Source organism: Convolutriloba macropyga, chromosome 7 (genome assembly GCF_964194025.1).
Source record: "Convolutriloba macropyga chromosome 7, txConMacr16.3, whole genome shotgun sequence".
NCBI lineage: Eukaryota > Metazoa > Xenacoelomorpha > Acoela > Convolutidae > Convolutriloba > Convolutriloba macropyga.
Genome location: NC_134474.1, coordinates 11633529 through 11705617, shown reverse-complemented (window position 1 = coordinate 11705617; position 72089 = coordinate 11633529). Strand labels below are relative to the sequence as shown.

Below are 72089 nucleotides of genomic sequence, written 5' to 3'. Positions count from 1 at the left end.
ATGAAGGTTATGATGTTTTGTGTGTTTGGACACAAAACAACATCCACAGAAATTTGATGAAATCGTGAAAAAAGAAAAATTGTTGAAATAACCTCATCCTTTCATACAAGTAGCTCCAGGGACATGAATGGAGACTAGAAAACACATACTGCACGCTGAAAAACCTGTTCTTTGCGCAAAACACCACTAAGCGATATTAAAATTTGAGAAATGTTATGTTTTTCAGTATCCACTGTAAAATTAAACATTCACAAAATTTTTTAGGGAGAAACTAATAACCCCATTAAAGATACGCTTAAAGGGAAGAGAATGCAACCTAAATTACGTAATTTGATTAGTAATTGACAGAGAAATAAGAAGAAAGTACAAAAACTAATTGCCTATTTTATGCGACGAAATAAACTTCGTTCCTCAGCATTTGCAGACTCTACTTGATTATCCACCGTAAGTACTTCAAATAACCCGGGTATTATCTTTTTATAGGCTTGGAACAACGTAAATGATCAAAAAGATACAATTGAGAGAAATTTCTAACTGCCAAACCATTGCTTTCAAAAGAGTGCTTTACTTTTATCAGACAAAAAGTTTGATTAATTTTCATTTCAGAAAAATGTTGTTGTTCTTAATTACCAATAGCTAAGAGAAAAATTTCAAGAAGCTAGTGAATGACATTTGATGAAACAAACATTAGCACTTGAAAGAGGCGCCAAAAAACTAAAGAGAGTCAAACAATTGAAAAGCATGTAAGAAAATTTATTAGAGACTTTAATAAACTTTTCTAGTTGTTAAAGTGCAGCACAGTCATAGCGCTGCGTTCTTTCCACAAGGGAAGTTGTAGAACGTTTATAAACGTTATGAGGACTATGCTGAAGTGGAAATTGAGAGTTTGAGTTCACTTGCAACACAAAGACTTTCCTTTGACTTATTAAGGATGAAAAAATGTTAGTTGAAAACTTTTCACTTTTATAATCTTAAAAATCAATGAAATGAAGTTTTATACTTTAAAATATGTGCACTGTTGAATTTTTGTCGATTGTGTAACCAATGAAGAGCAAAGGTCTAATGAAAAAGTAGCAAAAACTATCCTTGATCCACTTTACCCTAACTTTTTTACAACTTCTAAAAATCAAAAAGTTTTCAATTTTATTCAATTTTCCCAACTTTTTGAGCCTTAGTTCTCACTTCAAACTTGTGTAGGGTTCAACGGAGGCCCAATTCTGCTGCAGAATGAGTTTAAAAGGGATTAGAACGTTGGGGGGCATTTGACCAATTAGGAGTTTTGCCAGGTATCTATTTCATCAGAGAAAAATAATGTTATCGCAACAAAAAACGTATGATTGACAAATTTGCCGCAACTTTTTGATTTTTCTCGCTCAACTAACTACTGACAATTTGTTTGTAGTACTTGCTATCTAATAACAATTTAAGATAAAGGGACTCTCAGAAAATGCTTTCTACAGAACAAAAAGTCGAATAAAATATTTAAAATCACAATCTGGAACACACTGGATGCTTTTGTTCGATCTTTGTACTACCTGCCACTTCACTCAGTTTTGTTATGAACAGAAAAAATTATTGAAGCAATCATGAAAAAGTATCAAAAACTATCCGTGATCCATTTTACCCAAACTTTTTTACAACTTCTAAAAATCAAAAAGTTTTCGAATTTTTTCAATTTTCGTAAAATTTTGAGACTTAATTCTCACCTCAAACTTGTCTAAAACTCAAAAGAAGTCCTATTTGGTTACAGAAAGAGTTTCAAAGGGATTAGAACGTTGAGACTTTCCACCATTTATGATTTTCGGCAGGTATCTATTTCATCAGAGAAAAATGATGTTATCGCAACACAAAACGTATGATTGAGTATTTCGCAGCAACTATTTGATTTGTCATCTCAATTAATTACTGACAATTGTTTTTTGTAGTACTTGCTACCTAATGATAATTTAAAATTAAGGGACTCTCAGAAAATGCTTTCTGCAGAACAAAAATTCGAATAAAATATTTAATATCACAATCTGGAAGATTTTTTTATCAAGTTTGGCCGTAAATAACTTTTCTATTACAACGAATGAAGGAATCAGCCAGCCGGGTTAAAAAGAACAGCTCAGTATCATAAAAATGCGACTATGCTGAACACTTTTGAAACAGTACTTTAGAGATATTAACAAATTCCTCAAATATACCCAATTTTTCATAATCTTCATGTTTGAACGGTATTTAGGAAAAGTCAATTAGAATGAGTTCTGCATTTCGATATGCTCTTGAAAAACAATTCAGCTGATTTTCAATTAGGTGCCCAAAATAACCAAAAAAAGTTTGCCAGAAATTAAAAATTCTCAAGATTGTTGCCAGATTCTCGCAAGATTTTGAATCTGGATTAAAAAAATTTCTCTTGATTATCAATTTGGTAACTTGTTTTTATTAGCGATATTGTGTCTCAAAAAAGTTTTCTAGAGTGTTTTTAAATTTATTTTACTTGTTTTCTTGCGTTGATATCTTGCAAGATTGCAGCAAGTATCTTGCAAGTTTTGAATCATCTCAAAATATTCTAGCAAGATCTGAGTGCGTTCATCTTTAGGAAACGACTTCACTGATTTGAAAATAAACGCAAAACACGCCAAATAACCCATGAAAACATCATTAGCACAGTCTGAAAGACCAAAACACGATGAGAAGCTTGCTCGAGAGAATGCCCAACATAATCTTAGAATTCGCCCTACGTGGACAGATACATCACGAGGAAGTCATTTCCTAGCTTCACAACTGCTGCCGACTGCTTCGATTTAAATAGAGGAAAGACATGTTTGTTATAGCTGTTTGTCAAAGTTATGCCTGTTATGTTTAACAATTGACCTGCACTGCCACATAAATTTGGGCGAATTTTTTTTCGTGTTTGGTGTTTGTTGAATTTCTGGTCGAATTTTTGCATTTTAATCATTAAACTTTTGAAAGTCTTGAAAATGAGAAGTATCTTTCTTTTGTCGTAGTTTCACAACCGTTTTTAGCCCAATTTCTGATTCGGCCATCATCCCCATAACACTTACCCAAATTCCAAGGAGTAGTAGGAGTGGAGTAGGAAAATGGGCACCGGGCCAATTCCGAAATTGGTCAAATAATCCATTTCTGAATTTGGGCAACCCTCTTCTGAATTTGGGAGGCGGAAGTTTTTCGTAAAATGGTCTTCTTAATTTGGGTAAAATGTTTTTCACGGCTATTCTGAAAATGGTCGAAGAAATTGCCCAAATTCAGAAAAGGCTACTACTACTACTACTACTACTACTACTACTACTACTACTACTACTACTACTACTACTACTACTACTACTACTACTACTACTACTACTACTACTACTACTACTACTACTACTACTACTACTACTACTACTAGTACTACTACTACCACTCCTACTACTACTACTACTACCACCACCACTACTAAAACTACTACTACCACTACTACTACTAATACTACTACTACTACTGCTACTACTACTACTACTACTACTACTACTACTACTACTACTACTACTACTACTACTACTACTACTACTACTACTACTACTACTACTACTATTACTACTACTACTACTCCCACTACTACTACTATTATTATTAGTATTTTTATTATTATTATAACTACTACTACTACTACTACTACTACTACTACTACTATTACTACTACTACTACTACTACTACTACTACTACTAGTACTACTACTACTACTACTACTACTACTACTACTACTACTACTACTACTACTACTATTACTACTACTACTAACCCTCAGGGGGTAGTCGGTCAACTTGGCCGCGTCGTGACATTTCCTATAAACAATAATGGATTACGAAAGTGGTCAACGTCGAGTTAGCGTCAAAAGCAAATTATCACGTATAAAATGAAACAGAAATAAGCTACGTAAACCAGTTGCGTCTATTGAATAGTCCGTAACTATGCAACTTCAACTAAACATTTTGATGCTCTCAAATTAACCGAAAGCAAAGAGTGCAAGCTAGTACTGCCTGAAGTCCATGAAGACAAAAAACGACTACCCGCGAAGCCAAGAGAACGATATCTCCCAGAGAAAACAAACATCTCCCTCGGACACGTAGAACTATCAGGTATCGGAAGATATGCAGACACAAGCAAGAAGCTTGGTTTAAGGAATTGAATTTTGCACGTAATTTGGAATTTTTTCAATAACATTTTTCTGATAATAATAGCTGCACGTGGCAATTCTACTGTGATTAAAACAGCTGCAGGAAGAACTGCTCAGTGTTTTGAATAATACGTTAGAGACGGTGTCCCCACAACAGTAGCTCTGAATTCTCTACAACCACAACAACAACAATATAGAACATTAAGTAATATATTGATAAAAAAAAATTCGAGATTTAAGAATGAGTTGATTGTGTAAAAAAGCCCACCGTAGCTATATTCAAATTTAGATATGATCATCAGTAGGAGTTAGACTCCAGTCAAGGAGTCGGGTCGGTCCTCATATGGCTCGTGTTTACAAGTAATGAATTGGACGATTAAGACAACTATTTAAGTAAAAAGTTTCAGTAGCATTTCAGAAGGGATACAATAAGGGATGCTAATCTTTATTGTGGCTCAGTAAATATTTTGAAAGGAATCTTTGGACCTGAAAAGTGTGGAAGAACGTAAGATAAGATGCAATCAACTTATTGAACACTGGACTACTAACTGCCTCTGCAATGGTCAACTCATTAAAAAAAGTAAAAAAAAATTATCTAGAAAATTTGGTAAACAGTTGTTTTATCTTTTACATTTCACAAGACACGCAAGGACGTTGAAATCTGAATCCACAAGGAGGCTCTGTTTTAAAAAGGCGCCGGCTTAGGTTTTGTTGTTTACATCGCAGAGAATTTTACGGGGATCTCTGAGAAAAAGTTCGTTGGAGGACCCGGCAGCTCCTTGCACTTCAAAAACTAAAGGCTGGAATAAATAGACTTTTTTATCAACTTCTCTTTATTTTTTCCCTGTTTTGTTCTTCGGCTTTCACAGCTTCTGCTTTTGGATTGGAGAACGATCCAGTTTTAAGGCGAGCAGTGTGTCCACTACAGAAACATCACACAAACGCTACTTACCCGTCTTACATGGTAATGAAGCTCCAGTCTTAATCAAATGGTTGATGTCAGAGACGCAGGTTGACATGAAATACAGCTTAAGCCGTCCGATCCTTCCTTTTGTATTAGGTACGCATTTTTTAGGTTGAAAAACTCTGCCTTCCAGGTGCAAACTCATTGAAATTCTCAGATGTTGTTTCAAGTTTTAAAATTAAGTTTTTGCTGTGTATTACATTTAACCATTGTGAACGAAACTTTTTGCGGTACCAGTTAAACTAATTTTCTTCACAAACTTTAAAAATTAGGACCGGTTTTTGGCAGTTCTGTATCAAAACTTTTCAGTTCTTTTTTGTTTTACTTTCCTTCTTCACAGTAATTTGCAGGTCAATGCACTATCGTGGATTTGTTTTTGTCTCATTGTTATTTGGTTATTTTTGGCCTCTGAAGAATTAATACAAAATTTTTTTGAAATTTAAAATACATATTCAAGTAGTTTTGTTTAGTATCAAAACTTCCTACAATCGATGAGGTCTGGTTTTACAGAAATATAATTAATTTAGTGTAATGGGACGTGTAACTGTATATAAGAGTAGTGAAATTGTTTTGCTCGCTTTAAATTTCTTGAGTTGATTTCTTTCTCAAAATTATAGAGATGCCTTTCCTGCTGCGTTTTTCTCTGATTTGTTGATTGCCATAGCATTTTAAATTAAAAAAACTTGTTTATCGCTTTCTATTCGCCGTATTTCCTAGTTTATGCTGCATTTTGAGTTGCTATTTTTTTTCAAGATGTAAGTTTTGTGTGTTGGGTTTCGACTCTGTTCAAAAATATTGCTCTTTTGAGAAGTTGTTGAAATTTGTGGTAAGACTTATTAATTGAAAATTTTGGTCTATTTACCTTTTATTATCTTCATAATTAATTTCTCAAGTTTTTTGTTTGGTTTTGGACGGACATAGCAATTGTTTTTAATTTTTGCTAGATTGAAATAGGTCAATACTGATTTTTTTTCCTTTTCTAACAACAGCTGTAAATGTCCATTAAGGGGAGTAAATGTTCATTAAAGTAAATTTTCATTAAATTAAAATACAATTATTGTCTTTTAACGCTGGAATCTATCCTGCAAGCTCGGAAATCACACGACAAGCAGAGGGAGAATAGTCTGAATACAGAAGTCCTACAGGCCTCTTCAGGTGAATCAAAACCTGTTTCAATCCTGTTTCCAACGTCTCCAAAACATTGCAATGAACAAAGCAACACTGTCAAAACTATTTACTTCTTTGAATTCGAATACAACCAAGAGAACAAATGAACATCGAGACTTTTATGCAAATGTGGAAACTATAATCCGATAAAATTAGTCACACTTAAACTGGACTGACAAATTGGGCGGAAACCCTAAAAGGTTTTTTTTCTAAATCTTTATTTAATTCTGCCAATAGTAATGACCCTCTCAAATAGTCGATCAACTCGGGTATATATATTAATGTATTTCGAAAGTCGTCAAGGTCGAATTAGCATCAAAAGCAAACTATATACCCCATAATAGGAAACAAGAATAGGCTACTTAAACCAGTTGCGTCTATTGAGTCCTCTATCACTCCCTCTGCTTCTTCAACTATTCAATTTGATGCTCTCAAATTAGCCGAAAGCAAGGAGTGCATGCTAGTACTGTCTGATGTCCATGAAGACCAAGGACATCTACCAGTGAACTTCATTAAGCTAAAAAACGAACAGTGAAACGACTGTGTCCTTCAGGCACTTAGATAAATCAGTCGGCTGCGAAGATACACAGACACAAAAAAGAAAATTGATTAAAAGAACCGCAATTTGCCCGTAAAGAGAGAACCTGCCAGTGAAAGTTTTCTGATTGTAATAACTTCACGTGGCCAATCTGTTGTGATTAAAAAAGGAGCAGAAAGAACTGGACAGTGCCTTAAAAGAGACGACAAAGACAATGTCAAACAGTTCTCGCTTTAAAAACTTTACGACAATATCAATACAGAACAACAAGTAATATATTGATGAATACATTCGATATTTAAGAATGAATTGATTGTATAAAAATAGCCCACCGTAGCTATGTTCAGGTTTAGATATGGTCGTCAGTAGGAGTTAGATTCCAGTCAAAAAATTTCGCCGCTCCTCATATGGCTTGTCCTTACGAGTAATGAGTCGGACGAGTAAGGCAGCTATTCAAGAAAAAATTTCAGTAGCAATTATGAAGGAATATAATACGAGATGCTAATCTACATTGTGGCTTATAAAGGATTTTCAAAGAATTCATCCGTTCTGAAAAGTTTTAATAAAAATAAGTTAAAATGTAGCCATCATAATGATCACTGGCCTACAAAATGTGCCTCGGTAACGGACAACTCATTTCAGAAAGTTATAAAACATTTAATAGAAACTCGCGTCAAAAGCTGTTTTGTCTTTTACAGTTCCAAGACACACGCGGAGTATGAAACAAGGATTGTGGAGATTTAATGTTAATTGAGTATTCAATTTTTCTGGTGTATTGTTTCCATATAAAAATCTGCAAATCAAAGTTTTGTTGTTTGTGAAGTTACAAGTCTTTTTGGCTGCAAATACCTTCAGGTGGCTTTAAAAAATGAGATTAAAACTGATTCTGATTTGTGAAAACTAATATTGCGCAACCTTGTCTTTAGCGTCAGGTGGAATTAAAATTGGCGCACAATTGAATAAAATGATTCACAATTTTTTTTAATTTTTTATATTTCAAAAAAAATGATTTAAAAAACAACAATTTTTCGAAATTTTTTACAGTGTAAATTACATTCACAGCATTTTGTATATTTTTAACTCACCCAATATTTTCTAATCTTTACTTCGGGGTTTTCAAAATATTTGCCTTTCTTCTTGAAACAATAAATGAAGCCTAATTGTTGCGATAAGCTTATTAAAAAGAAATATTTGATAAGATTATCACGTGTAATTTCAGAGTGTTTTGAATTTCTACTTCTGAATGGTCTCCATTTTGGGCGCCAGCTTTTTACGAAACGCCATCAACGCTGTTCCCTACGGGCTGAAGACGTTCCTACGACAATTTTGTTTCGCTCTCCCTGGACTGAGCCTCAACCCCTGGTCACGTAAGCCCCTTAAAAGAGTGCAATATCTTCTGCAAAAGGTACGTTATCCAAAAAGTTCAACATTTTTATCATGATATAATTAACAATACCCTCGTGGAACATCCTTCAAACAATAATTGGGCTTGTCGCATTGACAAGTTGTTGAGTCTCATCGAACAATTCAAACCTCAACTAGCCGCTACTGTTTGCACCGCGAGATCCTCGTTCCTAACATACTGGAGCAATTGAGGAATTCTTAGGTATTGACCATTGACATCAGGAACCGTTAGCTTTTCACTTAAAAAAGAGAGATATTTCTATTGTTGAAGATATTCGTTGTGTCGATCCACCGTTTTAATTGGAATTGAAATTTCTGTCATCCGTCCTAAATAACTCGAAAGACCTTCGTTGCTTCGGCCAGAGGAAGCGTGGTTATCGGAACCTCCCATCTTCCAAAAAAAGAAAGAAAGCACAAGTAAAAAATCAGCTAATACTGGACGTCAGTTCATTGTTCTGTTCTTTGCTGGGTTTTCTGTGTCCTTGAGACTTAAGTTTTTCGAGGGCAACGAGATCTGGACTTCGGGACTTGACTTTGAAATGCCTCCGATATCCAACTCCATAAGGGACCCATGCGGTCGTTGCGCACTGCAGCTCAAACATGATGGAACTGGAGCTCTACAATGCCATAAGTGCGAATTCTGATTCCACCTAAATTGTACTTCTTTTCCAGCAGCTCTGTTAACTCACTTGAAAAAAGTTCAAGGATTGGTTTGGCTTTGTGAGTCTTGTGAATCTCCAGCTAAAGAAGCACTCTCCATGTCGTATCCCAAAGTTGACGAAGTCCGGAAACTTCGTGAAAGCGTTGAGGAGCTGAAGATGAATTTCGTATCCGTTAACGAGATCAAACGTGAATTGCCGGAGATAAAGTCCTTGGTCAATTCGTTTTCATCAGAGGTCAACAACATCAAAATTGAACTGACGAACCCCAATCCTCACCCACTTGAACTGCCTGCGGTAACACCAAAACTTATCGAAAACTCCATTTCCGACTGCTCAATACTAATATTTGCGATCGAAGAACAAGAGCCAACGTTGACGTCTTCCGAAAGACTAGAAAAAGACCTTTTTACAGCTAAAAACTTGATCCGAAAAGTAGATCTGTCCATTTGCTCCATCAAAGACGTCAACCGAATTTGCAAGTTCACTACCGATGATAAGCCCAGATCAGTAGTAGTAACTTTCCAAAGCCAATGAGACAAATGATGGTCCTGCCGAAGTCTTATATGCTGAAGAACACCAAGTTCTTTCTGAAAAAAATCATAACTCCGGGAAAACGAGCCCTGGAGAAACAACTGCTCAAATTCCGTTTCACGCTATCAGATCTAGGCATCCCCAAACACGAGATGACAATTTTGAATTCGAAATTTTGTCATGGGAACACAGTTTTGGACCACTCCAAAGTCCCAGATGTTGTAGCAAAGCAAATTAAAGAGAATTGATTAGCTAATAACTTTTACGTTTGTTTTCTTCTTCTGAACTGTCGAGGAATGCTATCGCTAGAAAAATGAGCTGACCTCGCAGCCCTCCTGCATATACACCAAACAGACTTTGCTTTTCTCACCGAGACATTGCTAGATACAACGCTTGAAAGCAGTGACTTCTCAGCTGGGGGATCATTTTCAGTTGTTGGAAGACAAGACCGCATACAAGGTCGACATGCCGGGACTCTGATTTTGTAGAACACCTCCAACACATCTTTTGCGGAGTTCCTTGGCAATCTTTTCAAAAGCAACGTCGACTTTTGTACTTCAGCCTTGATCAAAGTTGACGATCGTCTCGTCCTCTTCATTTTGGTCTACCTGCCCCCACAAGGTAGTCAATCTGAGGTCACAACTACATCCTTCGCTAGCGTTCTACATCATGGCATGACAATTCAGCGGAGTTTTAAAGAAAGCATTCATATTGAATACCGCCATATATGCGTTCTTGTTAATTTTAACTGTCCGAAAACTGATTGGTCGACTTTCAGCTCTTCATCTGCGAGAAAAACGAGCTTTTTAAACATATTAGATGACTATAACATGTGCCCTACTATTCTCAGCTCAACGCACAACCGTGACAACTCCCTCGACAACATTCTCGTCCCCTCATCTCTCACCGGCTGTTTTGACTGCCCCGTCCTTCAACTCACTCGGTTCTCAGATCATGCTCCCATATCAGCAAAGATATACACAAAGTGCTCATCCTCCTCCATAAGAATCCAAAATTATGCTTTTACTGAGGCAGGCATTGTCCTTTTTTGCTCACTTTCGCAACGTTACACCTTCTGCAACTATCTTTCTGCGGTTACGGTCACCGATTTCTATCACGTTCTGCATGTTAGTGTCAAACAGTCTTTTCGAGCGTAACCAAAAAAAGGGTGTCCCTGCCAACCTACTACCCATCTCATACTGTGCATACTTTGAATAAACTGGCAACTAGCAAGAGAAAGTATTAATCTGGTCATTATGTCGTAGGGAACCTTGAGGACACCCTTGAGAAATCTTTGGAATTGGACAAGGTGCTCTACATATCTGGGAAAGATTATTTCCAACCTGGATTCTTGCTTCAAACTCATCGAAAGCTTCAAGGTTAAAATTCTTCCCCATCCAATGATTTCGGATACATCGAAAATTGGTTCTTGGATTGACTTTGCAAATGCTTTCAATTATTTATTTAATTCGAATTTCAACACGAACTCGTATGAAAAAAGGATACCAGATGACAGCCAAAGTCCTATTTTCTTCAATGATTCCTGTGGTTCATTTGGTGACTCCGATATTCTTCAAGTAATTCTAAACAGCACCGCTTGCACTTGTGTGACCCATGATCAATTCCCGAATGGACTAATGAACAAATGCCGTTGTTTTTTTGCAACGATGTTCCGGATCGTCATCAATTGAGTAATCCTGAACTGCCAATTCCCCGAAATGTGGAACTCTTCTTTTATTAAACAAATTCACAAATGAGCTTGCTGGAACGAAATCACCAATTACCGTCCAATTAGTCTGCTGCCAAGATCACCTTGATATTCAAAAAGTTACTCCACAAGTTTCTTATTGATCTACGTAAGAATAAAATTTATCCGAGACAGTAGGCTTTCCAGTCTAAGAAATCTACGTTTTTTCAGCTTCTAGAAAACGTCAACTGCCTCTATCTCAACAAAGGAGACATACTATTCTCAATTTACTTTGCTTACGAGAAAGCCTTCGATCGTCTGCCATACTTCCGTTCTGCTACTGAAACTCCGTAAAATTGGTCTGGACTCGAATTTTGTTTCCTTCATTGAAAGTTACGTTTTCGGAAGATTTCAAGCAGTACGAACCAACGGAATTCTTCGATGCTCACAAGAGTATTGTGTGGCGTACCTCAGGGTTTAGTACTTGGGCCCCTGCTCTTCTTGATTTTTATTAACGACCTGCCGTGTATTCTTCTGGAAAGTATTATGCGGTTATTTGCTGATGACGCGAAACTAGTTTTCCACTCCATAAACTTCAATGATTATCCTGTACGTTTCTGCAATCGGAATCAAGCAAAGGGGATGTTAGTCAACGCGAAAAAGAGCCTATGTATTTCTTTTGGGACTGTCGAGGCCGTGTTTGAGTACGCCAACATCACAATTCCACAACAACAGTGCGTGAAGGTTCTCGGAGTTTATGTCAACATAAAGTTAAAAAGGAAAACGCACACTCAATGTAATGTCACCAACAGCCGCAGAGCTTTCTGCAAGCTTAAAAAAATACTATACGTTGGAACACTCCATAAAATATCAACTACAAGCTCTACGTCAACTATTTTGTTCCAAAACTCCTCTATGGTTCTCAAATCTGTTGTTTTTTACTTGCATTACTCAAGGTTTTCAAGAATATCCAAGAAAAGTGCTTTAGATGGGCTTACGGGAGTTCTAGGAACACTTTGGACACTCTTCCCAAACAAAAAATTCTACCGATGGAATCTAAAGTCCAAGTTGAGGACAGCCGACTCTTCATTCTCTTGGCCCAAAGAAAGCTATTGAGAGACTTCTGTGGTAATGTTGAAGTTTTATCTCTTGGTGTGACAAGACGATGGAGAAACAAGTTTAAACTCAAAGTAGCCCCTGAATCTTTCTACGAACGGCCCATCAACATGATCAACTTTTTCCATCGTCATGGGATAATCGATGATGACTACTTCAAGATCAATAAGGTTGTTGGACATTTTGAATCCATCATCCCATGTATAAATCCCTGTTTTCGATGCTCATTTTTTTTACAATTGCCCCATTTGTACGAGCTTTGTAAGTGTTAAATAGTAGAAATGAATTTCATTGGTTTTTAGTTATTGGCGCTTAATCGGGAATTAAGTCTTTGTCTCTCTCTCTCAAATGAGAACCAAAAGTATTATATGTGCAAATAGGGTTGAAAAAAAGGCACGCAATTTTGTCTAATTCGCATGATCTGCTATATTTCTTACCAGAATTGAATGGTGAATCATGAGTTTCTTTCCTTCATTCAATCAAGTTAAAATTATTTGCGTGCACTTTGTCACACATATTGGCGGGAGTGTTAAAGTTAGGTCTCGCATGGCCGGGATTATTCTCAAAAGTGATGTAAAATAATCTGATTGGTCAGTTAAAACTATTATGCAGAGTCGCAGGAATTGTCATTTAAAATTTATTTTGATTTAAAAAATCAAACGTTTTCGAGCATTGCGTTCATCGTCAGGTTTAACAATTGAATATTTTTTACAAACTATATAAACTTGTCTTTGGCTCTAACTGTTGAATTCTTTGAACGGAGTTAATATAAAAACAAATATTTGATACTTTTTACAGTTAAATCACATTTACAACATTTTTTTTACCTTTATTACTCCAAAAATAATTCAATCTTTATTCCGTAGTTTTTGATAATCCCTGGTTTTTAATTCCTGAAAAGAATTTAACTTTCATTCCTATCTGTTGTTGTCCATTACGAACGGGTACGAATGCTCCTAAATAGTGTAATTTTATTTCAACCTCTGGTCGAGGCTCCTGGAGGCTAGCATTTTGGATTCAGTTTAAAATACAATGTGTCTTTGCGGTAAAAAATAAAGACACTGCTGTGATGCTTCACTGTGGGGGCTCACCTTTCCCTCTATTGGGTGGATACTGCCGCTTTTTTAATCCTCGGTTTGTATGGGGCACCCGCTTTGCCTTGGCTCTAGCTTTTCTGTGCTTTTTGCCCAGGTTCCTGCCTTTCCCCTGATTGAGGAGCAATCTTAAATTGTTATGGTGACGTAGCACTGTCACCAAGGTCTTGCACTCCAATCCAGTTCTCTGCATTCTATTGGGCTGCGTCTTCCTGCTTTTCGAAATTAGGTTCTGCGTTACGCTATGTATATGTTAGCACATGATTCTTAGCGGCCCGAGAGACTTAAGGCCCTTACACGAGGGCGCTTGCATTCTTAGCGCTGTGTTCAAGGCCCTGGGGGCTAGAATTCATGTACGAACTTATTTAGAGAACCAAAGGGTACAAAGGGTGAAATTTTTAAAAATTGAAATTAATAGTACAGTTTTGCAAACTATTAAACGAGAAGTTTGCGTCAATTCCCGTTTCCGCCTAAAGTTTCCGTTTCCAAGGCGAGGCAACTGCTTTCGTGTCAGGTTTTGATGCGAAATGTCAAAAGTATTAGTGGGTTTGGCCTCACCTAAAAATAAGATATAATCTTAAGAGATAAAATTATGACATCTCAGCAATAATTCAAAAAGATCTTTTCAATTTATGCACCCAGCTTATGTGCATTTTGGAGGCACTCTATATACATGTTCCAATTTTTGGGTCTTTCCCATTTTAGCCCCCCCCCCCCCATGAACTTAGAGGCCCTTCATTATGGTAGTATTACCATGGGGGGCGGGGCTATAGGTTATCTGATCACTAAGCTGGGAAGGGGGAGGGAGCTAAGTATATGTTAGCACATGAATCTTAGCGGCCTGAGGGACTTAGTGCCCTGACACAAGGGCGCTTGCGCCCGAGTACTGGGCACAAGGCCTGAGAGGGGCTAAGATTCATGTGCTAACTTATTTAGAGAACCAAAGTGTACGAAGGGGGTTAAACTTTAATTAAAATTGCATGTAAGAGTACAGATTTGCAAATTATTAAAGGAGAAATTTTCGTCAATTTCCGTTTCCGCCAAACGTTTCTGTTTCCAAGGCGAGGCAAGTGCTTTCGTTACAGGTTTTGATGGGAAATGTCAAAAGTATTAGTGGGTTTGGCCTCACCGCCAAAAATTATGTTTCCTTACTGCGAGCGGGCCGCTTAGTTAGGGACGCAAAACTTAGCTTTCCACTTTTGCACGTGCTAATTGCTAATCGCACGTGCGTCCAAGTTTTAGCAATAAAAAAATTCATACCCTGGGTTCTCTAAAATGGAAATACCCCAAATTTTTGCATAATGATTTCTTATTTGACATAGGGTGCATAAAGTAAAATCTTGTTTTTTTTGATAGTTTTTGTTTGAGATAGGAGATCTACGATGCCTGCTGTTTCCTGATATTCTGCAAACTCTGTTTTCCTCATTCAACTTAATCAAATTGTGGTATTTTCAGGTAACTTGTGAGAAATCATCTGTGGCTGTATACGAAATGTGGACGCAGAGATAATCAAAGGCTTTCATCCGTCGAAAATGAGCAATCGTCCGAAGAGTTCAGTTACTGGACAATCTGGTGATCCATCTCGTCTTTCTGGTAGCTCGGCTCCCTTTCGAAAAGGTATGTCTGACGTAGCCTGAATTGTTCCTTGAAAAGCTGTCCAGTTTGACCCCGCGAGCTTAGTAATGAAATACTATGTAATGGCGCGCGCTCTGTGACTGGGGAGTGCATAACAGGGAGGGGGAGGGTAGTGTTTGACAACAGACAAAAAATCCAAAAATTGAATCAGCGTAAAATTATTGAAATTCAATTTCTTTCGTTGAATTTAATTTTGGGGTCTTCCCAATTATAGCGCCCCCTATTGCTGTTAATATACCATAATGAGAAGCGTTATAAGTTCATGGTAGGTTATAATGTGGAAAGAACTACGTTTATTCCTAGATGGCCGAGGAACAACTGTTATTGCATCACCTGGCAGTCAGGATGAAGGTGACACAACTCAAGAAATAACTTATAGCGATGCACGAGTTATCGGAAATGGTTCATTCGGTGTCGTGTACCAGGCGACGCTAATTTCATCCGATAACAGAGATGTCGCTATCAAAAAAGTCCTTCAGGACAAACGCTTCAAAGTTAGTTTTTTTCTCAATTTCGTAAAAAGGTGGCCCTATAAGATGTTGTAAATAAATTATATTTAGAATCGAGAGCTAGCCATCATGAGAGTCCTGGATCACTGCAACATTGTCAAGCTCCTTTACTTCTTTTACTCTCAAGGAGAAAAGGTAGGGTTATATTCTTGTCATTGCTTTTTCTTTCTGTTAGATCAATTTCATATTAAATATTTTAAAGGCAAACAATAAAGGGCCGTGTACACCATCCGGCATCGATGGATGTAGGTCGAAAAATAGGGCATGATGAGTAGCACTTAGTAGCCGGATGCTGCACTCCAAGCTGTTCCCCTCCAGACAGTGTAAAGACGGCCCAGTCACAAAAATAAATAACAAGTGGAGAGGAAAGCACCTATATATATAGCACACATAGGGAACTAGAATGGAAGGATTAAAATAAAAATGAATAAGCAAATGAATAAAGATAAGCAGCCAAACACTCAGTGCAGCCTTCCCTCCTCCACGACGGCGCTAATCGAAGTCTCACTGAGAACACGAGGCTTGAGGGCACGACATCCCCTCAAGCAGAGAACACAGCTCCTCAGAAGTGCGAAGCTGATTTTCGTTCGGATGTAGCTTATAGTGTCGGCGTACGGCTCTCCGCGTTTTTCGCTGATCTTGGTTGCGAGTTGTTTCATAACGCGCGATGCTGATGGACCTGCACCACCCGAACAAGCAAAAACCAGTGCATTGAAGCTGCTGTGTTGGGTTTCGCGGATTCGCTCTTCGTACTTATTTCGCTTGATGCTCTCGTGATATTTTGTGTGCATCTTTTATGGTCTTAGGGCAGCTCTTCGCATGAGGGTTGAATTCTTTCTGTTAGATTGATTAAACTGATAACAAGTATATTCCTCTCGAAAAATGATTTCCTGAGCTGCTATTTGTTACAATCGGTATGCTAAAATAGGGCTTATGTGCTTTTATGATGCGTATACATCGATCGGTTCGATCTCTTCGTCGTCGGTTTTTCCCTCAAATGTAGTCCTACTATTATCTTGGGTTACATTCGGATTTACCTATCTAACCGCTGTAATTTGGCCCTATTATATTTGTAAACCTATCCAAGCAACCGTCGAAAGGCCCTTTTTAAATCAGCGTTCTCTAAAAACATCTGTCAACTATTTTGTTCGTCACTTTTAGACAAGCTAATTAATGGTTTCAGAAAGATGACGTTTACCTCAACCTCGTGTTAGAGTTCATTCCGGAGACGGTCTACAGAGTCTCACGCAATTACAGCAAGAACAAGAAAACAATCCCTCTGTTTGATATCAAAGTAAGCAACCATCACACTTTAATGCTTTCTTGCGGAACACCTTAGATGATTATTTACATGATACATGTATGTACTCAGTGAGTCGTCTTTTGTACGTTGACTTGTACCGAGCAGCACTCTGATTATATTTTAACTCTCAATAATAGCAAGGACCTCGCTGATTCTTTTATTATCTATCAAAAACAATTCAACACACTACAAACAACACGAATAAGCATTTGTTATTGAGCAAATTGTTTTTGTTTTCACGAGGAATTTGATCATTACTGTTTCAGAACAAATGCTCATGAGAATAATACTGCTATGTGATATTTTTATGGCAGTGTTGCAACCACGTGTAGAGATGAATGGAATTTTACTTTGAATTTTATTTGATCTCGTAACAGCTTTCGGATTTTTCTGTTTGTGCCTCTAGGGGAGTTAAATGGAAGAAATCCATTTTTTTGTTAAGTCCGCGTAACAGCCTTTAAATCATGAGCCTTTTTTCGTTCGAAGTGAAAAGGGTGATCCCATTTTGTGAAGGTAATAGTAATGAAAATAATAATTGAAAAGTTTTGTTTCAGCTGTACATGTACCAGTTGTTCAGGAGTCTGCACTGTATCCATTCCCAGCACATCTGCCATAGGGACATCAAGCCACAGAACCTCCTCCTCAACACCCAAACTGGCGTCCTCAAACTATGCGACTTCGGCAGGTTGGTATCAGTTGGTCACTACACCCAGTAAACTGTATTAGAGACCCCAGAGTACGATTTCATTGGTCACTTAACTTCGAGGCAGAGAGTTTTAGTTTGAAAGATTGGACTTAGACTTAAAGAAGTAAAAGTCTTAAGTACAGGGCAACAATATTAGACTGTTAGAAATCTAACTTTTGACATTTGAATCAAACCGTCAAAAGTTTATTTAAACTAGTTTGGTTTATTTAAACTCATGTATATTTGTAAGCAGAAAACTTTACTTCAACTAATCTGGAAAATTGTACTCGTAAATTCAATTTCAAATGAAGTTCAACACTTTCGTACCCTTTAGTTTTCTAAATACGTTAGAACAAAATCTTAGTCCCCCCGTGTCAGGGAAGTAAGTCCTTCGGGCGACTAAGATCTTGTTTTAACGTATACTTAGACAAGGTTACAATTTCTGTTATGTTATGTAAAACCCATGTGCATAGCAGAGTTTTTTGTTATAGGTTACGCGATTAATTGGTCTCGACCAAAATTTGAAGAAGAAGTTATTGTACACGTATGTCTTTTTTATGTTATTTTTTTTCGCGACCGTTTTCTTCTAGAACAATCTTTCGATTTCACTTTGCGAGTGATATTCTCATGCTTGACTTTTTGAGTGATTAATTGCTCTTGAATGAAGTTCATAGCAATTATTGTAAACGTGTTGGTGTTTTTCGATGCAAATTTTTCACTTGACCAATTTGCACTTTTCCTCTAGAACATTCTTTGACTTCTCAAGTGTCTTTTTGACTCTTTTGCTCTTCATTTTTGAGTGATCTCTAATGTTCTCACTAATTGTTGTTGCTAATATAAAACCGAGTGCAGCAAAGCAAAAGTAAAGGACGATTAGCCGAGTGGGCAGTGCATCTGGTTATGGAGCGGGAGGTCAGTGGTCCAATTCACGGTGGCCTCGAATGTTCTTCCACCCGCCTGTCGTTCGAGAGCAATTCTTCCGACATTAGTTGGTTTATGTTTTGAATTGTGAGCATTAAGAAATAAAGTCTGTTGCTAAAAGAGAACTAATTATGAGCGAAGACAGTGCATAGCCCGAATAGCGTAGTCGTGAATGGCATCGACTCTTAACCCGTCCCTTGCCAGAAGTGTTTGCACGATAAAAGTTTTTCTAGCCTCCAATCGTTCGAGACCAATTCTTCTGATGATAGTCGGTTAATGTTTCTACTTGAAGTCACTAAGAACTTGTTGTTTATCGAGAACCGCAAAGTGGTTCGAGTTGTCATTCCAGAAGTCCAACGTGACCTCTGCAGAGTTACGTAACCCTGCTTAAAAAGCAAAATTTGCACGTTTAAAGATGGCGCAAATTCATGGAAGTCAACTTCTGGCTATCTCCAGGAATTTCGGGCAATTTAATTTCTGAAACTGCATACTAGGTAGGCAAGACCACTAGCGGGCTGCTTGCTTACCTTTTGACGTTCAGTATGTATGTTAGAATATAAGTCCTAATCGACCGAAGGACTTAGTGCTCTGACACGACAGTGTTTACGAAATAGTGCTGGGCAGAAGTAAGACGTGTTCTAAGGCTTACCTTTATTAGGATATTTCCTGAACTGTCTTATGGTTGTCTCAAGAATGATAGTTAATCTTAAGGCTTACCTGACTAACTAAAGTTCTATTCCTCTAGTCTGTTACTCTTCTATCTGAGCTTCAGTAGACAGTGCACGGGCCCCAATGCTACGGTCTAACGTTTATCTCAATACAAAACAAGAGCGGAGTAGAGAGAGAGAGAAATATACTTTATTATTATATCAGGATGGTAACTGGTACTGACTAAATAACTTTCTCTTCTGCTGAGAGAGGGTAGATGGGTAAACACATAGAGGGAAAGGAGGATAAAATAATATATCATTTTTATCCAATCAGAAAAGAGTATTTCAGTCTTTCTGAATAAAGTCTTTCAAATATTAAATATTTCTTTTTGGAAGTCATGTCTGACTCCATCTTTCCGGGGTTTAGAGTTGTTTTGAAAGTCTTCCAATCGAATATAGTAGAATATAGTTTATTAATCTCTCTGTAATCTCTCCGAAGGATTTTCTTTCTTTTTGGTTGTGTTGCTTGAAGACCGGCTCGTCTGTGAGTCGATTCCGAAACATCGGTTACCCAAAGAGCAAAGAGTGAACATCAACAACCACAAAAGTATCTATTCCACCACCACACTATCCAGTGGGCGGAGATCCTTCTGGGTAGGCCCGTCGTTGATGTTGTAGGTGTCCTGATGTCCGGCGTCGACTTACCTGACTTACCTGGTTTGCTTGGTTTGTTAGTTGTTAGTTGTTAAGAATCGTTTTTAGATTCACTACATGTTCTAATACGTAGTATCCCTTCCGGTTGGAAAGAAAAATTAAATGTATCTTATATTTAGATATGTTAATTGTTATTTAACTAGTTATGGTTTTTAGAGTGACATAAAGGAGATTATGTCAGCGAAATGGCTAATAACGTTTTTGTTTTTAGTGACATGTGATTTGTCGGTCATGCTGATTGGTAATGTTGTTATAGAAGTTGAACATGTATTAATAAATGCTCCTGCTTGAAATCATGAGTTATTGAATGGTATTAGTTCTTATAATTGTTTTGTTATACTTCTACGATTGCCCATTTGTGAGTTGTTACTGAGGAAACGTTTTTCGTGTCTGTAAGAGTGTAAATATGCTGCTTATCGCTTTGTTAAATTTTGACATTTAGCTGCCAGGCTCTTATGAATTTTGTAAAGGCTTACAGATCTCGCTTAAAGTAGTTTGCAATGGGTATGCACACGGATGACAATTTCCTAGTCCCAATCAACAGTTATTTCTTCAACTGCATAAATTAAATTAACGTCTCTGTCTGCGCGCTTACGATCCAAGGATCAACGTTTCCCGAGATCTGAATACTTATTTCTATGTGAATTGTTACAATGATATCATATTGTTAGTTGTTACTATAATCAACATATTTTGATGTTTACATATGTCATTGTTTACATATCTCATTTACATATGTTGCATGTATTCAGTTCATAATGTCTTAATATTGCATGTGAAAATTTCGAATTGAACGAAGATTCTGTTCTCTTTTTGTTTTTAATTTTACTGTTTCGTATTTGTTACACTGTTTTAAATTTAGAATTTGTCATGAACAATAAATGTGTAATGTACCTTGTGTATGGGAGATTGTAAATTGTATTAAAGAATTCAATATTTTATGGTCTGTTCTATGAGAAATTATCATGTCCCATAGTATTGTGTTACTCACAGTGTTGTGAACATGGCTTATGAGTCATTTATTAAAGTGCGATGCACATTAAAGTGTGATGTACATTATTCATGCTTATTGTTTATACATTTCGTTTGTTCTGTTTTTATTTTGATTTGCCTATTTGCTTTATTTACAAAATTGCATGTGTGTTGCATATAACTAACTATGGGGAAATCTTTGCATATTTACATATACAGCATTATAAAGTAGGTTGAGTTTGTGTCTAAAAAAATAAAAACTTGTTTTTGGTTTTAGACTTTTTATTTCAAAGCTGATGAACATAAAGTATGAGAAATGGATATTGAAAATAACGGAAAATGGTAGGTATGTTCCATAGTCAGGGGTAAGATCCAGGATCATGAATTTACAAATTGATTTAAATATTTGGAAGAATTTGTTTGAAATAATAAAGAAATGATAAAGATTTACAATCATATGCAAAGATTACAAACATGGTTTGGTGATGTTACAGTTTGTGCGTTAATTACGGAGACGTTGAATTGTTACTTGTTACAATGAGCGTTACTATAGCTTCTGCGTTTGCTTCGGATGATTACTCCGTTCACAGTAGTGATTATATTCTTTCAAGAAGTATTCGTCCTTTGAGAGATAATATCCAAGTAAGTTGACGATTTCCTTTAAGGGGGTTGCTGTTATTGATGCTTGTAAGGCATTGCAAATTTCTCTTTCTGTATCTGGAATTTTTCGTTCGTTATTAAAGTCTAGGCGGTTAGTAATTGCTTTATTTGTTACGCTCCCTGTGAGGTGATATACATGGTACTCCTCACAAGGTTCGATTGCTTCCAGAGGTACCATGAGCGGTCGCTCTGGTGCGTCTTTTGGCTGGAACACGTAGTAGTTCTTAATTGGGTCAAAGTTTCTCAATGTTCCAATAGTATAATCCCATTTTAATTTGTAGCTGTAATTGAGGAAATATGGTGATGTCAATTGGTCATTGATATGGACGTAGCTTTTAGATTCTGTATGTTGTTTGTCTCTAAGAAATGTATAGTATATCAGATTGTGAATTAATTTCGTCTCGTGTACTCTATAATTGTTACTTTGAACGTCTTTTGGTGTAGGGTGGAGGAAGTTAAAACTTAGCTGAAAAATTTGGTGTTGCTGTGTAAAGGCGCTGTACGCGGATAGATCTTGAGAGGCTTTTGCCACTAAAAGATCAAAGTTACAGTTTACTGGTAATCGAAACTCATAGTCGTAGTCGTACAGGAAACGTTCCGTGAGACTGTAGAATTGTTTTAGTTTAGGGTATTGAGATTGGTGTATTTTATCTCTACCCATATTTTTCGTACTTCTTTTTACGGTATTAGTGTTTTCCGACGGGAGTGGTGGAAAAAATTCCGATACACGGTCTTTCAGTGTATGTAATGGTGCCATAAAGAAGTTATAAGATCTAGAATCAAATGGCATATCTGCCCAATTTCGGTACGAGAGGAGTGGGTTGTAGTTCATTCCGTGAGGGTTACTAAGATTTTTTGGATCCTTGTTTTGGAACCAAATCGTTTCCATGACCGTCTCGGTCGGGGTCTGTTCGTTCGTTGATTGATGAAAGAACGATTTTCTGTTATTAGAGCGGGGTGTCACCGCATACGGAAATCTTAGATTATTAGTTGTCGGCATTGTTGTCCTTGCGGATAAACGTTGTCTAACATTGTTCTGTGTTTGTGGTTGATCAATTATGTAGTTGTCTGATGGTGGAGGTGGACGTACTGGTGGGGGGTAATTTGGTAGGGGTGGTGACGTATATGTGTCACTACCGTTATAATTACAATTTTGTCGTGGTCTTGTGTTTTGATAGCTATGGGGTGCTATGTTTGTTCCTTGTTCCGATATGTTGTTAATATTATTGTTACCAGTATCAAAAGATTGTAGGTTTCGTCTACTACCAAATCTGTTTTGTATCTTTCGGGCTATTTCTTGTGGTGTCTGCACGATTTGTGTTTCATTTTTCAATTCAACTCTGAGTGTTTTGATCTTTTCTTCCTCTGTGACCATATTTGTTTCAGTTTGTCTTCCACAGTCAGATGCGCAGTCCCGAATAGTCCCGGGGCTGGATCTGCCTGACTCACAACTCAACTCTCCTTCTTCCACTTCGTAAGAGAATGGCGAGTCTGATTTGTATGGCGAGTCGTACTCCATGTTAGATGCCATAGTTGAATGCTAAAACTCAAATTTGATTAGTTTAGTCTGAATTATATCATCGATTTATTATATGTTTTGTTATAATAAAAATTGTTACACATTGTGATCTCGTTTTTGTATAGTTAGTTTTTGTTTTAATCTTCTTGTGAAGGGGTAAGTTTTTAAAAATTAAAAATAAAGTGGTATATTAAAAAATTTGGCAATTGATGGCTGGTGATTAGATAATGTTAGTTGTTACTAGATGAAATTGTTTGTTGTTAAATTTCGTATGTATCAGCCGAATGAGTATCATAGTATGTGACTTCATTCGTATGTGGCTGATCATTTTTAAGAATATCTAGGCTGTAGCTACGATTTTGCATTTTGTTATTTGCTAGTTTTAATTGGTTGAAATCTATCGGTGGCGGGTTCTGTATTTCTAGAAGTCTGGCAGTTGGTATTAGTTTATGTTGATTATGTTGATTATTTGATGGTTGAGGAGTTTCGTACTGTGTCTGATGTGTTATAGGTGATTCGTATGAATAGGGTTTAATTTGTATGTGCGATTGTTCTATATTAGGTGCGCTTGGAATTGGTATTGGGATCGGTACAGGTGGTAGACTACTCAAGCGTTGGTACGCTGGAGGTGGTGTTATAAGTTGTGGTGGTATTGGTGGTAGTGGTTGGGTTTTATTTTCATTTATTGTTGTTAATGTTTCCATTTTGAATTGTTCTGTTTTGTGTTTTCTCTCTGGTAGTGCTGGTGCTTGTTTCTTTGTTGGTGACTCCAATGTACGTAGTTGTAAACCATGTTCTGTCCTGCGTATAGTAGTGTTATAGTGTTTGTAGTTCGTATCTACATAATGTTCTATCGGTTTATCTCTACGAGTTAATGTTGGTATTTCTGTTGAATGTCGCCTGAAGTGTTGAATGTGTATTCGTGAAGTATTATGTCCTTTATTGTAATGTGAATTGTTATCATCATTACTATTATCATTATTATTGTCGTAATCATCTTCCTGTATTTGTGCAACTAGTTGGGTTAGTGTTTGTGAGAATATTCCAAAAATTCCTGTTAATAATATTTTTGTTATACTTGCTTGTTTTCCAATCGCTTTATGTATTGCAAAAGCGTTGTAGAATTTTATAATTAGGTTTGTTACAAATAATATCATGCTCATCATCGCATAGATGATAGCCATTTTTTCAAGTATGTACCATGGCCAACCAAAGATAGATAGTATTTGATCTTTCAGCCATGCTGCATCGAAAATTTCTTTCCAATTTACACTTGGTTGATCAATCTGAAAGTTATATCCGTTTATGTTTAAGTCTTTTAACCATTTAAGTGAATGTTCATAATTTTTGTATGTTTGTAATAATCCTAATTGTTCTAATTCGAGTAGTTTTTGCGCGTTAGCAGATTGTGCTTCTTGAAGCGGTTTTTCGCGATCTCTCATATATTCGTGTAGTAAATCTCTTTTTCGTTCTTGTATTAATTGTTCTTTGCTGAAGATTCCACTTTCAATGAGACTTGCTTTGCTGAACATATTATCAAGTACTATTTCTTCCGGAGATATTGTTTCTAGTATTGTTTCTACTTTTATTGGATATGGTGTCAATCTATATCGTACTGTTCCTTCTGTATCTATTGAGATCAGTTGATCGAAATTACTATGTGAACATGGAACTGTTTTCGCCCATAGGTATGTTTGTCGTGTTAGTTGGTGTACGTATTGTACTCTATTTTTGTATAGTATAGGTATTTTGTCGTAACATTCACGTGTTTGTGGTACGTATAGTGGTGATGATTTCTTTGCGCATTTGTACATTTTCATCACATTGACTCCTTCTTGTTTCACAAATATGGATCTATCTCCTGTAAGGATGTATCCTAATAATGGTGTATTCTTTTGTACTTGTGTTAGTGTCAATTGTCGAATATTGCGAGTTTGTTCGCATATCTGTGAATAGAATTCTATTGCCTGTAGACTAATGCGTGAATATATATTGCTCATATAGAGATCCATTTTCATTTGTAAGTGTGTGTTCTCGTTTACAAAACCATAGTAATAGTGTTGATGTTCTTCGTCTTCATATCTTGTGTATGCATTTGCCATAATTTGTTGTGGTTTTATTTTTATAAATTTTTCTTCTTCAAACTTGTCTTCTTTCCTTGTTACTTTAAGTCCTGTATGCATATCAAAACCATATTCGTATATTATATAGATATCATCGTATTCTGTCTTATGTAATGGTTGTGGTGATCCACATTCTCGTTCAACCAATGGGTAGATTTCAAATCTTGTTGCTATTGAGGATGTATCATTAAATTTTACTTTTTGTTCCACAACTGGTTTTTGTACTGATGACCATTCCGCGTTTGTTTCTATCCAATATCGTTCCTGATACTTAACCATATATGCATCAAACCTAATAAGTTCGAATAGTTGGCAATGTGTTTGGGGTTCCCAAATGATTGTTGCTTTTGTAAATGGTGTTGGTAAACATTCTCCCTTGTGGAGATCACATGGTAGTTTTGTTCCCATATATGATATGTCTTTTGTATCAAGATTTAGTATTAACGAGACTTCTTTTATCTCTAGAGTCCAGTCTAAAATATCAATTCTATTTTGTTTTTTGACGCCTGATAGGCAGTTTGATTGTGCATTTTTGATTTCATTCGGTACCCACATTGGGTTAGTATAATCATATACCAATCTTCCATACGGTGGTACCATAGGGGTGTCTATTCTGAATTGTATATTTCCTTGTACGTTTTCTAGTCTCTTTTGTAATGGTGGGTTTGATAAGTAATTGAATGATATGTTATGCCTTGTTGGCCTGTATTTTGTATTTTTAAGAACGTTAATTCTGGCGAGTTCGTTACGAACTTCGTCTGGGTCTAAGATTTTTGTTCTTCGTGCATCTGATACGTAATAGCTTGGTCTGTTTGCTCTAATGTAATTAGTGTGTTGTGAACACCATTCTACTTTTTCTTTGATCGTTCCCGTAACAGCATAAGCTTTAATTTCTACAGCTTGTGCCTTTGATAATAATTGAACTTCCGTTTTAGTCATTTCCAAATCTAATGGTTTAAATTTACATGTGCTGATTTTGTTCAGTTCGTAGTATTTTACGTTTGTTATTTCTTCTGCGTCACAGTCGTAATGTTCGATAAAAATGTCCTGAGGTCCGACTGATGATCCATTAATGTTTTGTCCTTTTAATTCAACGTAATCTTCTTTTGTCTGTCGTTTGGTTCTTTTATTATTTAGTTGGAGTTTTTCCAAAATACTGTCTGTTATTTGTTCTCTGTAGAAATTCCAATTTCGTGTCCATTTATCTATGGCTATTTCCCACATTTGTTCGTAATCTGTACTATTCGTGAATTCCTTTAAGTCTAGTGATGTGTACTTTGATGGTAGTTCATCTATTTCCGTTTCAAATTTCGTTATATTATTAGATACATGATCCATTAACTTGTTAAAGTTATCTTGATCAGTTACATTTATGTTATTTGTTCTTATTCTGTTTTTCTTTTGTAAGCTTTCCATATGTTTTTCCATACGTTCTTGTACGTGTTCTTTAATTTGTTCTCTAATATTTTGTTTTGTTTTATATCTTGATCTTATTTCAGTGTCTATTTTCATATAGATAAATAATGTTATTAGTAATAATATTAGTATTATAGATTTTAATTGAAGCGGCATGTGTATGACAGTCCTGTGTGTGGATTATAGAATGTTGCAAATCCTAAAGTTTGTTTTGTGTATCGATCGAATTTGTAGATGAAGTCAATGCAGACAAATGGTGCTGGTATCGTTGTTGTTACAATAGATGGTGTGGTAGCGTGAAATGGGTGGTTGTATATGGTGTCGTATTTTATTGTAGTATTGAGTTTTAGTTCTAGAGATGGTGTTGCTAGAACTTCAAGTGCTGAATTTCGTTGGCGATGTGTTAAGTTTAAGGTATTTGTAAGTCTACTTCTTGACCAATTTGTGAGAGTATCTCCAAGATTAGTTGGTCCGTATAGTGGTGGAGGTGGATTCCAGGTTTTATGATCTAACGGGAAGAGATATGTATGATCATTAGTTCTACTTAAAGTAGGTGGGTTTGGGTTTAGTACGGGTGTTGCTCTAGTTCTTCCAGGGTGTGTAGATGATAATCTTATTTCTGGTATAAATGAAGTTGGTGACAATGCTCTATGTTGCGGTGGTTGTAGAGAATTTGCTATTTCTATTCGTGGTACGCTGATAGATGTATTTGTTAATGATGATGTTCTTGGTGTTCTTCGTGGTGTTGAACTTGTACTTGCTGATTGTTGTGGTGATGTTGCTGACCAAAGTGAGCTATTCGGTGATTGTATTGGTTGTACACGAAAGTGTTCTTGTACAAAATTGAAATCTTGTCTTTGTTGTGTTGTTGGCGGTAAAAATGGGTTAGCTCGAAGTTCTGATGATGTGGGTGTTGGTATAGTATGTACGCTTGACTGGCTGGGTGACGCGATACTAAAGTTTGATAATGTTGGTGTACCTATTCGACTTGGTGTTTCTATTTGTTCTGCTTCTAAAGGTCTTATTACATTTGATTCTATATCAGTTGATCCATATGATACTAATGTAGAGTCTTGTGTAGGAAATGATAATGATGCTCTACGTCTACCTCTTAGTAGATGTCGTGTATCTGTTCTTGCTCGTCGTACTGTATATGGGTTTTCGTTTTCGGGGTTTGTTTCTTCTATTTCTGGTGATGTGGGTATATTTGTTAAATCTGTTACTTCGTTGTGATGTGGTCTTTCTGAGTGATTGTTACTATTATTATTATTATTTGATGAAGCAATTTTTGCTGTCTTTTAAATAATTTCAGGCTCCAGAGCCTGGTCCAGGTGGTGGATGTGGTATGTACGGTGGAGCTAGTATAACTACTGGTATTAATGCTTGTTCTGGTGTGTGTGTTTGAGCTCCTAGGTTTGTAATCCAAATTTCGTTAGTCGTTAGTCTAATATTGAGTTGATATATGACAATGTTACCGTGTAATGGGGCTGTTTCGGGAAATCCAATTTGGAGGTCGAACTTTTGTGTATGTAATGTATGATATATCGATTCTTCAATGTCTGGGTTGGTATCAATTTTTATGGGTTTACGAAATATTCTATTAGTCCTAAGCACGTACGTACGAAGAAGTATATTATAATTGCAATTTTTATAAATTTAAATATTTCTAATTCGACAATATCTATGTTTGTTTTACATATGTGATAAATATCGGGGTGGGTTTCATGCATCGGTTTATTGGACTGGTGGGCTTGCATATACCACTCGTCGGTTGCGTAAAACTTCGCTTATTGTTACAATAGCTAAATATGCCGATACTACTACAATGCAAGGTACTAAAAGTATTGTTAGGAAGAATATTACTTTAGATAATATAAAGTAGATTGTGACTAGAGATTCGTTGAAATCTATTTTTGAAACTGATAAAATGTGTAACTTTGTTATTAATTATGTAAGTGTGAGGTGTAATGCTGCACTGAGAAGTGACAGTTATTTGCTCAATTGTAACTGACACTTAACCGTGCCGCACTACAGATATTACTATACTGTATTTATCTTTAGATTACTATGACGATTACTGGTATCATATCTGAAAGTTTGTGTAGCAATATATTTTTCTCTTTGGTTTTGTTTTTAAGACGTGCTTTTATCGTCTATGAGTGTTATAGCGTCTTTTTTACACACAACTATAAAAACTGTTTTTAATTTGTTAAGGTCAATACATTGGTCTGTTTGGATCTGTTGTTTCAGTAAGTTATACTCTGTGATTGTTTCGTTACAAATGGTTATTTGTTTCAATACTTCAAAATGTTTTTCTCCCCAGAATAGTTTTACTTCTTGTCCGCTTTCTGTTTTTCCTTCAATAATAAATAAACAATCTTTATCCGAGAATTGACAAAGAGTTGTTCTTATACTATCGTTATCAAAATGAATGTGATTTCCAAAACAATAATCTAATCGTGCAAAATTTTCTCTTTGAACTTGTATTTTTATACAAAACTGTTTGGTATTCAAAAAGTTTAAAAACTCTGACACTTTTATCATTGGTGGTTCTTCATCACTGTGGTGATTGTAGTGATGGATTAGTCTTTGGTAGAAAAGTTCAGATAGTTTAATGAATATTTGAAAGGATTCAGCTTACCTGATGTTGTTGAATTATTGAAATGAAAAGGATAAGTGAAAGACTTGCGACAAGTATGGAAAAGTTATGAAAGAAGTTTATCAAGTGATTCAAAATTTGTTTAGATATTAGATATTGAGGAATTTGAATTTCTCTTTTAAGATAGAATATTTTTAGTCTTAAGACTAAAGTTTGTATTTGTGAGAATTTTCAGCTTAGCTGAGTTTTTTCGCAAATTTTTCAGATTTTTTAAGCAAGTTTAGCAGTTGTGATTTGTACGAGGTAAAATCAGAATTGTGATTTTTGCTTTCTTTTCGAGGTCTCTCTATAATGTTTGTGACATTTTCATATCTTCCGTTTTTCATTTTTTGGATTTTAAGTTGTCAATTTTAATAATTCTTGGGTCCAATTATGGTGTTAGTTTCCTCGTTTGATGAATTGGGCTTTTCTCTGATCGTTCTGATACTCTTTGTTCTCGAGGTTTTTGTTTTCCTTATAATTGGTATGTTGACATTTGTTTGATGGTTAGATGGTATACTTTTAGTGTGGTATGTTAATTCTTTCTTGGTGCCAGTTATATGGTTCCAATAATGCTAGTCTGCTGTTTGTATGCCAATTATACTGTGTCTTTTGTTTTGAAGTATATCCCTATGATCATTGAGATCGTTAGTGGCGCGATATTGATGGTTAGTTATTGTTAATTAGTGGTGGTTAGTGGCGCCGGCAGATGATGATTAGTGGTGCTAGTTCTTACCAATCAATTTGGTACAAATGGTCTAATTAGCCATATGGGATGTCTGTTGTATGTCTTTGATGGTGCAACTCTGCAGATGGTGCAATTCTGCAGATCTTAATTATTGACATGAACGAAGTATTGACGTAGTTGAGTTGTTTATTTCTTCTACTAATGATCTTTGTAAGACCTGTCTTGTTAATCACCATTGTGTTTGGTGTAAGTGCTAATTGGTTTAACATTTATGTTTTGTTACTAATTGCGTCTGCATAGAGACCGTTTGTCTCTGACGTTTGTTGTTTGAGATGTTGTCAATTTGGGAAGTTTTTCCCTGTAATTAGTTTTAGTTATAGTTTGAGTTACTAATGAGGTAGTTTTAGTTTGAGTTACTAACGAGGTAGTTTTAGTTTGAGTTACTAATGAGGTATAGTAATGATGTATATGACGTCCGCTTCTTTGTTAATACTGAAGATGGCGTCTTTACTAATGATGTCTATGGCATTTTAGTTATTGACGTCCGTAAAATAACGTCCGTATTCTCACTATTGAGATGAATAACGTCCGTTTTTGCACTAATTGGGTGTATGACGTGTTAGTTACTGACGTATGTAAAATTTTTGCAAATTGGTTTGCAAAAGTGTGTAGAACGTTCATATTATCGAAGATATCTTAGCCGAAGTGTTTAAATGTATCATGTGTTTTATGTGGTTAATATACATAGGTATGTTCGGATGTAATGAAATGGAAATGTTTGTTTATGTTTTAGATCTGATCTCTGGTGTTTATGATGCAGGGAATTATGAAATGATGGGGTGGTAACAGATTCTGTATTCTCGTTACTATTTCCTATGGACGAAATTATTCGTTATAGCTGGAAATTGTTATTGTTGAATGTTGTTGCTGAAAGTTGTTACGTACTTATTCGGTTTATTCGCTTATTCGTCTAACCGACACATTAATGGAGTTATTCCGCATGTTTACTCTTGTTACTTTGCACTCATTATTTTGTAACTTCCGCTTTTTTCGTTTACACTTGTCATAATGCTACGGTGTATATTAATTGTATTTTGTATCGTTATTTTAATTAGTTCTGTTTCCTTATTTTCATTATTTTCCTCTGTGATTAGTCATTGCTAATATCCTTTTCTCTTTCTGTAATCCTTTAATGGGATACGTTATTAAGATTGTTAACAATCTCAAAATATCTATTCCATTCCGCGAGGTGGATATGTTCATGATCCTCTGTGGTCAAGATCATTTATTAATAGTTTGATTATTTGTTATTTTGATTTATTGACTTTTTGTTTGCTTTGTTTACTGTTAATATCAACTATCTCATAACGTCTATTCCAGTTTTAAGCTTGTGAACATAAAAAAATAATAATAATAATAAGAAACCGTTTGTTATTTGGATTTTGTTTTTGCTTTCTTGTTTATATGAGAATTTACCCTGTGTGTTAATCTTCAGTGGGGTTTCATGGGCTACTATCAATACCCATTTGTTTTAGTATATCCATTTCGGATATTTTCATTTATTTATTTGTGTATTTGATTATTTGTTCTTTGTTTACTGTTCTGATGATGGATATGGATGATGGCCATTATGGATGTGGATTAAGATGATGGAGGTGTATGCTGTTGTCAGTTAGTACAGACTCTTCGGTTTTGTACTTTCATCAGTACAGAGGTGTATTCAGTGATCGTGTGTGTTCTGGAAGGTTAACAAACCGAGATGTATTTCTTTAACTGTTTTATATTTTTATCCCTTTTTGTGTTTAGAAATCTTTCCCATGTTACTAAAAGGTGTGAACGGTAGGTAATATAACATTTGTTAAAATTATAATTATGTTTCTTACGTCGGTTGAGATGTAAGGATTATGTTTAGTTAATATTATGAGGTTTTTCTGGGTTAGAGGTTAGGTTGATTAATGCACCTTTTAGTAATGTTCTTTATATATCTGTTCTCTAATTTATTATTCTGTTCTGTTTATTATTCATATTGCTTGTGTATTTCTAATTTATATGTTCCTTTTTATCTTTTGATTTGTGTGGGGGGGGGGGGGTATGACACACATTTGGTTCGGGTTAGGTGGGGGAATGTGTGTCTTGTATAAATACTGATCACATGTATAAATACTGAACATATTTATAGGCTGAGTATAAATACTGAACACATTGAACATGAGTTGAAAATGTTGGATATTTTTACATTGGATGAAATGAATAATTTATATTGAGTTCGCTATAAGATAGCTGTTTGTTACATGTTTATTCAAGAGTAACTAACTGTATAGTATAAATGGGGGTTGTGTTTTAATGTTGTTATTACTATTACTATTATTATTATTATTAGTATTATTATTATTATTTATGTTAAAACTTTACTGACACTGTTGGGGAATTGTTATTTTCCTCTTTCGAAGATTGTAATTATGAGATTGTGTGATCCCATCAGGTGGTGTATATTGTTTAGATTTTGTTTGTATATTTGGTTGTTTTAGAGTTGGAATTTCTTTTGTTAATAAATAATTTTGTAGTTCTAATTTAATATGTTTTTCTTTCGGATAATATGGTACAATATGGTTTCTGTGTATTGTGATGTGCTCTTTATTGTTATCTTTCAATATGTATGTTGTTTCTGTAGGTTTATCAACAATTAAGTATGGTCCTGTTTTTAAGGGTAATAGTTTCTTTGATACTCCGTCAATCTGTTGTTGGTTTGTTACTAATACAAAGGTGTTTTTGTCAAGTGGTTTAGCTGTTCTAAATCTTACATTTAATTCATCCGTTAGCCTTTTTCTGTTTTTCAATATTTTTGTTATGGTTTGATAAGTGTCGTTATAATGTTTCTCTTTATCGAGAAACCATTTTGCAAATGTTCCGTTTTGTAGTTTTGCTATTTTGGGGTGACTGAATTGTTTATCTAAGTGAGTATGTGCTGGTTGTGTTTTGCATGCGCTTGTTCTTGTTGGGTTACAGTTTCCCATCTCGTCTGTAGTTGTTCCAAGTTTAATCTTTGTTGGTTTTCTTGGTTTTTGATTGAAAACAACTTCATAAGGTGACATGCCTAATCTTGTCTGGTATTGGGTATTATATGCATACGGAAAGAATTTTGCTTTTCTAGACCAGTTTTGGTACTTTTCGTTGAGTAATGTTCTGATAAATTGTCCAATTATTCTATTAGTTCCTTCCACTAATCCGTTTGTCCAAGGTGCGTATGTTGTGCTTGGTTTAAATTTGATTTCAAAGTAATTACAAAGGTGCGTTAATTCTGTATTTATATATTCCGATCCGTTATCGGAACGAATTTCTTCGGGTAGTCCGAATTTCATAAACCAATGTTCAAATAATGCTGTAACTGCATAGTGTGAATTGTTCTGAGGCGCACACATTATTGTTACGTAATGTGAGAATGCGTCTACGATCACAAAGATAAAATTATTTCCTTCAGATGTAGGATGTATTGGACCTTTTGTGTCTATCATAATCATTTCGTTAAAGTATGTTTTTGTAGGTGCTAATTGTTCTTGCTTACTTTTCGTTTTTGTGTTAGCGAAAACTTTGTTTGTTTGACATTGTATGCAATCTGCGATCAGTATCTTGATCCAGGTTGTTAAGTTTGGGAAATAATATTTTTCCATTATGTTTCTTTTTGTTTTTTCAAGTCCCGTGTGACCAACTGTGTCTACGCAATGGTTTTCGTAAAAAACACATAATAGTAATGTTAGTGGCAAACAGATTCTTTGTATTGTTTGTTTTTTTATTCGGATAATCATTTTCATTATGTTAGTTTTTTCGTCAATAGTAATTGATTTAAACTTTCTGTAATACGCGAATAGTCCTTTATTTCCACGTATGTCCATTGTTACTGAATGTGGTTTGTTGTTATTTTTCTTCCACATTTTAACTTTATGAAGTATTGGGTCTATTATTTGTGTTTCCTTAATCAATTCTTCTGTTACTTTTGTTTTTTCATCATAGAAAATATCTGTTATTTTTGTATGATCAAAGTTTTGTTCTTGTTTCACATTGTTGATGAGTCTAAGGTAGTCATCGTCATGATGAACTTTGTATGGTCCTTTTTGATTCTTTTCTATGATTAAGTCATCCTTTTCGATAATTGGCGATTGCCAATTTTTTGTTTTTGGTTTGTATTTCGGTACTAAATTTGTTTTTGTTTCTGTATTATATTTTTCATATGATATCGGGTGATATTCGTTTTTATCGATGTTAATTTCAAAGTAATTGTTATGTATATTAGCTAGAACTGGATAATGTGTCGTGTCTTTATTATCGTTATTCGTATTATTACATATGCTGTATTTGCATTCTAGGTGATTTGCAAATGGTGTCTTTGCGAAGAAGAATTTTATGTTTTCTGGTATTTCCACTGTAATATCACGTGTTTTAGTGAAATGCTCTTCATCTATTGTTCTACTAAGGAGGTCTGGTAAAGCTAGGTTTTTTCCTTCAGTCCATATAATATGTAAGTTGGGAAATTTCATTAGTATTAACTGGAATCTATAAACTCTATGGTTTGGTTTATTCTTTTGTGTAAAAAGGTAAATGATTGGCTTGTGATCTGTAAATAAAATAATTGGGTGATTTGAACCTGTTAATAAGAATTCGTATTCTGTGAGTGCGAAAATAATCGCTGAACATTCTCTAATTAGTGTAGATAATCTCATTTCAATCGGTGTGAAAAGTCGAGAATTTGCTGATATTAATCGCATTTTCTTTTCAGTTGGATGTTGTTGCAGTAATGCTGCTCCAATGCCTGTGTTGGACGCATCTGTTATAATATAAAATGGTTTTTTTGTATCTGGTATTGTCAATTCTAGGTTATGTGTTATTGTATTTTTCATTTGTTCAAATATTTTTTGATGTTCCTTAGTCCATTTGAAATCATTTTCTTTGTGTAATAGATTGTATAGTGGTTGTAATATTGGTTGCATTCCATAGACATATTTGGCTAAAAAATTTATTGTTCCGAGGTATCGTTGTAACGCTTTCATACTTGTTGGAGGTTCCAGTTTTTGGAATCCATCAATTCGTGATGTAAGTGGTTTTACTTTTTTATCTTCGATAATATGACCTAAGAATTTTACTTTCTTTAACATGAAGTATGTTTTATCAGGTGCTGCTTTTAAATTCTCTTTAAGCAGTACTTTGTGATATACGATTAGTGTCTCGAACATTTGTTCGTAAGAGTTTGTTTGAATAAAAATATCATCCACATATGTGATGACTGTTCCTTTTCTAATTAAAGGGTAAAGGAAATGTGTTAAAATTGAAGCGAATGCTGCTGGTCCGATTGATATTCCGTAGAATAATCTTTTAAAACAATATTGTTCGTTTCCAATTGTGAAATGTGTATATCTCATCGATTCTTCGTCTAATGGTATTTGGTTATATGCGCTATTAAGGTCTGCTGTTGTGAATATTGTTCCGTTTATTCTTGTTAATGCTACATCAACTGGTTCAATTGGCCAGTTACACTTTGATTCATCTATCATGTTGTTCAAATATCTTGCATCTAGGACAATCTTTAAAGATTCTCCTTTTCGTAATATTATTACCGGGTTTGTGAATGTATTTCCTGTTGATAGTTGTTCTTTATTTACGGGTGCAATTATGTCGTATTTTTTAAGAACATCTAATAGTTTTTGTATTCGTTCTCGAAGATGTATAGGTACTTTGCTTATTCTTTGTTTTTTGAATATTGCATCTTTTTTTTATTGGTAAATTCAATTTTACTTTCGTTTTTCCTACGTCAAATTTTGTTGTTGCATAGACTTGTCTATAGTCTAATATGATTTTTACTACTTTTTCAAATTCTTCTTGTGTTAAGTGTGAATGTTGAAAATCAAACATTGTTATGAATTCTTTTTCATGTTCTGAATATTTGTTGATATTAAATTTGCATTTGAAGTTTGGTTTTCTTTCAAATGTTGCGACTTGTTCAATAGTTTCGTTTTCTTGTATGTTTAATATTTCCTCGATATCGTTTTCATTTTCGTATGTCAGATGGTATAATGCTTGGAATAAGTCGATAGAGCTTGTTTGATAAAGTTCGTTATCTTGTTTTTTGAAGCTGATATTTCTGTTCATGAAACCAATGAGTCCTGTATATATTGTCATTCGATGTTTATTTTTGTTGATCAATAGTATATCCATAAAGTATTCTTCGTCTGTGGAAAAATTCTTTATATCTGTAAATGACACTTTATGATATTTATTTATTGGTTCGAAATGGAATTTCGATTTCTGTATCGTTTTATCATTTGAGTGTTTCATTTGTTTAAATATTGGTATTGGAAATGTTATGCTTTTCTGTTGATTTGGTTCTATATAGATTGTTTCTCTATTAATGATTGTGTATAATCGAGAGTAGTAAGGATAACCTTTAGTACTATTCATGTAGAAGATAATATCGTTGTCTAGATTCGTATTTGTATTTAGTGTCAGTTTGTTGGTGTTAACATTTATCGTTTCGATATATTCTTTGAAGAATGGTGTACCCAGTATATTATGATTGCATTGTGTTACGTAGAAGTGAATGCGAAAATTGTTTTGTGGTTTGTTTCTACTGTTAGAGATTCTGTCTGGTGTTAAATTCATTGTTACTGTTCCAAATGTATCTATTTTTGTATTATTTGCAGCTGTTAGTGTTTTGTTTGCTTTGTCCAAGATCATTTCTGGGTTATTGTATTTGATTTCATTCCATGTATCTTCATTTAGTAAGTTTAATGTTGCTCCTGAATCTAATAGAAAATCTATTTCTAATATTGGTTTTTGTTTTGTAAAGTCCTGCTCAAGTTTCTGATATTGATACATTGGTAATATCCATGTTGGGTTGCTTTCTAATGTATTTATTACAGTATTGCATGTATCTTCATTGGCATTGTAAAATTTGTCCAGTATTTCTTGATCTTCGTCTGAGGACTCTGATGTGTACTCATATTCGTCGATTCCTGGTGGATCGTTATCTGGTTTTTCTAATTCTACGCTATTTACTCTGTTTTTGCTATTGTTGTTTCCATCATTTCTCCGTTCTTTTGAATAATGTCTGTTATTTTGTTCTCGTTGGGATGAGAATCCTCTATTATCTCTGCTATTGTTATTTGAATGATTTCTATTGTTACTATTAGAACGTTGTCTATAATTATCGTTTCTATTTGAATCTCTACTGTTGTATCTTTGTCGGTTATTGTTAGTATTATTTCTGTTACTATTATAAGGTGATTGTTGTCTTGAATAATTTCTGTCATTGTATCTTGAATTTGATCTGTTATTATTATGATTATTTTTGTTATAGCTGTTGCTTCTATGATAACTGTTGCTTCTATTTCTATTGTAGTTATTTCTGTTATAACTTGTACTTCTGTTATTATAATTATTTGATCTTTGATATCCTTGAGTGTTTCTACTATCTCTGGAATTTCTATTATAGTAGTTGTTTCTTGAATGTGATCTGTATGGTGTCCGACTTCTGGAGTTGTTATATATTGGTGATGTCGGTGGTAATTGTCTACCATTGACATTATTTGAATCAATTCTTCTATTTGGTAAGTTTTGATTATTTCTCATGTGACTGTAAAATGATCTTTCTTTCGGTCTTGTAACACTATCTCGACGTGGTCTTTTGAAACATCTTCCCTTTGTGTGTCCATGTGAGCTACAATAGCTACAAAACAGTGCAAACTTTGGTCTCCCTTTAAAATTCTTTTTGTCATATGTATTGTTAATTCCGTTTAGAACATTGCATATTGTTCCTTCGAATTGTTCTAAATCGTTTTGGTTAAGTTCATTTATATTATTACAGGCTATATTCATTTGTTTTAGATCTTCATTAATATTTGTTGTTGTCTGATTTACTTCATATAATCTTTTGTGATTATTAGTTATTGTTCTTGTTAGATCCATTTGATCTATTTTCTCTACTAATGTTTTGAATGGCATTTCTGGTTCTCGTGGAGTTTGTTTGTGGTTTGCATGTTTCTTTAATGCTGCGTTTTTTAATTCGTTATCTAAACATCTTATGAACGTTTGGTTCATAACACTATTTCTGTAGTCCTCTGTGTATAGAGAATAAGCAGTTTTGACAAGTGTTTCTATTCCTAATGCTAATGATCTTAGTGATTCGTTTGTATGTTTTTGTAATTGCTGTAATATGATTTTTGCTTGTTGTTTTGATTTTTCCGAATCGAACATATCTGAGAATTCTTTACAAAATGTTTCCCAATCTAATTTTGTTTCACTTGGAAGTGTCGAATACCATTTTTGTGCAGGTCCTTGTAAGGTATGTAGTATTAATGCTGCTCTTTTTACTTTCCATTGGTGATGTCCTGGTTTATTTACCGGTTCAATGCCACTGCTGAATATCATAGCAGCAACAATGCTATTTAAATATTCTTCAACAGTATATGCTGGATCTGTTCCATCGAATGGTCTTATTGTTGTTGGTACTGAACCACTGCTAATGTTTTGTTCAATTTGAGGGTCTTCGTTTATGCTCATTGATGTTAGTTGTTTATAAAATGGTAGAGGTGGTTCTACTACTGTTGTTTCCCTTTCTTCTGTTGTGATTGAATTTGTTCTTCTATTTTGATTTCTTTGTTGTTGATTACTATGTCTGTCAGTATTTTGTATGTTTTCATTTGTTGTATGTTCATGGTTTCTGTTATTAAAAGGATGTTCTTGATTTCTGTTATGCAAAGGATTTTCTTGATTTCTGTTGTGGAACGGATATTCGTATTCCATTCTATAGTTATTTTGTTCTTGTAAGTTGTTAAGAGTTCTATCCAATTTGTTAAGTACCATTTCTAGTGCTTCTTCTTGTCTTTTTTCCATGTTTTGGCTCATTCTATGATATTTTTCTTCTAGGTTATTTATTAATTTATTAGTATGTGTTGTTACTGTTTGTGTAATTTCGTTTTTTAAGTTTTCATAATTATATTGTTGTTGTTCCCAATTTTGTTCTTGGTTACTATATTTGTTATTTACCGAGTTGATGTACATTTTGTTGCTATTAATTTCGTCCTTGTTTTGATATTTTCGTCTGTTTTGGTTTATCGATGGTGGGAATTGATTGTCAAATCTAATTTCTCTTTCATCTGAATCAGAATTTTCTACATCTTCTATTGTATTATTGTTGTTTCCGAATAAATTTGATGTTAATAGTTTATCTGGCTTTATTGTTGATTTTTGTTTTACTTGAGAATTGCTCAGCTGTATATCTTTTGGTGTTGACGTTGATGTTGAACTTTTTGTTATATTAAATGATGATGATCCTGATTGTCCTTGGTCTAGTATTTTCACATAATTTTCTATTCCTTCAATGAAATTAATACTATCTGAACTCATCTGTAAAGTGCTTTCAAAATGTTCTGAACTATATTCTTTATCCCAAATATTTTTGAGTTCATCACATAGATATTCTATTTCGTCAGTATATGTTTCTCCGAACTGTATTCGTTTTTCGTTTATATGTTCAAAATTATCTAACCAAAAGAGGAAAGTGAATTCAGATACTATTTTTATAATATCTATTGAAGCTGTATTTATTTCTGGTTTTAATTCTATTATTTTTGTTAGCCAATTATTATAATTTTTGATATCACATCTTAATCTGTCATTCACAGATTGTACCTGTTGACGACTTTCATTGAGATATCCACTCGTGTTTCTTATTATGTTGTATGTTGTGGATGTTATTGCTGTTAGTTTTGTTCTATCCTGTGATTCTTCATGTCTTTTTAAAAATATGTTTAACATTTCCGATAGTGTTGTTTCATTTTGGAAATTAAAATATGTTCTTCTGTTGTTATTTTCATTTGTTAATACGAATGTATAATTTCTGTTGTATCTATCTCTATTCAGTAGTATTACTGGTAGATAGTGTGTCAAATGGTTGCGGTTAATTTTTATTTGTTGTATGTGATCTGTCTCTTTGAAGAGGTTTCTCTTCAAATTTAGGATTATTCTGTAAATTAATTCTGTATTTTCTTGTGGACAATCATTTGCGATAGTAAAAGGTGTTAATTCGTTATTATGGTTTTGTTGTATATCAAACTTGGAAGCCATTTGTTATTCTTTGAAATTTTTATCCGTTATGTTTTTCTAACAATAGTTTTTGTTATATCCCTCAAAAATTATAATTGTTTACCCAATTTAGTTCAGCACTGGTCGCACCAGATAAGACGTGTTCTAAGGCTTACCTTTATTAGGATATTTCCTGAACTGTCTTATGGTTGTCTCAAGAATGATAGTTAATCTTAAGGCTTACCTGACTAACTAAAGTTCTATTCCTCTAGTCTGTTACTCTTCTATCTGAGCTTCAGTAGACAGTGCACGGGCCCCAATGCTACGGTCTAACGTTTATCTCAATACAAAACAAGAGCGGAGTAGAGAGAGAGAAATATACTTTATTATTATATCAGGATGGTAACTGGTACTGACTAAATAACTTTCTCTTCTGCTGAGAGAGGGTAGATGGGTAAACACATAGAGGGAAAGGAGGATAAAATAATATATCATTTTTATCCAATCAGAAAAGAGTATTTCAGTCTTTCTGAATAAAGTCTTTCAAATATTAAATATTTCTTTTTGGAAGTCATGTCTGACTCCAGAAGACACGAAGGGGACTATGGTTTATATTCTACCGTAATTATAGAATCAAAGAGGTAAAAAGTTAGGCGCTTTTCGTCAACACTTGACAAAGTGTCAAAAGTGAGATTTTGCGAGAGGTCGATTAAAATTAGACTTAGTGAGGACAACTAAGTGGTCAAGAAACTTAGATAAATGCGCGGTAAAAACGTATTTCTATTGCGTACTTGTTTTCGACGTATGTTTCTATGACTTAATTGTTAACTAATTGACTAAGTTGAGCTGTGTTGAGGTTTTATTAGCGCGTTATGGATCTATCCTGATCCCCCAGCCTTGTGGGTATATAACTTTTACGCCTCAGACGCTCGTGCTATTTATTACATAGTAAGGTGCTACACAACAACACATTGTAATCGGGGTCATAAAAACACTGGAGGGGTGAAACAGAACAGATGCAACTTTTTATACCCTTAATTCTCTAAGCATGAGAAAACAAGCTAATATAATTCGAAAACTGGAGGAAAAAGCAAGACGGAATACGACCAAAAGGGAACGGCAACTGGTGTCGTGTTCCAGAAGTATTGCAATGAGGGCGAAGATTAAGAGATTAAAACACACGAGACATGTTCCTTATTGATTCCTGTTAACTATATATGCAGAGAGGGGGGGGGGGGGGTCAAGCGCAAAGTCTCTCGCCACCCTTTGAACACCTCTGATGATTTTAACTGAAGCTGATACTCATTGAGCGGAGTTTTGATCAAGTTACTGTCGTGTTTCAGTGCTAAGAAGCTGACGCGTGGGGAGCCAAATGTGTCCTACATATGTTCACGCTACTACAGAGCCCCAGAACTCATATTTGGAGCAACCGACTATTCTTGTAGCATTGGTGAGTACAACAACATTGAGATCTATACATATTACCTCGTTAATAACTTTTTTGGGCGCCCTTGAAAATCGGTCTTATCGGTCCCAATTCGTGGGCACAGAAATAAGTTCATCTGATTGTTATTTTCTTATGATTTGATATTTTTGGTGCAATTTGCTGACATTTGTAATCAGTGAACGTAGCATCCTTGATTTCTTATCAGGCTGAAATTTTAGCATTTCCTTCGTTAATTAAATACGCGTTAATTTGTACGGGATTGATTGAATGATAACCGTCCTCACAGAAATTCTTTATCTAAGCCAAGTAGCTCTTCCGTACTAGAACTCGGTAAAGGAGGATCGGTAATGTGTGTGTTTGTACAATGTTCCCACCCTGCTCATCCACATTCTTTCTTGCCTCTCTTGTCTACCAAATTGTACAGAGATGGGAAAATTTCAAAAAATACCGAGTAGTAATGCTGCGTAAGTTAGAACTGTATACATTGCAAGATATAGGCAGACGATTGTACTAGCGAGTTTTTTTCACTTCTCTAGAATGGACAAAAATTGAAATGAGCAACATATTTAGCAAAAATGAGCAAAAAAATTAACGGTTTCTAAAGAAGAGAAAAAACAATTTCATCACGTATACTTCCACCTAGGTCTGCAAACAAAATCAAATTGTCCTGCCATTTGTAACTTTCTGAATCCTTTATGAGCAAAAATCCCATTTACACTGTTCTTCTGTTCGCGGACAATTGGTTTTATTAAAATGTAAAAATTGAGCCTTTGTAATGACAAAAATAGCTTTTATTTCTTGTTCATTGAATGTGAAAATCAACAAAATTCTGCATTTGGCAGGAGTTGAGATTTTCTGGTAATCTTTTCTTCCGTATCTTCAAGGTGTCTGCTGCTTACTGCTACTGCTGCTTGACCATTACTTTTGACAAAGTTTGCTAAGAAAAATTGTATAAACAAACAGCACGTCTAAGTCAAAACAAACAGTATTACTAATAGGTTTCTTACATTAAGTTAGCCGAATTTTTGTATTGACAGCGAAGAGTTTGACAATTGGGCAACACAAATTGAACTGACAATCTTGATATTTGCGAATCATTTCAAATGGTTTTGCTTAGATATCCCAGTAAAACAGTATATTTTAAATAATTTTGTGTCGAAATTGCCGATGAAGACAACTAAGTCTAGCAAATTAGATAACTTGCATATTTTTAATTGCTCTCGTAGAGAAACAGTTATTGTAAACGTGTGTCTTTTTTATGCAAAATTTTTGCCTGACCGTCTTGACTCTTCGATTGACTTTTACGCCCTTGACTTTTTGCGTGATCTGAATTTCTCTCTCAATCACAATTTCGAGCAGCTGAACTCAATTGGCGGCAATTTAATACTAAAAGTCAACTGAAAATGCGCCGAAACTGGTGCCATTTTTCACTTTAAATCTTAATAGTGGTGTATGTTAACCTCTAATGTGGTTATTTGAAGCCCACTATTCAACGTCTCAGTCGCATTTAGGCTCCCCTCCCGACTGAAGCAGGCTGCAATTGATTAGAGCCCCCGGTATTTGTTCGAGAGCAATTCTTCCGAAGTTTAGTCGGTTATGTTTAAAGTATCTTCATGTTTCATGGTCGCACAACTTTTGGCCACAAAAGATTGGACTAACAAGCTGGTAGTGAGAAGACAGAAATTACTTGACAGAGACAGTTATAAATGACCTTGAGATGCCGGTGAAAGACATGGTTATATAAGTAACCACTCGAACATTTTCTTGAAACAGGATAAAACTCTACTCGCACCGCCGAAAAAATAGCTACTGCGCATATAAAACAGTCGAGTTTTATATGCACAGTATCTATTATTTAGATACAAAAGTGATGAGCAGTTACACGAAAGAACTATATTCGAGGACTTTTAACGTTGTTAATAGCCGCACAGCGATAGCTCGGGCTATTATTGGCCGTCTCTTGTTTTTTTTTATTTCGTCGCCGCGATTTTTGTTACGACCATATGACGTCACAATCACTTCAAATCTGCCTTTTGTTCATTCGCTCATGCAATTTCAACTGAAGTGCTTGTGTGACGTCATTTTTTGCTCTCAGTGAAGCGAGTTTTTTTTGTTCATTCGCGTGATTAAATTTTTGGTCACACTTGACTTACCTCACTCTCAAAAATTACTTCCTCTTTTTGAAATTGACTTTTATTTACTTTAATTCAAAGAGATAAAGTCAAATGGGTGTGTGTCACTCTAAATGAAGGTTATTTGAGAGCAGCTAATAGAGGCAGCAAAAACTTATACAGATTTTTAATCAAAATATAACATATTGGCCCGTCAATGAAAAGACGAATTTTTTGGCATGTCTGTTACTGTTTGTTGAGACTACAAAGCTATTGCGGCTATTTTCTGGCAATCTGCCAGCTATGTTTTTTTAATCCAAAGGATTTGGATTATTTCGGGCCGTTTTTTCGTCGCTCGTCAATGTAAAGTTAAATTTGAGTTGACTTTAGTTACGCTGGAGTTGTAAAGCGCGAACTTTTTCAATCTACTTTTAATGTTGAGTGATAAATTGGTGTACGAAAAAGTTTTCGAGTGAATTTTTTTAGAGTAAAGTTTTTGAGAAGAAATTTTTCTCACGTGCGGATTTTCGACTTCTGTTTTTCCAGGTTACGCTCTTGATTTTAGCGAATACTACGACCATATGACGTCACAATCACTTCAAATCTGCTTTTTGTTCATTCGTTCATGCAATTTCAACTGATGTGCTTGTGTGACGTCATTTTTTGCTCTTAGTGGAGCGAGTTTTTTTGTTCATTCGCGTGATTAAGTTTTTGGTCACACTTGACTTACCTCACTCTCAAAAATTACTTCCTCACTTTGAAATTGACTTTTATTTACTTTAATTCAAAGAGATAAAGTCAAATGGGTGTGTGTCACTCTAATTGAAGGTTATTTGAGAGCAGCTAATAGAGGCAGCAAAAACTTATACAGATTTTTAATCAAAATATAACATATCGGCCCGTCAATGAAAAGACGAATTTTTTGGCATGTCTTTTTTACTGTTTTTTGAGACTACAAAGCTATTGCGGCTATTTTCTGGCAATCTGCCAGCTATGTTTTTATAATCCAAAGGATTTGGATTATTTCGGGCCGTTTTTTCGTCGCTCGTCAATGTGAAGTTAAATTTGAGTTGACTTTAGTTACGCTGGAGTTGTAAAACGCGAACTTTTTCAGTCTACTTTTAAAGTTGAATGATAAATTGGTGTACGAAAAAGTTTTCGAGTGAATTTTTTGAGAGTAAAGTTTTTGAGAAGAAATTTTTCTCACGTGCGGAATTTCGACTTCTCTTTTTCCAGGTTTCGCTCTTGATTTTAGCGTATACTACGACCATATGACGTCACAATCACTTCAAATCTGCTTTTTGTTCATTCGTTCATGCAATTTCAACGGAAGTGCTTGTGTGACGTCATTTTCTGCTCTTAGTGGAGCGAGTTTTTTTTGTTCATTCGCGTGATTAAATTTTTGGTCACACTTGACTTACCTCAATCTCAAAAATGACTTCCTCACTTTGAAATTGACTTTTATTTACTTTAATTCAATGAGATAAAGTCAAATGGGTGTGTGTCACTCTAAATGAAGGTTATTTGAGAGCAGCTAATAGAGGCAGCAAAAACTTATACAGATTTTTAATCAAAATATAACATATCGGCCTTCAATGAAAAGACCGAATTTTTTTGATCTGTCTTTTTTACTGTTTCTTTGAGACTGCAGATCTGCAAAGCTATTGCGGCTATTTTCTGGCAATCTGCCAGCTATGTTTGATTTTTTCCCCAATGTTTTGTCCATTAAAACTTAATTTTTTTCAAAATTTTTAATGCCCGGATTCAATTGTGTTACTAGTTTGTTTCGTTTTTCTGAATATCGTTTGTACAAAATGACCAAAATGAATACAAATGAAAATAGGATTGTGAAAATAATTATTCGTTTTGATTTCTATCAATTCTGATACGATCTAGCAATTTTTGTTTTTCAATTTTAGTAAAAGAGTACAAGATTGTTTTGTAAGCTATCACCAGTAGGTAGTGAAATAAAACTAATTCGGGTTGCTGTTTAATTGTAAAGTAAGTAGAATTAGCTTTGGATGACAAATAGCCCAGAGAAATTGAAGAAAGTTCACGTAAAATGCTGAACAGGAAAGTCACGTAAAGTTAAGGTTTTATTTTTGACGAAGTTAGAAAACCTGCAGGATAATTCCTGAATTACAATCCCTAAAGTATGAACGAAGTATAGGCCAGACTACCAATTTCATTGAAAGAACAGCCTTAATAAAGAACAGAAAATAAGCAGAGAATATATAAATTCAAACACAAAAATCAACAACAGATCAAAAAAGTGATCTCTTTTGAAAACAAATGCCGTCAGCCACTGAATGCAAAAACATAAAAAGACGACAGAAACGAAGTTCGTTTTTATTTGAATTTCACCAATGTCGTGATATCATAATAACTCAAATTCATTAAAGCGCGTATTTTAATTTTGAAATTCTTAGAACCTATAAACATCAATTATTAGAAAGACTGAAGCAACTATAAAAATTACAACCAGGGTACCATGCGAGAACAATTTCATGGGGTGGGCTATAATGGAAAATACCTGAAAAATCATCACCTTTTAACTGGAAATAGTTAGTAGATTCAATATTGTCTCATTATAAGGCGGAGGAAGTCTGCATATTTTCAGACTAAGAAGCTAAAAAAAACCACCGCGGTCAAAAGTTATGGTTATTCTCCTATTTGCTATTGCTCTCGAACGAAGTTTGAGGCAATGATTGTAAATGTGTTGCTTTTTTTGGCTTGACCTTTTTTGTGCTTTTGTTTGGAAGTTTTGCTTCACCTGTGAAGGGACTGATCCATTTTTGAGTGATCTTATTTGATCTCATTGTTTGGTGCTAATATAAAAGCGAATGTGAGGGGTTGAGGAGAAAAGCCGTTGTTGCAGAGCAATGACCGTAAATTAAGTTGGCCCCTGCTTGTCGTTAGAGAGCAATTCATCCGATGTTGGTGGAGTTATGTTTTTTAAAAACAAATAGTATCGTTAATTGTCATTAGCTACAAAGTGAAATTAAGAAATTGTTTCACCAGCGAGATGCATAGTTCAATACGGAGACTCAGTAGCGAGAAAAATTTAAACAACGAGCAAGAAAAACTTTAAAAATAACTAATTTTATGAAAACAAAAAGTGCCGAATTCATATAAACTATTAGCTGCCCTTTGAAGAATTTTGAAACTCAAACTAGGCAAGGTTCGAAAGCATGTTCCACCGTCAAGGTTTCTTCTGTTTAAAGTTTGAATGAAAAACAGTAAAAGTAAACATCAAATTGTCGAACATTTTTAAACTTCCTTCCAAAGTATGCTCAAAGATTTCTATCATTCCGCTTTTAAAGTACTCTGACGCCTTCAGGCCGCTCTTTTTGCTACTTTTACATCTTCAGTGTGACTAAAATAACTTTTTTAATTTGACTATTGATCCAAATATCAACGTTATTCAACAAAAATATCTATGTTTGAAAAATATCGAAATTGTGAATAAAGTAACTGCAAAATTTCAAATGCATATTATTTCATCAATTTTTATTCCAGTTTATTTTCTTTGTTCAATCGCTTTCGGCGTCATTGAAATCAATCGCGTCCTTTTTGCATGTATATGTCGCTGAAGTTTTGGTTTTATGGGATGAGGTCATGCAACCACTATGTGAATATTTGTTAGACATCTGGTCGGCGGGGTGTGTGATGGCGGAGCTGTTGCTGGGCCAGCCGATCTTCCCAGGTGATAGTGGGGTGGACCAGCTGGTGGAGATAATCAAGGTGCTGGGCACTCCCTCCAAGGACCAGATCAAAGATATGAACCCGAACTACAACGACTTCAAGTTCCCACAGATCAAGGCACACCCCTGGGAGAGGGTCAGTACAAACTTGTACAAGCAAACACGCAACAAATGAATATATATCACTTACAATACCGAGGGACGTTGATTAAGATTTTAGTCAGTCGGGTTATCGTCGACGGTAAAGGCGATTGGCTAAAAATTCTCATTGGGTATATATCATGAAAATTGAAGAAATTGCAATGTGAGCTACAGAATGCCAAGTTGTGTTCCAAGAAAGTCTTCTTCATTTCATCGATTTTAGCAGGAGTTTTTTATCATTTCATCTCTTGGTTATGTTTTTAATAGCTCCGAAGCGATAGCGTGGCTATTATTGGCGTTTTCGTTTTTTTTTATAATCCAAACGATTTGGATTCTTTTGGGGCGCTTTTTCGACGCTCGTCAATGAAAAATTAAATTTGAGTTGACTTTAGTAACGCTGGAGTTGTAAAAGCGCGAACTTTTTCAATCCACTTTTAAAGTTGAGTGATAAATTGGTGTACGAACAAATTTGCGAGTGAATTTTTTGAGAGTAAAGTTTTTGAGAGGGACTTTTTTCTCACGTGCGGCGTTTCGAGTTCTGTTTTTCCAGGTTTTTCTCATGATTTTGCGAATACTATTAAAGGTGATAATGCATTATTGTGCATTATTTAAATTTGGTAATTGATGATTAATTGCTCTCGTAGAGAAGCAATTATTGTAAACGTGTGTGTCTTTTTTATGCAAAATTTTCGCTTGGCCGTTTTTACTGTTCGATTGACTTTTACGCCCTTGACTTTTTGCGTTTCGCGTGATCTAAAATTCTCTCTCGATCACAATTTCAAGCAGCTGAACTCAATTGTCGGCAATTTTATACTAAAAGTCAAATGAAACGTGCGCCGAAACTGCTGTCATTTTTCACTTTAAATCTTATAGTGGTATATGGTAACCTCTAATGTGGTTATTTGAAGCACGCTATTGACTTTGTTAGTCCCATTTAGGCTCCCCTCCTCTCCCCCCTCCCCCAGACTGAAGCAGGCTGCAATTGATTAGAGCTCCCACTGGTCGATCGAGAGCAATTCGTCCGACGTTATGTCGGTTATATTTAAGGTTTTTTTATGACTTCGGATATTAAAAAATATTAATAATTTTGTTTCGTGCTTTTTTGTTCTGGTTATTGATTTAATATGATTTTTGGTGTAGTTTCAAAGCAGTCGATTTAATGACAGGTCTACTTGGGTTTCTAATGAGCCACAAGATTAGTGAATTTCAATTTGCATGTTTTTGTAGTCTTATCACTTAGCCCAGTTATTACAGGTCACATTCATATTCTAATAAAGCAATAAATAACCTATTTAATGTTTCCAGTTGATAGCTAATGGTCTTGGGAATTTTGGCGATCTGTTTTTAATGTACGGCTGATTTTTTTCAATTCACTGAAAAAACATTGTCTACTTTTGGCGAAAAGACATTTTGTACTTTTTAACGTCTACTAGTATGATGTGATTGAAGATTTCAGTATATAGTCAACTTTTTATTATGTTTTCAGCAAAAAATGGTTTTTTTTCAAATGGTTTTCATTGAAAGATTTGTTTCAAGTGAGTGTTTTGGAGGCGCAATTGGCAAAAAAAATCGTCGTGAAAATGCATCAGATTTGGTTTTTGTTTCATATTGATGAGCATAATTAAATGGTTTATGTAAATTTATTTATTTAGAGATCTGCTGACTACTAATTGAATTTCTACATAGAATCGATTCGGAAGTTTTTCAGCTACGGTTTTTTAATTCGTCGTCTTCCCTGTTTTTTACGACCATCTGAGAACGCGCTAAGAACGCAAATTTTAGGCGTTTTGAGGACTTTTGCCTTTCGAAGGCTGAATTTGTGTGCGTGACGTCATTTGGTTCTTCAATGGTATGAGTTTTATGTCCATCGTGTGGTTAATTTGTCGATGGTAAGATTTCACTCATGAAAAAAATAGCTTCGGCATTATTTTCAAATCTATATTGAGACTATAAAAAATGAGGCTCTGTAATGTTCGTTCGCACATGAAGTATTTTTAGAAAAAAATGTATATGAACAAAAAGATCGCCTCCAAAGCAAACAATTCAGTGGAGTAAAAAACGCCGCATTGGATTGATGAGGCGTGCCATTTTTAAGAAAGTCAAGACGAACAACGAAATCAAACAACAATAACAACAGGCATTAATTAAATCAAAATTTTTTTTTTCAAAAGACTTAGTAACAGGGTCAAAATAGCGTCAGATGAAACTCAAAACAGACAAATTAACTTGTACTTCACTAGAAAAGATGAGGGACCACTCCATAAAAAGGCTCGGTGATTATTAGTCAAAAATAAACAAAAACAGCAAAGTAATTTCTGAAAACAGTAAGTTTCAGAGTAATGAAAACCATTAGATAGCAATTGAAAACATCCAAAATGTGTATGATTACATACGCTTCTCTAGAAGGACATCAAGACCTCTCATTATTCAATTTCTTATGAGGTTACAGAAAGAACAAATAGAGACAAAAAACAATAATTCAATTAAAATTTACGAGAAAACGCTGTCGAAGCTTTAAAGCCATATTTTGATCCTCAAAATATGTTCACTAGAGCCTTCTTTGAATGCCATTAATATGGTATGCGACCTCTCAGTAATCAGAATAGGTAACAAACAGACAAAAAGAAAAAGCATAATTAAGTATTACTTTGGTATTTTTTGAAAACAATTATTAAAATGAAAAACAATGAAAATTTTGAAAACAATTAAAATGAAATGATCAAATAGGTTCGTTTATTCGTCCAAAGAGAGTGCTTGAGACCTGCACTTGAGTATGTCTTTCGTGTACAAAAGTAACGGCAAGTATGTACAAAAATCAAAATTAGTTTATTGTATTTCCGAATAACAAACCCGTGTTGAATCCAGTAAATTCAATGATTTTTCTAAAAACATTGGATCTTGTACATTTGCGTCTTGCCTCGACGAATATAGTGTCATATGTGACCTGTAATTATTGAGACTAGGTAACAATTAGGGAAAAAAGAACAAAATGCAAAGTTAAAAAGTTTTTTTTATTATTTTGATTGAAAACGATTGATTTCGAATTCTTTAAAAAAATTTTATATTTTGTGCACTCGCTCGATCTCTTGAAGCCAATAATGTCATATTTGATCTTTAACCGACGAGACTAGGCATCAAAAAGACGCAAAAAAGGAAAAAGCGAAGTTTTTTTTTAAACAATTGTTTTTAAAGTCATGAAAGCCATCAGCTATCAACTCAATTCAGATTATGGCTCATTTTTTCCTCCGTTAAAAGCCAATAAGACCTGTCATTATCTTGGCAATTTCATACGACTAAAATACAATTAAAGACTAATGTAAAAAAAATTCATTTAAATTTTTGATAAAGGGTTGTCGAAGCCGTTAAAACCACAATCTATGCCTGTAAAGACTTCTTTTACATGTTCAATTGTGCCTTTTTTAGAACGCCAAGAATGTAATATGCGAATTGTCAATAATTTGATAAGTTGACAAAATGAGAAAAAAACGTGAACAGTTCCCCAATGCCTAAGAATAAAAAAATGAAATCTGGTAGTATCAAGGCGGAAAACCATTACTTAGAACCCGTAAAAAAGATTACTTAAAACCATTACTCCAAAACCGCGTAAACCCCCAAAAAGGATTAAATTTTATTTAGTAGAAAGAAGAAGAAGCATTTCTTCTTTGCTGACACTAAGCTACAAGTTGACCAAATTAAGAGAAAAATAGTGGCGAAGTTCAATAAGCCATTGTTTATTTGAAAATCAGTTATTCAAAATCAGTTAGTCAAAATGATCAAAATCTTTCGATTAAAGAAACTAGATACATTAATTTAGAACTGCTTAGGAAGCCAATTGGACCTATCAACAGTGACCTTGATTTGAATTGTTCTGTAACAAATTAATAACAAATTTAATAAATAAAAAGATCGAATTTTTTTAAAAAAAAACCGACTGATTATAATCCTATTTTTTTTTTTGCATTGTAACAGTCCAGGATTGGACCAAAACCACCTTGCTATTGCTGTCCTTTTTAAACACTCAATTGTTTCAAGTGTTATAGATCTGGATAATTTGTTGGTTAAAAGATCAAAAATAAATGCTGCGTTCTTGATAATCCTAGATTAAATTAGCACAACACAAAAAAAAATTTATTCCGGACTACTCTCAATGGAAGTCGAAGTAGGAATAGCTCCTTTTGTAGTTCACAAAGAGTATGTTAGTTGTTTTTGGGTCTGTACTTCAGGTAATTTTAATCAAAGTGGACTAAAAAGCTTATTTCGAGCAATTTTTGATAAAAAAAGGCTGAATTTTGAAATATTTAGCCTAAAAATTAAATCAAAAATGTCAACTATACTTTTTGGTCTTCAAAAATAAAATCAATAATACTATTTTTAATAATTTTTGCATATTTCAGTAAAATCGACGATTATTTTAGGCAAAAATTCCGGAAAATGTGATTGAATATAATGCTAATGGCTTTTGTATTCACAAAAATTTAAACCACGATAACTTGCTTAAGAATACAAAACTTTTAAATTGATATTCTACGTTGGACGGGCTTTTTAATGATAACACTGACAACTTTCTACGATGAATATTGATCGTCGATTAAAATTGACTGGCCAAAAAAATCATAGTTCCCCCCTCAAGAGGGAAGAAAAACTCCAATTGGAATTATTTAGAGGTAACCCAAACTAGATGGTTATAAGGGTATATTGATTGAAAGACATTATGGTTTTTTTTAATTTGTTCCTAAAATGAAAAGAAGGAAAAGAGTGAATCAGAATTTCGATTTGTTTCGTTAGCGATCTCGTTAGTAATGTTTTTATAATTGAGGGACGCAACGGTTTGTTTCGCCGTTGGTATGTTTAATTGCTCATAAACGAAGTTTGCAGCAATTATATTAGTCCTGATGGTTTTTTCAAGCGATTTTTCGCTTGACCGATTTTTCGTCTGACTCATTTGACTTTTCGTCCTTAAAAACGGTATAAAGAGGTAGCGCTAAGCTGGCATTAAGTTTCATTAGATGACTTTAGCCGCATTTAGTAGTCCTTCAAATAGTTAGCGTGGTGAAGCTACTGTGAAGGCCGTAGTTCAAGTTTGAAAGGTCATTTTTGGGCGTTTTTGAGCCCAAAAGGTTGCAATTTTTTGGATTTTTTTCGCAATTTTTCCGAGTTTTTTGTTGATTTAGTCTAAATTTAAAGCTGGTTAAAGTTGATAAAGTCCTTTTGCAAGACCATTAGTATTTCGAATGACCTTTTTAACAGCTATATGTTTTGGTAATCCAAACAACAGTTTTTAAGATTTTTGAAAATTTTCGTCTTTTGAGGTTTTTCAGCCCTAGGTGTCAAGGAACCTCCTCTAGGGTTTGGTAATCGATTACTGCACATACTTTAAACATCACGGAGTTAAGTTTTTTTGGCGAAACTTGCATTTTAATTTTTTTGACATTTGTTTTTATTCAAGTTTTTCCTGACACAGGGGTAAGAAAACCTCCTTAAGAGTTACATAATAGGTTACTGAAAAAATGTTTTTGGCCATAGAATAGTTTTCAACGTTTTGATACCACAATTTTTAGCATTTTTTTAAAAATTAAACTTGAATTTTTTTAAGTTTTTTGAAATTGTTCGTCGCTTTTAGGTTTCTCCAGCTTCAAGAGCCAATGGACCTTCTCTTGTGTTTGATAATAGGCTATCGGATAGTTTCTAGATGAAATGGAATGTTTTTCAAGCTTTTTATATCACGAATTCAAGCAAATTAAAGAAAAATTGCAATTTTTTCTAGTTTGCATATTTTTGAATTTTTTGATTTTCCGGCATCTGGGACCCAGGGACCTCCTTCGAGGTTTCATATTAATCTGCTGCATAGTTTTTAGATTTAATGGAAATTTTAGATTTAATTTAATTTTTGATTAATTTTATCCTTTTCTGAGTTTAACGATCATTACTGGCCATTTTAAGTCTTGCAGGTGGGTTACATGACAGAACTCCAGACAAAAAAATGGATTTGAACTTTTTTTTGTGAAAGGTAGAATTTTTTTGAATTTTGCACTTCAGTTTTTTTCCTATATGGTTTAATTACTATCAAGGCTAGAGAACTAGGAGTTGCAGCAGAGTCGAATCTCATCATGGAAAATATTCCTAGCTCTCTCTCTCTCTCTCTCTCTCTCTCTCTCCCTCTCTCTCTCTCTCCCTCTCTGTTGATTCGGGTTTCTTTCCTTCTCTTTCTCGTTCACGTTTTACCTCTCGCACACCTTTCCTTAACTGTTGATGCTGTAATGTGGCGAGATGTCATCATCTATTACCCTCACCTCACGCCCCTGCAGTTAACCTAAAGCTAGCCCCACTAAACCGTGGCTAGCTACTGGCAGAGCCAAGCGCTCGTCAGTCGTTTGAGAGGAATTCGCCCGACGTTAGTCAGTTATGTTTGTCTTTTGAAGGAGATTGCTGTCTTAGTGGAGATTGCTGTCAATGCAATTATCGTCATTGGGTTGTTTAGGTGTTTTGGAGCCGGACTCCGGCAGAAGCTATAAGGTTAACAACTCGTCTGCTGGAGTACAGTCCAGGCACTAGACTCAAACCCATGCAGGCATGTGCCCACAACTTCTTCGATGAGCTGAGACAACCGGGCGCAAAACTGTCCAATGGGAGCGCACTCCCACCTTTGTTCAATTTCACCCAGCTAGGTAAGAGTTAATAGAGGGAATTGTTTCCTTAAACCCTATGGAATATTACCTATTATAATTGACATGTTGCGTTCTTAAAATATAGTTGAATTGTAATGGCTAGTCCCTTTATATCTATAATGTACCTCCATAATTTCTCATACAAAAATGCATTAATTTGTTCACGCAGGCTTTTGGGAGCCACAGTTTTCACCACCTGTAGGGGGAGCTCCAAGTAACTAGTGCTATGACGCAGAGCACAATTGATCAAGTAATTTTGGATCTATTCTGCTTCAACCAAAGTGAAGGTGCTTTATAGTTTTTAGGCCGACCTAGAACTATAGCTCTGAGCTAGCTGTTATGACTATAATGAATTTATGGAAATTTTAGTTTAAATAATGTCTGATGTTAGTCTGAATATTAAAATTTTGTAGGTTATATAACTTCCGATATAAGATGCGTATAAGAATGAAACCCTGGTCGCTTAGAAGTTCTTTGCTCGACTTATTTTTCGTCTTACGCTTTTAACTTTTCTTCCTAAAAAACGGGTAAAGCACGGAGAGAATAAAGTGGCTGAACAGATCTTAGAGACGTACTAGTCTCTAAGAGATCCATCGAACCTGCTGACGAGACATGAAATCGTGGCGTCAAGAGCGGTTCTTCATCTCTGATCCCCTCCCCCCTCAGTCACCCCCACCGCACTCACCTCCTCGCCTCATCACTCCCCCCGTCCACTTTCCACTTACTGGCAATTAGATCCCCCTCGCCTCGTCTGAAGCCTCAGCTGGCTACAACCGAAGGCAAACGCTCGCCGTTCATTTGAGAGCGATTGGCCCGACTATTGTCGGTTGTTTTGGACCCTGTTGGGTTTGTTAATGAATTTTGTTTTGCTATATTTATTCTTATTTGACCATTTTTTCACGCTTGATTTCCTGATCTCAATTGCTCTCGATCGGATTTTTAAGCAGCTGAACTGAATTGGCGGTTGTAAGTAAAAACTTGTTTTGTAAGAAAATTGTTTTACCCATTTTGTGAAACGTTTCAACTGAAATTTTCTTGAAATTCAGGGTGAATATCAATTCAATCATTACGGCGATGATTCACAGTTCACTTCACAATATCAAGTCCAGTGAACCGAAAGATTATTTCGGAAGTCCGTTATTTAAGCGCATAAAAGTCACTGAGCGCTGATGAGAGGAAAAGCGCTAGAGAATTGAGAAAATTGGGGATGGACTTCAACTATTATGATGCTAAATAGTTTCGAAAAGTAATCTTTCCATTGGAATTTTATACTAATTTTTTGAGAGACAATTGCTCGGGGTACTTGACTATTTTTTGGAGTTAAGTCGAGATTAAAGTGCAGCAATTCATTTTTTCAAATGGTTATCGCCAAATTTCAACTAAAATCTTCAAAAAATTTTGCTTATTGGCAACAAAAAATTACGTTTGTCTAATCAAGTATTCGATTAATATGAATGAAAGTAGAATGAAAATTGAGCCAAAATCGGTTTAATTTTGATACTTTAAATATTAGTAGTGATATCAAATGGGCTTCTATATTATTTTGAAAGCCGTAGAGAAATTCTGGGCTGAAAAAAACTGCAATAAAGGCTTCCTGCCTGTCGTTTGAGGCAATTCGCCCGAAAATGATAGATTAGCTAAGGTAATTTTGAAACATTTTCCAGTGTATGCTATGTGATTTTCCTATATGTAGTTCCGATTCCAGACTTGAAAGTTCGTTTTTTTAAGCAAGGTTATGTGACTCCTGCTAAATTTTCTCCGAAATTCTGGTTTGTTTTTCGAACCGCTGCGGGGGTCTCGATTAATGCCAGATTAGCTCAGATACTTCGTCAGAGGCCCTAACATATACATAATTTGCCGCGGATTCGATTCGAAACGATTTTTCTTTTCTAGTTTCAACGAATGCATCGTTTGAAGTATCTGTTAATGTTACTGGTTTCTGTGACGTTTTGTTTATCTGTTAAGTTTGGTATTGCAGAAAATCTCAAAATTGATGTCATCATTAATGTGAGTGAAAATTACCGTTTTGATTCTTCTAGAACTGTCATCTCTACCAAGTGACATCGATGTAAAGAACCTCTACCCCCTCTCAGACAGCCACCAATCAACGTCATCGCCCCCATTCTCACCCCTCCCCTCCAACAGCCAGCAAGGGGCAGGTGTATCTGCGGGTGCTACTGGGGGAGCATCGAGTAGTGATCTCACAAAAGTAGCGTCGTCTCAACTTCCGACCGTTAAAGAGGGGGGCGCTTCGGCAGCTGCGGGGGGTCCAGCCGGTGCTAACCAGCCCCCTTTGACGGTATCCTCAACTGCTTAGAAACCAAATAAGCCAACCGATTTACCTGTGTTTGGATAAAGATAAACTTCCCTCTTTTTGTCTTGGTTGGAACCAAGATAACACGTGGCTGTTATGTGAAGTTGAATATATACATACCAAGCTTTGATTGGTCTTTCCTTTCCGTCCCCCCCCCCCGCATTTGTCAATCCCCTCACTCTCAAACCATAATCGCAACTTCCGAAACTAAATCCGTGTACACAATATATGCAACCATTCTAAATTCATTCAGGTCGTCTTTTACAAGACATTTCATTTTTTGATGAGCTGAGAATAAAACTCAGCCTTACAGGCGCTCTTTGCTATTTTTCTCTCTTTTTTTGCTTTTAAAGCGTTGTTCACTTATATGAAGAGCAGTTACAAATTTCAAAAGTTATGCTACAAAATCAAGGAATTGAAATTTAGAATTTCTAATTGTAAAGTTAGCTTAGATTTTATGCCGTATACGTCTACTATTTTACTTGATGTAATGGATTTCATTAACAATGCTGTTCTAAGAACATCTACGAATCCTTTGTGAGTTTATATCAATACTTAAAGAAGCTCTTTTAATTTCTCTGTAAATTGATGGTATAATTTTTGACTTGATATGACTTTCGCAATGACGTTAGCTGGTGCTGAGCATGTTTTAAAGCGCGTTAATTTGTTTGAAAACTATGAGAATTTGATCAAGATGTTAAAGTAACTAAAAAGGGTTTGTATCTTGTCTGGAATTTTGGTGCTGGTCCACGAAAAGTTCACAATCTACCGGATATAGGGGTTCAAATTGGTCCAAGTGACTAAAACGTATTGATTGTGAGTTTCACAAGACACCTTTTGCTCTCTAATTTTATATAAATCATTTCAATCATTGATTGCCCATTTTATATTCTATTTCCTACCATTACTACTCATTATGAATTCTTTTCTTCTCTTTACATTATTATTATAGTGTTTTACCTGATAGTATGTATGTATGCATGCTGTTATGGGTTGAATTTCCTGACAAACGGTTTTCAAAAATTCCAAATGTGTGCTAGGCAGATAGAAATTTGAATCTAATGCACAACGGCTCGAACCGACCTCGAACCTTCAAACATTTTCGAATTTCATCAGAAAGATTGAACATTCTGAATCCGATCACAGAATTGTTAGTGCAGGTAATTTTACCCGGATTTTAAATAAGCAATTATTTTTAGTCTTTAGGACTGTTTGCTGCTCATATACGGTGCGTGTATCGGAGAGATTGGTCTTAACATCATTAAAGTGAAAGGATATGATAGCGTATTGTGAAGCGATTTGATAGCGTTTCTAAAGTTAGAAACTATCAACGAGCTGCTTCTATCAAAACGTTTTTTACACGACAAAAACAGAACTCTAAATTGGAATTATTAGGATACATTTTGATTGCGTTGAGTATTGGCGTCGATGCTGAACTAGAACTTGACCTGAACTTTTATTTTAACCACTTTGAAGGTACTTTGATCAGAAGGCAGAATTGGCTCATAAAAATGACTACCACCAATAAATTGCAGTTTTGTTCCACGACATCTTGAGCGGTGAAGATGTGATATAAAGCGGGGGTGTAATTTAACAGAAATTCAACCCTACAGCATTTTGTCAGGCGTGTACTATCATGAATGCCAGTGTGAGTGTTGAGAAATCATCATGGCATGGTTTTGAACCTCAGCAGTTATTTCTGTTTTGATGTCTCATTCTTTGTTTCCTCTGCTCTTGTTCTGACCTATTACTATCACTACTACTACTACCACTAGTACTATTATGTAACCAATCAAATAATCAATTTTAGTGTACATAGATGATGATGATGCAATTAGATAATCCTATCTTTCTCTTTTTCTCTCTTTCGAGTTCAAATTGGCTCAAAGTTGCTCACTTCTACACCGCCGTCACAGCTTTGCTACTAAGTGAATTGGTTCTATTTAATGCTGCTTTAACAACTGAACCACCGAAACCTTATTTTAAGTTCACAGACACTAGACATTTATCGCTGTTATATCGTACAATTGACTTTGATCAAGGTCTGTGAAGCTTCAATTTCAAATTGGGTTTCATTTTGTATTGAAACTGGGCTAGTTAGATTGATATATCGATTCACTTGGGAGCCATTGAGTCAAAATTAAGAATTGGTCGAATGACATAGCTCTTAAATTGATACATATGTGCCTATGCGCTTTAGAATGAAAATTGAGAAATGTATAAATTTGATGCTTGCTTGTGTCATTCGACTGCCGTAGTCTAATTAGATATTTTTGCCTTGCTTTTTGGAAGAAAATAGAATGTTTCATTAAAATCTCCTTTCATTCAGGATTACAAAGTAGATGCGATTTAGATCAATAAATACGAATTGAGTCACTTACAGATAGTGAACTTTTTATCTTCGCTTTTTGAACTGTTTCAATATATCTTTTCTACTGAACCATAAAAGGGGTCGTTTCCATTTTACCCCCCTCCCCCCACCCCCAGCTTAGAGGTCATATAAGGTATAGACCCCACAGGTACCAGAAGCATACTATTATGGAAGGCTATAATGGGAAATACGCCATAAAAGGTTGCTAGAGACATTTTGCCGATTGTTGATGTAACTGTTAATTGGCCGGAGGAATCTCTCGACGAATTGAATGAAAAGTTGATAAGAAGTGAATACACAGAGGTGTGACATGTAGAATAGGGGGCGTAGAGAGTATAAAAATTATTTCAGACTTTGTTCAAGAAAAACAAGTTGATTGCTTCCAAAACGAAAACTTTCCCGGAATGAAGCCAAACAAAGACAACTGAAGAATAGATCGTGTTTAATTGCTCTGGAACGAAATTTGAAGCAACTGTTGTAAACGCGTGTGTACGTGTGTGTCGTGTTAAGCAAAATTGTCACTTGACCCTTTTGTTTTATAACATTCTTTTGATTTCATTTGACGTTCACGCTTGACTTCTGTTTTTGAGTTTGAATTGCGCGCATTCAGAAATTAAGTCTGTTGCTCTAATGAAACCGATTTTGATAGTGTATAGCAATGATATGTAGCCCAAGTCTGCTTCGAGAGGTTGGGGGTTTTAACCCCGCACCTGTCAGATATTTTAGCACCATAAAAGTTTCTCTAGCCTATGCGCCTTCTAAATTGTTTGCCTGGTGAGGCGTTCGAGAACAATTCGTCCACCGTTAGTCGATTTTGTTTATAAACTTTCGAATTACTTTTGAATTACCATGTAAAGTTAGCTTCATTAAAACATCATGCAGTGTACTCACTAATGCAGTTTGCAACTTTGGGTCCTGCTGGTCAGTATTTCTGCGCTTTTTCTTTGATTGAGTTTTGAACGTCTAGATTTTTGCGTAATTTTTTCAAGATTGGCTTGCTGATACATGCGTGAGCTAAGTTTGTCTCAGTTAAATGTGTATTCCTTCCTGATTATGCCCTAAATGTGTTCTTTGAGAGAAATTCGACTGATCTTCGTCTGGTATTTTCGATGAAGTTTACATTTATTATTATAATTTTTAATATCAATTGTTCTCTCTTTTTTTGCCATTATAAGGAATGGTTTGCTAATAGCATTTATTTTCTGTTTGTATCCTTTATTGGCATTGCAGTAATCAAAAACCAAAAAATTGACCTTTTTTGGAAAAGAACGTCTTAATTACTCCTGGTTGTTAATCGTTTGTTTGATTCTAATATCCTAGCTACTCAATGTTTCGTAATTAGTAAGGAATTTGGACTCCGATGTAAAGTAGTAAGATTCTGGTATATTAGATATGTTTTAATTCGGGATGTTTTCATTAATTAGGTTTAATTTGATTGAATTTGAAACTATTTTCAAATGTTTTCGAATTTGGTACGACTAATAGAAGTTTTGTATGCAGCTTTTGACAACTGAATTAAACTACAAGTAAAAGAGGTGAATCAATAGCGGCAAATTCATTGGTATTTTGTGCCTTTTTCACAACTTAAAGAGGACATAAATTATTTTGTATTTTTTTAATCGGATGAATTTCGCTGTTTGATCGGAAAATTTGCGGTTTGTTGCAAATAATTGTTTCGCATGTGTCTTTGGCGACGCTTTGAAGAATTTGGAATATTTTTGTTGCGTTTGCAAAATTTATTCTATTCGGTGACAAGATGGCTTAGGTGGCTGTTCTTTACTGAATTAATTAAATTGCGGTTTTGCGAATTATTAATTATGGTAGCAACTTGTAGATATTCGAAACGAACTTAACAATTTCGTTTGTTTTTCTCATGTTTGGTTGGTTCATCGTGTATGTACTGTTTCTTGTTTTTTGTATAACGGTAAACACTATTGGATGAACAGAGCAGTTCTGAATTGTTTGCTGCAAACTTGTTTTAAAGTCGAAACTTGCACAGTTTCGGAATAAAAAATAAAATGCATTTGTTCCCCTTCGTTTTTTCTCCCTGTTTTTTAATCAAATTGATTAATTTAGTTAGATGAATAGTTTTTATAGTTTGCTAGATGACTGAGGTTTAGGCCACTTTCCATTGTCAACCCTTGGATTATTTCGTTATCTTTTCAGTACTTCGTGTTCCTTGTTTTTGTTAAGAGCATTTGTTTACCCGCCAAGAGATCAAAGTTCGACTTTTTTGTTAAATTCTACGATTCAATTGCTGAATTTGCGTGCTTGACGCCACTTTTGACTCCTTTGCTTTGAGTTTTTGTGTTAATAGTGTGTTTAATTGTTGGACAGACTAATTGACTTACCTCACTCAGGAAAATGATTTCTGCGCTCTTTTGAAAGTTGAGAATGTAAACGCTAAATGATGTTCATTAGAGATCACCCATTTTTTGTAAATTAAAGCTATATTTATTGAAAAACTTTTTTAAACTTTGTTTGGAGAAAAATAGCTTTTGAAATCCGGGTTTCGAACTGTTTTGACACCAATTTTTATGTATTTTGGTCTCAGTAATGCTTTTCAACTAATTACCTCAACTTTCTATTTGGCGGCTTTTCAGACAATCCTCAGGTTATGTTAAAAATTCGAATTTTTATTTGTGCTATCTTTTACTCACTTTTAAAACAAAGAGCTTTCGCAAAGAGCTTTTAAAACAATTACTGTTAAGGGTTTCTGAGTGAACAACAGTTTGCCAGATTTATTTTGCAAGCTGACTTGTTTTTCAAGCAATTGTAATTGAAATTCGAGATGTAGATGAGATTGATATTAGCGCTAGTTTTTTTTAAAAAAAAAACAAATTTGTTTCAAATACAAAAAAAATATTTGTTTTCAAGCGACGCACTTAATGTTGCGTAAGAACAAATAAAATGCTATCATTTTTCCTTATATTAGGAAAATTGAAACAGTTTTCCTGCTTCGAAAAACAGGTTTGTTATGTCTTCCAGACGACCCCTAATAATTATCTCTTCTCTCATTTGGCCACTACGGAGATTCATGGAGACAACAACAGGACGAACTTTGTCAAAGAATTTGCAGAAATGGCTGATGGCACGAACGTTCGCCCCGTTTCCGGTCATGCACGCGTTTTTTCTCCGTAGTTTTTTATTGATTTTTTTCCGCTGCGGTATTAGGCAACGTTAAAGCCCTTTTCCACTATTAGATGTAGTGATGATAGGAATTCCAGCAAAAAAAAATTCAGTGCCGATTTCAAAGAAGATGACAAACGACTTCATTTATTTGGTGCCTCAGAAAACCCCTGATGCCCCTTTGTCTCCTTGCAGCATTTTGCCAATGTTATTGCAATCTTGAAGAAATTGATGATGATGCTTCAACAAACCGCACGTTTCAAATTGCAATAAGAAAATTGACTCTTTTGTCTGTTAAAATAAAATCTAGACGTGCTTTTTTAACAAAAAAAGCATGATTTTGACTCGATAAATGTTTCAAAACAACGACTGAAAGAAAAGCAGCGATAAAATTGTAAACAAAAATTGATCCAAAAAACCCGCTTTCTTCACAAGGCTACCCAACTTTTTTCTGGCCTTGCCAAACAATCCTCTGCACATCCAGAAATACTCTCAAGAAAGATGCTGGTAAATATTTGAGCGGAATTTTCTTTGTTCTCAATTTACAAGCACAGAGAACTTTTATCTCCTTGATTGGTACTTTCTTTCACTTCAAAATATGGTTATGTTTATAAAATTTTGGACGTTCATTGAAATTAACCTTTAAAAAAATGTAGAATTATAATTCGCGAAGGTTTGTAATATATTTTTTGTTCTACATAAACACTCTGAATACTCTACATAAATATTCGCGCGTTGTTTGTAATATATTTTTGTTCTACATAAATACTCTGAATTCATAATTTACTTGGTTACCATGACTATGTTTATCAAAACAACAGATCAACAGTTTAATAAATAATTTTTCATCAGTCCATTTCATTTTTTCTCACATAAAATTCTATTCTCCCTACTTTGGTCAGGGGTTTCTAAAATTACGTAGTTTCATATGTTCGATTTTGTTTGCCATGTTTTTTCTACCTGTTCGGCTTGAACAGATTTCTACCTGAACTTTTTGAACCTTTTCTACCTGTTCTAATTACATTCCAGGCATTTACTTTCCCAAACTCCAGTGCTATGAGAAGGTTCGATTTCTTCACAAATCTATATTTACTATGGCCACAGAGAGATTACAAGGCACAAAAACGTGGTCAGTGTAGTTTACAAGCTCTCAGTATTTACAGTCAAACGTTTTTAGAGCTTGTTCTATATGATTTATTCAACTATCTGTAATATTACTATTTTTTAGTTTTTCGTTCGATCAATTTCATGCTCCCCATCTCCAGATTCTCCAAGACTGAAGTGTTTGATTAAAATTTGTTTTTACTCGATCAAATAATTTTTTAAGTCCTTCCTATCTCTATCTACTGACTTCGCAACCAATAAAAAAGCAGTAGCGGGGGAGATTTTATTATCAAAATTAAAAGCCTTTTCGGCTGCTGATTATAATAGCTGCAAGCCGATCAGAGCTATTATTGGACGTACTGTGGTTCTTTAAAATTAAGATCTGTTGAACTTTTTTTGATTTTTTGTTCAACCAAAATCATATTACAGTTGGTTTAATTCACAATGGTGTAGCATGAGGAGCGAATGGTAATTAGATTAAAAGAATGACAACTCATAAAGTCCAGTCAAAACAAAACGTTATAGAAAAATTTCTTTTTATACATGCATTAGTTTGACTTGTGTTTTCACGGTTTTTTAATCGTATTGCTTGTTTTCTATATGGCAATCTGGCACTTTTCTGGCTTCTATTATTGCACTGTTTTTGGTTTAAGTGACTAAGTCTTTCTTTGTCTTCATAATTTTTTCTTTATTGAGAAAGATTATAATTAACTTGGTTATCATAACTATGGTAATTAATTCAACAGATCAGCAGTTCAATAATTCTAAATTCAACTGTCCATTTCAAATTTGCACGCGTGAAATGTTCGTTTATATTCTCCCCACTTTGGTCAGGTAAGAAAATAAACTCGTGATTGAAGGATTTAACAAATTCTGAATGCAGCTGTACTTTCAGTTAGATGTCTTTGAGAAAACTCGTTTCCTTCGGTGATTTCGAAGTTTTTCTGCTGATGTATGAGCACAAAAACTAGTAAAATTATCTGAAGTCCCCACTCATTGGGTGACATTTAAACACAGAAGGCCTCCCCTCTCATGAAGTGAGTCCAATATCACTTGAGGTTAGTGAATTCTTGAACCGGATTTTCTTGACCCTCTGATTGGGCATAGCGGCACAATTGGATGCGACAGTCCCCTCAATTCTGGCTCATAATCGCGAATCTCTTGCAATCAGCATTGTAGCTGAGCCACGCATGGCCCTTATTGATACCGCTTGAGCGAGGCGCCTGAAGGCTACTGATAGGCCTGAGGACTGGAAACCTCTGTTATCAGATAAAATAGCTATTCTTTTCAATGTTTTCCTTGTTGTTTCGGATAGTCCGCCAAAAGTTTCTAACGCCAAAGGTATGAAGTGGATACCCATATCGCTGCACTTCTGGTAGTAATGCCCAATCTTTCTGTCTTCTGATGGGGTTAGAGCAAAACCACATGTCCTGGCCGCATCTGAGATAAGACTGGCTTGCAATGGGGACGTAATGGTGACGTCTAAGGCTGCGGGTTGTCCTGCTATAAAACTGGGCAAATACACGTCCCCTGGTCATGAATTGTTTTCCGGCAGAAGATGTTTTTGCTCACATACAGGGGAAAGATTGGCCGACGAACATGCTGTCATTATTGTGTCACGTACTCTGTCATGACGAGAGATAATATCGCCACGCCCGTGACATGAAACGGCATGATCTCCAAATATGTCCAAAATAGCTGACTTACAATATGGACATCTCCTATCCGAATCAGAGAGTGGAACTCCTAAACGGTATTTCAGAGCAGCTCGGAATTCTATAGGTTGAAGGTGTAGGCCAAGAGCAGGGATAGGTGCTGCCGTCAACCAAGCTCCTGATTAAGGTAGGGAAAGAGATAACAGTCTAGCTTTTTCTCTGGTGGAGTTTTGAACTTCAAGAAGGTTGCTTAGAGCCGTATTGTTAAATTGTTCTTGAATTTTCTGTTGCGTCAGATGAGGAATCCCCAAAGCGCTAAACTCCTCCACTAGGTCTGTGAAACTAACTTCGTGAGTTGGGTTCACACCAGTAACACACCAGTTGGGTTCAGAGAACGTCGAACTCCAGCTCCTGTTTTGCTTATTGGCAGGCATGCTTGCTCCCATGAATTATCGCTGATTACAGAACCCAATATGTTTTCAAAAGTTGTTCGTTGGAGGTGGTCAAATTTTTCAAGTATCATGTTACTCTCAGTGGACGGTGTGTTGCATCTCAACGAATACACTAACTTAGGTGCACCAAGACAGCTACGCAAAATTCCAAGAGCGCACTGAGGGTCCTCTATATAGCCTAGATTGTCTAACACCTTTTCGAGTTTTTTAACCCGTTTTTCTAAACAAGACGCAACAAAAGTGGGTGTTTCGATTGCTGAGCCCAAGATTTCCATTCCTGATTGGCTGTTTCTCTTTATCCTACTATCAACAGCATTAAAACACGAGGTGGACCACAACTCGCACTTGTCTCTTCTGAGTTCAAGGCCACACTTGTTGCCATGAGTTGCTAAAATTTCTAATGATTCACATAGCTCTTCTTCCGTACCTGCTATAATTCCATCATCAAGGTACCAAGAATTCTGCATAAGATTTGGTAACTTATCGTCGAGTTCTTTGATAATGGGCCAAAATCCTGAAGAAAGTAACAGGGGACCCAGTGGGTCTCCTTGTTGGACTCTTGATTCACTTTGAATATGAGTTGCATTAAAAAAGAGTTTGCTATGCTGAGAATAGCAAAAAGATGCAAAAGGGGCTAAAGAGGGAATGAATTTTCGCGCTGCATCTAACACACTGTTTCTCGTAATGGAATTGAAAGCATTTTTGAAGTCGATTTGAAGTAGGCCCGCTTTTTCGTTGTTCAATAACTTTTTGTTTTGTTGCGTGTACAATGCTTTCAGCGCCGCATTTAACTGCCACACCAAGTTGTCTGGATGAAAAAAGTTCAACTGCCTCAGAACTGGCCTCTTGCGCAATACATTTGGCTATGAGACGTCGGAGAATTTCTCCCACAGCGATTGGCCGTACACCTACAAAAACGCTTTTGTAGTTCTTTTGTTGTCATATTCTCCTTGAAATATTTGGGCTCTCTAAGCGTAATTGACAGGTATTGGTTTGAATTTTTTTGGCACAACTTGTTGCTTCCGGAAATATGATATACTTATCGAGTCTTGCATTTTGTAATCTTGTCACTTTTCCACGGTTTCAATTCATATCAAAGGTTTTCAAAGATTTAGTTACCTGATTTCTTAAAATTTTGATGGGTTACTCAATTTAGCTATATTTTAGTTCTTTTTGCTGTCAAGTCCTGTTCATGGGATTTAGTCGGCCCTTAGAGAGAGCTTTTTCTAAATCTTATTAACGCTTTCACTGCACGTAGAAAGATTTTAACAATTTTCACATGGTATCCTGCCACTATTCGTTCTCAAAAAATGTCAGATTTTTCTAATTTCTTTAAAGTTTGCTTGATTATTTTTCTTGTTGACATGTTCTTTGTTTCAGTGTTAAAAGTTGTCAGAGATTTTTTGTAACAAAAATTCGAAGTTAGTTCTTGGTATCATTTAGTAGCCAATGGTTTCCGGGAAATAATTTGCTTGAAACAATACCAGTTGTTTAAGGTTAGACCACACTTGTTAATCTATTTAATTTCTGATATGTGGTCCTCAGTATTGTATTGACAGATCACAATGGCTTCCTAGTGAGACAAGATTAATTTTATTCAATTTATCGAATTTTTTATTGTTTCTTGCATTTTGGGTAATTTCGTTTCATAATCCCCTTGTTGAATTTCAAAAATTTTCCATAAGCTCTCTAATAGGTGATAGTGTCAAGGTCTAACAATTTAAATTCTAGTTAAGCATTTTTGTTCACTTTTATGTCACATTTTTTCAATTAGTTTGAAGCAATTTTGACGAAGTTTATATCTGTTTCCCTTTTGCTCTCTTTCCTTTGTTTTCTACTGTTTTCTGTTGTTTACGATCTCGTATTGTCAACGCTCACTTAACTTACATTAAATGGTTTCGATTAGTTAAAAGTCCTTTTTTTAAATAAAAAACTTGTTTTCTAAAAAAATGTTTACTGAGTTTATTTATAATTTTTAAAATTCTTTGTTCATTTTCTTGTTATTATTATAATGTCATTTGTCACACGTGACTTGTACACTCTCACAATGATCCGTCTATTAGATTGATCCGTCTATTTTTACCCAATCATAAGTGAGATGGGATGTTATAAAGTAGTGGAAAAAACAAGAGGGCCAGCCACCAGCCAGCTTGGTCCATATTCCCTGGTAAAAAATTCGGGAAATGGACCAACACGTCTGTTTACTGTCCCCCTTGATTTTTCCACTACTATAGGCGTAATAAAAATAAAAAATAAGGTTAAAAATAAGCTTTAAACTAAGCTTATAAGAATTTTTTATTATTAACATAGAAATATAACTTCTCTTTTACTTTTAGATAAATTTAAAATCTAGTTATAGGTAAAACAAGCACTTTCCTTTTATTATATAGATAAAGATATAGATATATATATATATATATATATAGAGAGAGATAGATATAGATATAGAGATAGAGATAGATATAGAGATAGATATTGATATAGATATAGATATAGATATAGATATAGATATAGATATAGATATAGATATAGAGATAGAGATAGAGATAGAGATAGATATAGATATAGATATAGATATAGATATAGATATAGTTATAGATATAGATATAGATATAGAAATAGATATAGATATAGAGATAGAGATAGAGATAGAGATAGATAAAGATAGAGATAGATAACTCTAATTATAAGGGAAACCAACCATTTTTCTATTATAAACGTTTAGCCCTAATTATAAGGGAAACCAACCACTTTCCTTCTATAAAAATTTAACTCTATTTATAAGGGAAACCAACCAGTTTACCCTTATAAGTATTTAGGTCTAATTATAAGGGAAACCAGCCACCTCTTTTTTTATGAAAGACTGAATTCCCTCTTTTTAATAGTGAATACACTCTTAAGAGCGAAATCGCCTCTTGGATTGATGTCTGAGTACAAAATCACTATTTATCTCGCTTGAAGAGTAAATCCCCTCTTTCTATTTAAATTTTCAAATTATTCATTATATTTTCATTAATTAGTCATAAACTTAGACTTAGTCATAGACTTAGACTTAGACTTAGCCATAGTCTGAGACATAGACTTAGTCATAGACTTAGACTTAGTCATAGACTTAGCCTTATAATTAGTCTTAGACTTAGACTTAGTCATAGACTTAGACTTATAATTAGACTTAGACTTAGACTTATAATTAGACTTAGCTTTAGACTTATAATCTTATAGACTTAGACTTACACTTATAATTAGCCTTAGACTTATAATTAGACTTAGTCATAGACTTGTAATTAGACTTGGACTTATAGACTTATAGGCTTAGACCTATAGACTTATAGACTTATAGACTTAGTCATAGACTTAGACTTATAATTAGACTTTGTTATAGTCATAGTCATGGTCATGGCCATAGACTTAGTCATAGACCTATACTTATACATAGTCATAGTCATAGTCATAGTTATAGTCATTGTCATAGTCATAGTCATAGACTTATACTTATACTTAATCATAGTCTTAGTCATAGTCATAGCCATAGCCATAGTCATATTATTTATTTATTCATTTATTTATACTATTATTTATATTTTTTATATTATTTAAATTAATTATTTATTTATTTATTTATTAGTTATTTATTATTTGTTTATACTATTAATTAGTTTATTTATATAATTTATATTATTTATATTGATTATTTATTTATTTATTTTTTATTTATTTATTGTCTATATATACTTTTTATTTGTATTATTGTTTATTTTATTATTTATATTATTTATATTATTTATATTATTGATATTATTTATATGATTTATATTATTCATTATTTTTTCACTTATTTAATATTATCTATACTCTTTAGTTAATTTATTTTTTCTTTTACTTTGTCTATATTTATACCATTGATAATAAAAAAAGATACAAAATTATATTATTTACATGAACAAGATTCTCCAGTTTGGGTATTAATATATCTTTCATTTTTATTTCTAATAAATCCTTTAGTTATATCTACATCTGGATGCTGTTTGTTATATGAGCCCTTATTCCATCATATCTCACAATCGATGGACAATATAGACAGTTAACTTTAGCTGAAGTACAACTTCTACATGTATACTTACTCTCATCAAAATCATTTATGAAAGAGTGAATTCCCTCTTTTTAATAGCGAATTCACTCTTAAGAGCGAAATCGCCTCTTGGAGTGATGTCTGAGTACAAAATCGCTATTTATCGCGCTTAAAGAGTCAATCCCCTCTTTCTATGTAAATTTTCAAATTATCCGTTATATTTTCATAAATTAGTCATAAACTTAGACTTAGTCATAGACTTAGACTTAGACTTAGCCATAGTATGAGACATAGACTTAATCATAGACTTAGACTTAGTCATAGACTTAGACTTATAATTAGTCTTAGACTTAGACTTACTCATAGACTTAGACTTATAATTAGACTTAGACTAAGACTTATAATTAGACTTAGACTTAGACTTATAATTGGACTTAGACTTATAATTAGACTTAGATTTATAATTAGACTTAGACTTAGACTTACACTTTTAATTAGCCTTAGACTTATAATTAGACTTAGTCATAGACTTGTAATTAGACTTGGACTTATAGACTTATAGGCTTAGACCTATAGACTTATAGACTTATAGACTTAGTCATAGACTTAGACTTATAATTAGACTTAGTTATAGTCATAGTCATGGTCATGGCCATAGACTTAGTCATAGACTTATACTTATACATAGTCAAAGTCATAGTCATAGTTATAGTCATTGTCATAGTCATAGTCATAGTCATAGACTTATACTTATACTTAATCATAGTCTCAGCCATAGTCATGGTATTAGCCAAAGTCATAGTCATAGACTTATACTTATACTTAGTCATAGTAATAGTTATAGTCATAGCCATAGCCATAGTCATATTATTTATTTATTCATTTATTTATACTATTATTTATATTTTTTATATTAATTAAATTATTTAATTGTTTATTTATTTATTATTTATTATTTATTTATACTATTAATTAGTTTATTTATATTATTTATATTATTTATTTTGATTATTTATCTATTTATTTTTTATTTATTTATTGTTTATATATAATTTTTATTTGTTTTATTGTTTATATTATTATTTATATTTTTTATATTATTTATATTATTGATATTATTTATATGATTTATATTATTCATTATTTTTTCACTTATTTAATATTATCTATACTCTTTAATAAATTTATATTCTCTTTTACTTTGTCTATATTTATACCATTGATAAAAAAAAAGATACAAAATTATTTTATTTACATGAACAAGATTCTCCAGTTTGGGTATCAACAAATCTTTCATTTTTATTTCTAATAAATCCTTTAGTTATATCTACATCTGGATGCTGTTTTTTATATGAGCCCTTATTCCATCATATCTCACAATCGATGGACAATATAGACAGTTAACTTTAGCTGAAGTACAACTTCTACATGTATACTTACTCTCATCAAACTCATTTAGAGGTTTTAAAGAATCACACCTTTTACATTTTCTAGATAAATTTTTTTTAATCATTTGGTTTAACTTTTGGATTAGGATGGGGCTTCTCCCATGCTGGGGTACAGGGGCCAGAGGCCCCTTCAGTTTTAGGTATACTCTCAGTTTTAGTAATAGATTGGGGAACCAAGGGCGGAGCCCCGTCAGTTTTAGGTATACTCTCAGTTTTAGGATTAGGATTAGGATTAAAGCTAGAGCCAGAGCTACAAGTAGAGTTAGAGGTAAGGTTATAGTTAGAAAATTTTGGAGTAATACCCCTTATCTTTGAAACCATTGCAACCACACAATTACCACCTATTGATTCATTTCCAAATGCACACTTACTGACTCTATATTTATGTTCCATTTTATAATGAAAAAGTAAAATATGTGGGGTTCCACAAATATAAAAACATCTAAACAATCTATACTCATCATTTATATGGAATCAAAATTTCATTTTTTATTTATTTATAACTCGTCATATTTTTTTATAGACTTAGTCATAGACTTGGTCATAGACATAGTCATAGACTTAGTCATAGACTTAGTCATAGACTTAGTCATAGACTTAGTCATAGAGTTAGTCATAGTTCTAATTATTTAATTATTTATTTATAGTCCTAATTATTTATAAAACAAAATATCTTATAATAACTTATGATATCTTATAATCTCTTATAGTATCTTATAATATCTTATAATATCTTATAATATCATTTGACGTCCTATAATTTCAAATAAATCTTTACTATAATCTTTAGAGAAGGCAAACTTGGCCAGAGTTTCCATACCCAAATTATTAAGAGTTTTATATTTAAATCTTTTATATAAAATCTTTTCTCTATCTAATTCAGCTTTATCTTCAACAAAATTTATGATCTCATCTTTTAATTTTTGATTATTTTATGTAGTTCATTTAAATTTTTCCCCTTATTGCTGTAAGCTTCAGTCTCTTCATCAATATATTCTTCTTGTATAGTCCACAGTAAGGGTGAAGCTATAATATTTTCCCTATTCTCTTCTACCCCCAAGCAGAGTTGATTAATGAGCCTGTTCTATTTATAAAAAGACTTCTTTGTGTTGCCACTCGCGCTGCAGCTTTTACTTTTGGGTCAGGTTTCGCATAACTACATTTCCATAAAAGAAAACCTATAGCTGATGCTGCATAACCTGCATACTTTGTCCCTTTTGCAAAAACCTTTTCTTTTGTCAGAACATCATTCTGAATCTTAATTCCTCTTGAAGTAATCTATAAGGTTTTTTATCTCATCATTATCTAGTTCATCTTTTAAACTAAGTGCCTTAAGCTCCTTAAAACCAATTCTTGAGTCATTTTTAGTTGTTCTATTTTTATCAAAAATAATAAAAGTTTCACCTTTAACATTATACTTAATCAAGCCATAACGAGGCGCTTCAGCCGTTTTATCCGTACAATTGTAAAAGCTTCTATTTAATTCCTTAATGATGCCGTGCAAGTAATGCTTGCAATTATATATATATATATATATATATATATATATATATATATATATATATATATCATTAAATTTTTAAATAGATATGCTCCATTATAAGTTGTTATGTAAATAGTATCACAACTCATTCTTGCCGTATTAACTATTT

General features: G+C 34.5%; 1 protein-coding gene across 1 annotated transcript; it reads left to right on the top strand.

Moving 5' to 3' along the window:
* The first annotated feature begins 14758 nt into the window (after nt 1-14758).
* Nucleotides 14759-57227, top strand: LOC142342604 (glycogen synthase kinase-3-like). The gene is made up of 9 exons (XM_075393995.1): nt 14759-14940; nt 15262-15452; nt 15519-15602; nt 16651-16761; nt 17325-17455; nt 41171-41277; nt 47032-47225; nt 53709-53895; nt 55935-57227. The coding sequence occupies exons 1-9, from the start codon at nt 14856-14858 to the stop codon at nt 56210-56212; spliced, it is 1368 nt and encodes a 455-aa protein (XP_075250110.1). The 5' UTR covers nt 14759-14855; the 3' UTR covers nt 56213-57227.
* The last annotated feature ends 14862 nt before the right edge of the window (nt 57228-72089 follow it).

What these genes read in the sequence shown, in the direction of transcription:
- LOC142342604 (XM_075393995.1), top strand. Translation starts at nt 14,856, where the DNA reads ATGAGCAATCGTCCGAAGAGTTCAGTTACTGGACAATCTGGTGATCCA. An exon ending in CGACTATTCTTGTAGCATTG is followed by an intron (nt 41,278 to 47,031) that starts GTGAGTACAACA and finishes AATATTTGTTAG; the next exon opens with ACATCTGGTCGGCGGGGTGT. An exon ending in GTTCAATTTCACCCAGCTAG is followed by an intron (nt 53,896 to 55,934) that starts GTAAGAGTTAAT and finishes TGATTCTTCTAG; the next exon opens with AACTGTCATCTCTACCAAGT.